Source organism: Chlorocebus sabaeus, chromosome 7 (genome assembly GCF_047675955.1).
Source record: "Chlorocebus sabaeus isolate Y175 chromosome 7, mChlSab1.0.hap1, whole genome shotgun sequence".
Classification (NCBI taxonomy): domain Eukaryota; kingdom Metazoa; phylum Chordata; class Mammalia; order Primates; family Cercopithecidae; genus Chlorocebus; species Chlorocebus sabaeus.
The window spans coordinates 17,793,624-17,865,396 of NC_132910.1; positions in this window are offsets into that span (position 1 = coordinate 17,793,624).

The following is a 71,773-nucleotide window of genomic DNA, read 5'->3' on the forward strand; positions in this document are numbered from 1 at the left end:
GGGCTGCCAAATATCACTTTACAAATTCCACAAGAACAGTATTAGCGGAAGGCTTCTTGAAGGGAAAGCTATAACTATTTGAGATGAATTAACAGAACACAAAGCAGTTTCTCAGAAACGTTCTTTTCAGTTTTTATCTTAGGATAGTTCCTTTTTCACTATAGCCCTCTACGGGCTTCCAAATATCACTTTGCAAATTCCACAAGAACAGCCTTAGCAAAAGGCTTCTTGAGGGGGAAGCTGTAACTCTGTGAGATGAGTTAAGAGAACACAAAGCAGTTTCTCAGAAACCTTCTTTCCAGTTTTTATCGTAGGACAGTTCCTTTTTCACTATAGCCCTCTATGGGCTTCCAAATATCACTTTGCAAATTCCACAAGAACAGTCTTAGCGAAAGGCTTCTGGAAGGGAAAGCTGTAACAGTGTGAGATGAATTAAGAGAACACAAAGCAGTTTCTTAGAAAGCCTCTTTTCCGTTTTTAACTGAAGATATAACCTTTTTCAGCAGAGCTTCCAATAGGCTTCCAAATATCACTTTGCAAATTCCAAAGGAACAGTCTTAGGGAAAGGCTTCTTGAGGTGCAAGCTGTAACTCTGTGAGATGAATTAAGAGAACACAAAGCAGTTTCTCAGAAAGCTACCTTTCCGATCTTAACTAAAGATATAATCTTTTCCACCTTAGCCCTCCATGGGCTTCCAAATATCACTTTGCAAATTCCACAAAAACAGTCTTAGCGAAAGGCTTCTTGAGGGGAAAGCTGTAACTCCGTGATATGAATTCAGAGAACACAAAGCAGTTTCTCAGAAACGTTCTTTTCAGTTTTTATCTTAGGATGTTTCCTTTTTCACTATAGTCCTCTATGGGCTTCCAAATATCACTTTGCAAATTCCACAAGAACAGTCTTAGCGAAAGGCTTCTTGAGGGGAAAACTGTAACTCTCTGAGATGAATTAACAGAACACGAAGCAGTTTCTCAGAAAGCTTCTTTCCAGTTTTTAATGGAAGATATTTCCTTTTTCACCATAGCCCTCTATGGGCTTCCAAATATCACTTTGCAAATTCCACAATAACCTTCTTAGCGAAAGGCTTCTTGAGGGGAAAGCTGTAACTCTGGGAGATAAATTAACAGAACACAAAGCAGTTTCTCAGAAAGCTTCTTTTCAGTTTTTATCTCAGGATAATTCCTTTTTCACCATGGCCCTCTATAGGCTTCCAAATACCACTTTGCAAATTCCACAAGAACAGTCTTGGCGAAGGGCTACTTGAGAGGAAAGCTGTATCTCTGTGAGATGAATTAACAGAACACAAAGCAGTTTTTCAGAAAGCTTCTTTTCAGTTTTTAACGGAAGATATTTCCTTTTTCACCATAGCCTTCTATGGGCTTCCAAATATCACTTTGCAAATTCTACAAGAACAGTCTTAGCGAAACGCTTCTTGAGAGTAAAACTGTAACTCTGTGAGATGAATTAGCAGAACACAAAGCAGTTTCTCAGAAAGCTTCTTTTCTGCTTTTAATTGAAGATATATCCTCTTTCACCATAGCCCTTTAGGGGTTCCAAATATCACTTTACAAATTCCAAAAGAACAGTCTTAGCGGAAGTCTTCTTAAGAGGAAAGCTGTAACTCTGTGAGATGAAATAACAGAACACAAAGCAGTTTCTCGGAAACCTTCCTTTCAGTTTTTATCTTAGGATATTTCCCTTTTCACTATAGCCGTCTATGGGCTTCCAAATATCACTTTGCAGATTCCACAAGAACAGTATTAGCGAAAGGCTTCTTGAGGGGAAAGCTGTAACTCTGTGAGATGAACTAACAGAACACAAAGGAGTTTCTCAGAAAACTTCTTTTCAGTTTTTATCTTTCGATATTTTCTTTTTCACTATACCCTCTATGGGCTTCCAAATATCACATTGCAAATTCCACAAGAACAGTCTTAGCCAATGGCTCTTGAGGGGAAAGCTGTAACTCTGTGAGGTGAATTAACAGAAAACAAAGTAGTTTCTCAGAAATCTCGTTTTCCGCTTTTAACTGAAGATATATCCTTTTTCACCATAGCCCTCTATGGTCTTCCAAATATCACTTTACAAATGTTACAAAACAGTCTTAGTGAAAGGCTTCTTGAGAGGAAAGCTGCAACTCAGTGAGATGAATTAACAGAACACAAAGAAGTTTCTCAGAAAACTTCTTTTCAGTTTTTATCTTAGGAAACTTCCCTTTTAACTATACCCACTATGGGCTTCCAAATATCACTTTGCAAATTGCACAAGAACAGTCTTAGCGAAACGCTTCTTGAGGGTAAAACTGTAACTCTGTGAGATGAATTAGCAGAACACAAAGCAGTTTCTCAGAAAGCTTCTTTTCTGCTTTTAATTGAAGATATATCCTCTTTCACCATAGCCCTTTAGGGGTTCCAAATATCACTTTACAAATTCCAAAAGAACAGTCTTAGCGGAAGTCTTCTTAAGAGGAAAGCTGTAACTCTGTGAGATGAAATAACAGAACACAAAGCAGTTTCTCGGAAACCTTCCTTTCAGTTTTTATCTTAGGATATTTCCCTTTTCACTATAGCCGTCTATGGGCTTCCAAATATCACTTTGCAGATTCCACAAGAACAGTCTTAGCGAAAGGCTTCTTGAGGGGAAAGCTGTAACTCTGTGAGATGAACTAACAGAACACAAAGGAGTTTCTCAGAAAACTTCCTTTCAGTTTTTAACTGAAGACATTTCCTTTTTCACCATAGACCACTATGGGCTTCCATATATCACTTTGAAATTTCCACAAGAACAGTCTTAGTGAACGGCTTGTTGAGGGGAAAGCTGTAAATCTGTGAGATGAATTAACAGAACACAAAGCACTTTCACAGAAAGCTTCTTTCCAGTTTTTATCTGAAGATATTTCCTTTATCACCATAGCCCTCTATGGGCTTCCAAATATCACTTTACAAATTCCACAAGAACAGTCTTATTGGAAGGCCTCTTGAGGGGACAGCTATAACTCTGTGAGATGAATTAACAGAACACAAAGCAGTTTCTCAGAAACCTTCTTTTCAGTTTTTATCTTAGGATGTTTCCTTTTTCACTATAGTCCTCTATGGGCTTCGAAATATCACTTTGCAAATTCCACAAGAACAGTCTTAGCGAAAGGCTTCTTGAGGGGAAAGCTGTAAATCAGTGAGATGAATTAACAGAACACAAAGCAGTTTCTCAGAAAGCTTCTTTTCCGCGTTTAACTGAAGATATATCCTCTTTCACCATGGCCCTCTATGGGCTTCCAAATATCACTTTGCAAATTCCACAAGAACAGTCTTAGCGAAAGGCTTCTTGAGGGGAAATCTGTATGTCCGTGAGATGAACTAACAGAACACAAAGCAGTTTCTCAGAAAGCTTCCTTTCCCCTTTTACCTGAAGATATATCCTTTTTCACCATAGCCCTCTATGGGCTTTTGAATATCACTTTGCAAATCCAACAAGAACTTTCGTAGCGAAAGGCTTCTTGAGGGGAAAGCTGTAAATCTGTGAGATGAATAAACAGAACACAAAGCAGTTTCTCAGAAAGCTTCTTTCCAGTTTTTATCTGAGGACATTTCCTTTATCACCATAGCCCACTATGGGCTTCCAAATCTCACTTTACGAATTCCAAAAGAACAGACTTGGCGGAAGGCCTCTTGAGGGGAAAGCTGTAACTCTGGGAGATGAATTAACAGAACACATAACAGTTTCTCAGAAACCTTCTTTTCAGTTTTTATCTTAGGATATTTTCTTTTTCACTATACCCTCTATGTTCTTCCAAATATCACATTGCAAATTCCACAAGAACAGTCTTAGCCAATGGCTCTTGAGGGGAAAGCTGTAACTCTGTGAGGTGAATTAACAGAAAACAAAGTAGTTTCTCAGAATTCTTCTTTTCCGCTTTTAACTGAAGATATATCCTTTTTCACCATAGCCCTCTATGGTCTTCCAAATATCACTTTACAAATGTTACAAAACAGTCTTAGTGAAAGGCTTCTTGACAGGAAAGCTGCAACTCAGTGAGATGAATTAACAGAACACAAAGCAGTTTCTCAGAAAACTTCTTTTCAGTTTTTATCTTAGGAAACTTCCCTTTTCACTATACCCACTATGGGCTTCCAAATATCACTTTGCAGATTGCACAAGAACAGTCTTAGCGAAACGCTTCTTGAGGGTAAAACTGTAACTCTGTGAGATGAATTAGCAGAACACAAAGCAGTTTCTCAGAAAGCTTCTTTTCTGCTTTTAATTGAAGATATATCCTCTTTCACCATAGCCCTTTAGGGGTTCCAAATATCACTTTACAAATTCCAAAAGAACAGTCTTAGCGGAAGTCTTCTTAAGAGGAAAGCTGTAACTCTGTGAGATGAAATAACAGAACACAAAGCAGTTTCTCGGAAACCTTCCTTTCAGTTTTTATCTTAGGATATTTCCCTTTTCACTATAGCCGTCTATGGGCTTCCAAATATCACTTTGCAGATTCCACAAGAACATTCTTAGCGAAAGGCTTCTTGAGGGGAAAGCTGTAACTCTGTGAGATGAACTAACAGAACACAAAGGAGTTTCTCAGAAAACTTCCTTTCAGTTTTTAACTGAAGACATTTCCTTTTTCACCATAGACCACTAAGGGCTTCCACATATCACTTTGAAATTTCCACAAGAACAGTCTTAGTGAACGGCTTGTTGAGGGGAAAGCTGTAAATCTGTGAGATGAATTAACAGAACACAAAGCACTTTCACAGAAAGCTTCTTTCCAGTTTTTATCTGAAGATATTTCCTTTATCGCCATAGCCCTCTATGGGCTTCCAAATATCACTTTACAAATTCCACAAGAACAGTCTTATTGGAAGGCCTCTTGAGGGGACAGCTATAACTCTGTGAGATGAATTAACAGAACACAAAGCAGTTTCTCAGAAAGCTTCTTTTCAGTTTTTATCTTAGGATGTTTCCTTTTTCACTGTAGTCCTCTATGGGCTTCCAAATATCACTTTGCAAATTCCACAAGAACAGTCTTAGCGAAAGGCTTCTTGAGGGAAAAGCTGTAACTCTCTGAGATGAATTAACAGAACACAAAGCAGTTTCTCAGAAAGCTTCTTTCCAGTTTTTAATGGAAGATATTTCCATTTTCACCATAGCCCTCTATGGGCTTCCAAATATCACTTTGCAAATTCCACAATAACCTTCTTAGCGAAAGGCTTCTTGAGGGGAAAGCTGTAACTCTGGGAGATGAATTAACAGAACACGAAGCAGTTTCTCAGAAAGCTTCTTTTCAGTTTTTATCTCAGGATAATTCCTTTTTCAACTGAGCCCTCTACGGGCTTCCAAATATCACTTTGCAAATTCCACAAGAACAGTCTTGGCGAAGGGCTACTTGAGAGGAAAGCTGTATCTCTGTGAGATGAATTAAAAGAACACAAAGCAGTTTTTCAGAAAGCTTCTTTTCAGTTTTTAACGGAAGATATTTCCTTTTTCACCATAGCCTTCTATGGGCTTCCAAATATCACTTTGCAAATTCCACAAGAACAGTCGCAGTGAAAGGCTTCTTGAGGGGAAGTTGTAACTCTGTGAGATGAATTAACAGAACACAAAGCAGTTGCTCAGAAAGCTTCTTTCCCGTTTTTAAAGGAAGATATTTCAGTTTTCACCATAGTCCTCTATGGGCTTCGAAATATCACTTTGCATATTCCACAAGAACAGTCTTAACGAAAAGCTTCTTGAGGGGAAAGCTGTAACTCTGTGAGATGAATTAACAGAACAGAAAGCAGTGTCTCAGAATGCTTTGTTCCAGTTTTTAACGGAAGATATTTCCTTTTTCACCATAGCCCTCTATGGGCTTCCACATATCACTTTGCAAATTCCACAAGAACATTCTTAGCGAAAGGCTTCTTGAGGGGAAAGCTGTAACTCTGTGAGATGAATTAACAGAACACAAAGCAATTTCTCAGAAAGCTTCTTTTCAGTTTTTAATGGAAGATATTTCCATTTTCACCTTTGCCATCTATGGGCTTCCAAATATAATTTTGAAAATCCAACAAGATCAGTCTTAGTGAAAGGATTGTTGAGCAGAAAGCTGTAACTCTGTGAGATGAATTAACAGAACACAAAGCAGTTTCTCAGAAAGCTTCTTTCCCGTTTTTAACTGAAGATATTTCCGTTTTCACCGTAGTCCTCTATGGGCTTCCAAATATCACTTTGCAATTTCCACAAGAACATTCTTAACGAAAAGGTTCTTGAGGTGAAAGCTGTAAATGTGGGAGATGAATTAACAGAACACAAAACAGTTTCTCAGAAAGCTTCCTTCCCGTTTTTAACGGAAGATATTTCGTTTTTCACCATAGCCCTCTATGGGCTTCCAAATATCACTTTGCAAATTCCACAAAAACAGTCTTAGTGAAAGGCTTCTTGAGGGGAATGCTGTAACTCTGTGAGATGAATTAACAGAACACAAATCACTTTTTCACAAAGTTTCTTTCCAGTTTTTAACGCAAGATATTTCCGTTTTCACCATAGCCCCCTGAGGGGTTCCAAAATCACTTTGCAAATTCCACAAGAACAGTCTTAGCGAAAGGCTTCTTGAGGGGAAAGCTGTAACTCTCTGAGATGAATTAACAGAACACAAAGCGGTTTCTCAGAAAGCTTCTTTCCAGTTTTTAATGGAAGATATTTCCATTTTCACCATAGCCCTCTATGGGCTTCCAAATATCACTTTGCAAATTCCACAATAACCTTCTTAGCGAAAGGCTTCTTGAGGGGAAAGCTGTAACTCTGTGAGATGAATTAACAGAACACAAAGCAGTTTCTCAGAAAGCTTCTTTTCAGTTTTTATCTCAGGATAATTCCTTTTTCACCTTAGCCCTCTATGGGCTTCCAAATATCACTTTGCAAATTCCACAAGAACAGTCTTGGCGAAGGGCTACTTGAGAGGACAGCTGTATCTCTGTGAGATGAATTAACAGAACACAAAGCAGTTTTTCAGAAAGCTTCTTTTCAGTTTTTAACGGAAGATATTTCCTTTTTCACCATAGCCTTCTATGGGCTTCCAAATATCACTTTGCAAATTCTACAAGAACAGTCTTAGCGAAACGCTTCTTGAGGGTAAAACTGTAACTCTGTGAGATGAATTAGCAGAACACAAAGCAGTTTCTCAGAAAGCTTCTTTTCTGCTTTTAATTGAAGATATATCCTCTTTCACCATAGCCCTTTAGGGGTTCCAAATATCACTTTACAAATTCCAAAAGAACAGTCTTAGCGGAAGTCTTCTTAAGAGGAAAGCTGTAACTCTGTGAGATGAAATAACAGAACACAAAGCAGTTTCTCGGAAACCTTCCTTTCAGTTTTTATCTTAGGATATTTCCCTTTTCACTATAGCCGTCTATGGGCTTCCAAATATCACTTTGCAGATTCCACAAGAACAGTCTTAGCGAAAGGCTTCTTGAGGGGAAAGCTGTAACTCTGTGAGATGAACTAACAGAACACAAAGGAGTTTCTCAGAAAACTTCCTTTCAGTTTTTAACTGAAGACATTTCCTTTTTCACCATAGACCACTATGGGCTTCCATATATCACTTTGAAATTTCCACAAGAACAGTCTTAGTGAACGGCTTGTTGAGGGGAAAGCTGTAAATCTGTGAGATGAATTAACAGAACACAAAGCACTTTCACAGAAAGCTTCTTTCCAGTTTTTATCTGAAGATATTTCCTTTATCGCCATAGCCCTCTATGGGCTTCCAAATATCACTTTACAAATTCCACAAGAACAGTCTTATTGGAAGGCCTCTTGAGGGGACAGCTATAACTCTGTGAGATGAATTAACAGAACACAAAGCAGTTTCTCAGAAACCTTCTTTTCAGTTTTTATCTTAGGATGTTTCCTTTTTCACTATAGTCCTCTATGGGCTTCGAAATATCACTTTGCAAATTCCACAAGAACAGTCTTAGCGAAAGGCTTCTTGAGGGGAAAGCTGTAAATCAGTGAGATGAATTAACAGAACACAAAGCAGTTTCTCAGAAAGCTTCTTTTCCGCGTTTAACTGAAGATATATCCTCTTTCACCATGGCCCTCTATGGGCTTCCAAATATCACTTTGCAAATTCCACAAGAACAGTCTTAGCGAAAGGCTTCTTGAGGGGAAATCTGTATGTCCGTGAGATGAACTAACAGAACACAAAGCAGTTTCTCAGAAAGCTTCCTTTCCCCTTTTACCTGAAGATATATCCTTTTTCACCATAGCCCTCTATGGGCTTTTGAATATCACTTTGCAAATCCAACAAGAACTTTCGTAGCGAAAGGCTTCTTGAGGGGAAAGCTGTAAATCTGTGAGATGAATAAACAGAACACAAAGCAGTTTCTCAGAAAGCTTCTTTCCAGTTTTTATCTGAGGACATTTCCTTTATCACCATAGCCCACTATGGGCTTCCAAATCTCACTTTACGAATTCCAAAAGAACAGACTTGGCGGAAGGCCTCTTGAGGGGAAAGCTGTAACTCTGGGAGATGAATTAACAGAACACATAACAGTTTCTCAGAAACCTTCTTTTCAGTTTTTATCTTAGGATATTTTCTTTTTCACTATACCCTCTATGTTCTTCCAAATATCACATTGCAAATTCCACAAGAACAGTCTTAGCCAATGGCTCTTGAGGGGAAAGCTGTAACTCTGTGAGGTGAATTAACAGAAAACAAAGTAGTTTCTCAGAATTCTTCTTTTCCGCTTTTAACTGAAGATATATCCTTTTTCACCATAGCCCTCTATGGTCTTCCAAATATCACTTTACAAATGTTACAAAACAGTCTTAGTGAAAGGCTTCTTGACAGGAAAGCTGCAACTCAGTGAGATGAATTAACAGAACACAAAGCAGTTTCTCAGAAAACTTCTTTTCAGTTTTTATCTTAGGAAACTTCCCTTTTCACTATACCCACTATGGGCTTCCAAATATCACTTTGCAGATTGCACAAGAACAGTCTTAGCGAAACGCTTCTTGAGGGTAAAACTGTAACTCTGTGAGATGAATTAGCAGAACACAAAGCAGTTTCTCAGAAAGCTTCTTTTCTGCTTTTAATTGAAGATATATCCTCTTTCACCATAGCCCTTTAGGGGTTCCAAATATCACTTTACAAATTCCAAAAGAACAGTCTTAGCGGAAGTCTTCTTAAGAGGAAAGCTGTAACTCTGTGAGATGAAATAACAGAACACAAAGCAGTTTCTCGGAAACCTTCCTTTCAGTTTTTATCTTAGGATATTTCCCTTTTCACTATAGCCGTCTATGGGCTTCCAAATATCACTTTGCAGATTCCACAAGAACAGTCTTAGCGAAAGGCTTCTTGAGGGGAAAGCTGTAACTCTGTGAGATGAACTAACAGAACACAAAGGAGTTTCTCAGAAAACTTCCTTTCAGTTTTTAACTGAAGACATTTCCTTTTTCACCATAGACCACTAAGGGCTTCCACATATCACTTTGAAATTTCCACAAGAACAGTCTTAGTGAACGGCTTGTTGAGGGGAAAGCTGTAAATCTGTGAGATGAATTAACAGAACACAAAGCACTTTCACAGAAAGCTTCTTTCCAGTTTTTATCTGAAGATATTTCCTTTATCGCCATAGCCCTCTATGGGCTTCCAAATATCACTTTACAAATTCCACAAGAACAGTCTTATTGGAAGGCCTCTTGAGGGGACAGCTATAACTCTGTGAGATGAATTAACAGAACACAAAGCAGTTTCTCAGAAAGCTTCTTTTCAGTTTTTATCTTAGGATGTTTCCTTTTTCACTGTAGTCCTCTATGGGCTTCCAAATATCACTTTGCAAATTCCACAAGAACAGTCTTAGCGAAAGGCTTCTTGAGGGAAAAGCTGTAACTCTCTGAGATGAATTAACAGAACACAAAGCAGTTTCTCAGAAAGCTTCTTTCCAGTTTTTAATGGAAGATATTTCCATTTTCACCATAGCCCTCTATGGGCTTCCAAATATCACTTTGCAAATTCCACAATAACCTTCTTAGCGAAAGGCTTCTTGAGGGGAAAGCTGTAACTCTGGGAGATGAATTAACAGAACACGAAGCAGTTTCTCAGAAAGCTTCTTTTCAGTTTTTATCTCAGGATAATTCCTTTTTCAACTGAGCCCTCTACGGGCTTCCAAATATCACTTTGCAAATTCCACAAGAACAGTCTTGGCGAAGGGCTACTTGAGAGGAAAGCTGTATCTCTGTGAGATGAATTAAAAGAACACAAAGCAGTTTTTCAGAAAGCTTCTTTTCAGTTTTTAACGGAAGATATTTCCTTTTTCACCATAGCCTTCTATGGGCTTCCAAATATCACTTTGCAAATTCCACAAGAACAGTCGCAGTGAAAGGCTTCTTGAGGGGAAGTTGTAACTCTGTGAGATGAATTAACAGAACACAAAGCAGTTGCTCAGAAAGCTTCTTTCCCGTTTTTAAAGGAAGATATTTCAGTTTTCACCATAGTCCTCTATGGGCTTCGAAATATCACTTTGCATATTCCACAAGAACAGTCTTAACGAAAAGCTTCTTGAGGGGAAAGCTGTAACTCTGTGAGATGAATTAACAGAACAGAAAGCAGTGTCTCAGAATGCTTTGTTCCAGTTTTTAACGGAAGATATTTCCTTTTTCACCATAGCCCTCTATGGGCTTCCACATATCACTTTGCAAATTCCACAAGAACATTCTTAGCGAAAGGCTTCTTGAGGGGAAAGCTGTAACTCTGTGAGATGAATTAACAGAACACAAAGCAATTTCTCAGAAAGCTTCTTTTCAGTTTTTAATGGAAGATATTTCCATTTTCACCTTTGCCATCTATGGGCTTCCAAATATAATTTTGAAAATCCAACAAGATCAGTCTTAGTGAAAGGATTGTTGAGCAGAAAGCTGTAACTCTGTGAGATGAATTAACAGAACACAAAGCAGTTTCTCAGAAAGCTTCTTTCCCGTTTTTAACTGAAGATATTTCCGTTTTCACCGTAGTCCTCTATGGGCTTCCAAATATCACTTTGCAATTTCCACAAGAACATTCTTAACGAAAAGGTTCTTGAGGTGAAAGCTGTAAATGTGGGAGATGAATTAACAGAACACAAAACAGTTTCTCAGAAAGCTTCCTTCCCGTTTTTAACGGAAGATATTTCGTTTTTCACCATAGCCCTCTATGGGCTTCCAAATATCACTTTGCAAATTCCACAAAAACAGTCTTAGTGAAAGGCTTCTTGAGGGGAATGCTGTAACTCTGTGAGATGAATTAAGAGAACACAAATCACTTTTTCACAAAGTTTCTTTCCAGTTTTTAACGCAAGATATTTCCGTTTTCACCATAGCCCCCTGAGGGGTTCCAAAATCACTTTGCAAATTCCACAAGAACAGTCTTAGCGAAAGGCTTCTTGAGGGGAAAGCTGTAACTCTCTGAGATGAATTAACAGAACACAAAGCGGTTTCTCAGAAAGCTTCTTTCCAGTTTTTAATGGAAGATATTTCCATTTTCACCATAGCCCTCTATGGGCTTCCAAATATCACTTTGCAAATTCCACAATAACCTTCTTAGCGAAAGGCTTCTTGAGGGGAAAGCTGTAACTCTGTGAGATGAATTAACAGAACACAAAGCAGTTTCTCAGAAAGCTTCTTTTCAGTTTTTATCTCAGGATAATTCCTTTTTCACCTTAGCCCTCTATGGGCTTCCAAATATCACTTTGCAAATTCCACAAGAACAGTCTTGGCGAAGGGCTACTTGAGAGGACAGCTGTATCTCTGTGAGATGAATTAACAGAACACAAAGCAGTTTTTCAGAAAGCTTCTTTTCAGTTTTTAACGGAAGATATTTCCTTTTTCACCATAGCCTTCTATGGGCTTCCAAATATCACTTTGCAAATTCTACAAGAACAGTCTTAGCGAAACGCTTCTTGAGGGTAAAACTGTAACTCTGTGAGATGAATTAGCAGAACACAAAGCAGTTTCTCAGAAAGCTTCTTTTCTGCTTTTAATTGAAGATATATCCTCTTTCACCATAGCCCTTTAGGGGTTCCAAATATCACTTTACAAATTCCAAAAGAACAGTCTTAGCGGAAGTCTTCTTAAGAGGAAAGCTGTAACTCTGTGAGATGAAATAACAGAACACAAAGCAGTTTCTCGGAAACCTTCCTTTCAGTTTTTATCTTAGGATATTTCCCTTTTCACTATAGCCGTCTATGGGCTTCCAAATATCACTTTGCAGATTCCACAAGAACAGTCTTAGCGAAAGGCTTCTTGAGGGGAAAGCTGTAACTCTGCGAGATGAACTAACAGAACACAAAGGAGTTTCTCAGAAAACTTCCTTTCAGTTTTTAACTGAAGACATTTCCTTTTTCACCATAGACCACTATGGGCTTCCATATATCACTTTGAAATTTCCACAAGAACAGTCTTAGTGAACGGCTTGTTGAGGGGAAAGCTGTAAATCTGTGAGATGAATTAACAGAACACAAAGCACTTTCACAGAAAGCTTCTTTCCAGTTTTTATCTGAAGATATTTCCTTTATCGCCATAGCCCTCTATGGGCTTCCAAATATCACTTTACAAATTCCACAAGAACAGTCTTATTGGAAGGCCTCTTGAGGGGACAGCTATAACTCTGTGAGATGAATTAACAGAACACAAAGCAGTTTCTCAGAAACCTTCTTTTCAGTTTTTATCTTAGGATGTTTCCTTTTTCACTATAGTCCTCTATGGGCTTCGAAATATCACTTTGCAAATTCCACAAGAACAGTCTTAGCGAAAGGCTTCTTGAGGGGAAAGCTGTAAATCAGTGAGGTGAATTAACAGAACACAAAGCAGTTTCTCAGAAAGCTTCTTTTCCGCGTTTAACTGAAGATATATCCTCTTTCACCATGGCCCTCTATGGGCTTCCAAATATCACTTTGCAAATTCCACAAGAACAGTCTTAGCGAAAGGCTTCTTGAGGGGAAATCTGTATGTCCGTGAGATGAACTAACAGAACACAAAGCAGTTTCTCAGAAAGCTTCCTTTCCCCTTTTACCTGAAGATATATCCTTTTTCACCATAGCCCTCTATGGGCTTTTGAATATCACTTTGCAAATCCAACAAGAACTTTCGTAGCGAAAGGCTTCTTGAGGGGAAAGCTGTAAATCTGTGAGATGAATAAACAGAACACAAAGCAGTTTCTCAGAAAGCTTCTTTCCAGTTTTTATCTGAGGACATTTCCTTTATCACCATAGCCCACTATGGGCTTCCAAATCTCACTTTACGAATTCCAAAAGAACAGACTTGGCGGAAGGCCTCTTGAGGGGAAAGCTGTAACTCTGGGAGATGAATTAACAGAACACATAACAGTTTCTCAGAAACCTTCTTTTCAGTTTTTATCTTAGGATATTTTCTTTTTCACTATACCCTCTATGTTCTTCCAAATATCACATTGCAAATTCCACAAGAACAGTCTTAGCCAATGGCTCTTGAGGGGAAAGCTGTAACTCTGTGAGGTGAATTAACAGAAAACAAAGTAGTTTCTCAGAATTCTTCTTTTCCGCTTTTAACTGAAGATATATCCTTTTTCACCATAGCCCTCTATGGTCTTCCAAATATCACTTTACAAATGTTACAAAACAGTCTTAGTGAAAGGCTTCTTGACAGGAAAGCTGCAACTCAGTGAGATGAATTAACAGAACACAAAGCAGTTTCTCAGAAAACTTCTTTTCAGTTTTTATCTTAGGAAACTTCCCTTTTCACTATACCCACTATGGGCTTCCAAATATCACTTTGCAGATTGCACAAGAACAGTCTTAGCGAAACGCTTCTTGAGGGTAAAACTGTAACTCTGTGAGATGAATTAGCAGAACACAAAGCAGTTTCTCAGAAAGCTTCTTTTCTGCTTTTAATTGAAGATATATCCTCTTTCACCATAGCCCTTTAGGGGTTCCAAATATCACTTTACAAATTCCAAAAGAACAGTCTTAGCGGAAGTCTTCTTAAGAGGAAAGCTGTAACTCTGTGAGATGAAATAACAGAACACAAAGCAGTTTCTCGGAAACCTTCCTTTCAGTTTTTATCTTAGGATATTTCCCTTTTCACTATAGCTGTCTATGGGCTTCCAAATATCACTTTGCAGATTCCACAAGAACATTCTTAGCGAAAGGCTTCTTGAGGGGAAAGCTGTAACTCTGTGAGATGAACTAACAGAACACAAAGGAGTTTCTCAGAAAACTTCCTTTCAGTTTTTAACTGAAGACATTTCCTTTTTCACCATAGACCACTAAGGGCTTCCACATATCACCTTGAAATTTCCACAAGAACAGTCTTAGTGAACGGCTTGTTGAGGGGAAAGCTGTAAATCTGTGAGATGAATTAACAGAACACAAAGCACTTTCACAGAAAGCTTCTTTCCAGTTTTTATCTGAAGATATTTCCTTTATCGCCATAGCCCTCTATGGGCTTCCAAATATCACTTTACAAATTCCACAAGAACAGTCTTATTGGAAGGCCTCTTGAGGGGACAGCTATAACTCTGTGAGATGAATTAACAGAACACAAAGCAGTTTCTCAGAAACCTTCTTTTCAGTTTTTATCTTAGGATGTTTCCTTTTTCACTATAGTCCTCTATGGGCTTCGAAATATCACTTTGCAAATTCCACAAGAACAGTCTTAGCGAAAGGCTTCTTGAGGGGAAAGCTGTAAATCTGTGAGATGAATTAACAGAACACAAAGCAGTTTCTCAGAAAGCTTCTTTTCCGCGTTTAACTGAAGATATATCCTCTTTCACCATGGCCCTCTATGGGCTTCCAAATATCACTTTGCAAATTCCACAAGAACAGTCTTAGCGAAAGGCTTCTTGAGGGGAAATCTGTATGTCCGTGAGATGAACTAACAGAACACAAAGCAGTTTCTCAGAAAGCTTCCTTTCCCCTTTTACCTGAAGATATATCCTTTTTCACCATAGCCCTCTATGGGCTTTTGAATATCACTTTGCAAATCCAACAAGAACTTTCGTAGCGAAAGGCTTCTTGAGGGGAAAGCTGTAAATCTGTGAGATGAATAAACAGAACACAAAGCAGTTTCTCAGAAAGCTTCTTTCCAGTTTTTATCTGAGGACATTTCCTTTATCACCATAGCCCACTATGGGCTTCCAAATCTCACTTTACGAATTCCAAAAGAACAGACTTGGCGGAAGGCCTCTTGAGGGGAAAGCTGTAACTCTGGGAGATGAATTAACAGAACACATAACAGTTTCTCAGAAACCTTCTTTTCAGTTTTTATCTTAGGATATTTTCTTTTTCACTATACCCTCTATGTTCTTCCAAATATCACATTGCAAATTCCACAAGAACAGTCTTAGCCAATGGCTCTTGAGGGGAAAGCTGTAACTCTGTGAGGTGAATTAACAGAAAACAAAGTAGTTTCTCAGAATTCTTCTTTTCCGCTTTTAACTGAAGATATATCCTTTTTCACCATAGCCCTCTATGGTCTTCCAAATATCACTTTACAAATGTTACAAAACAGTCTTAGTGAAAGGCTTCTTGACAGGAAAGCTGCAACTCAGTGAGATGAATTAACAGAACACAAAGCAGTTTCTCAGAAAACTTCTTTTCAGTTTTTATCTTAGGAAACTTCCCTTTTCACTATACCCACTATGGGCTTCCAAATATCACTTTGCAGATTGCACAAGAACAGTCTTAGCGAAACGCTTCTTGAGGGTAAAACTGTAACTCTGTGAGATGAATTAGCAGAACACAAAGCAGTTTCTCAGAAAGCTTCTTTTCTGCTTTTAATTGAAGATATATCCTCTTTCACCATAGCCCTTTAGGGGTTCCAAATATCACTTTACAAATTCCAAAAGAACAGTCTTAGCGGAAGTCTTCTTAAGAGGAAAGCTGTAACTCTGTGAGATGAAATAACAGAACACAAAGCAGTTTCTCGGAAACCTTCCTTTCAGTTTTTATCTTAGGATATTTCCCTTTTCACTATAGCCGTCTATGGGCTTCCAAATATCACTTTGCAGATTCCACAAGAACATTCTTAGCGAAAGGCTTCTTGAGGGGAAAGCTGTAACTCTGTGAGATGAACTAACAGAACACAAAGGAGTTTCTCAGAAAACTTCCTTTCAGTTTTTAACTGAAGACATTTCCTTTTTCACCATAGACCACTAAGGGCTTCCACATATCACTTTGAAATTTCCACAAGAACAGTCTTAGTGAACGGCTTGTTGAGGGGAAAGCTGTAAATCTGTGAGATGAATTAACAGAACACAAAGCACTTTCACAGAAAGCTTCTTTCCAGTTTTTATCTGAAGATATTTCCTTTATCGCCATAGCCCTCTATGGGCTTCCAAATATCACTTTACAAATTCCACAAGAACAGTCTTATTGGAAGGCCTCTTGAGGGGACAGCTATAACTCTGTGAGATGAATTAACAGAACACAAAGCAGTTTCTCAGAAAGCTTCTTTTCAGTTTTTATCTTAGGATGTTTCCTTTTTCACTGTAGTCCTCTATGGGCTTCCAAATATCACTTTGCAAATTCCACAAGAACAGTCTTAGCGAAAGGCTTCTTGAGGGAAAAGCTGTAACTCTCTGAGATGAATTAACAGAACACAAAGCAGTTTCTCAGAAAGCTTCTTTCCAGTTTTTAATGGAAGATATTTCCATTTTCACCATAGCCCTCTATGGGCTTCCAAATATCACTTTGCAAATTCCACAATAACCTTCTTAGCGAAAGGCTTCTTGAGGGGAAAGCTGTAACTCTGGGAGATGAATTAACAGAACACGAAGCAGTTTCTCAGAAAGCTTCTTTTCAGTTTTTATCTCAGGATAATTCCTTTTTCAACTGAGCCCTCTACGGGCTTCCAAATATCACTTTGCAAATTCCACAAGAACAGTCTTGGCGAAGGGCTACTTGAGAGGAAAGCTGTATCTCTGTGAGATGAATTAAAAGAACACAAAGCAGTTTTTCAGAAAGCTTCTTTTCAGTTTTTAACGGAAGATATTTCCTTTTTCACCATAGCCTTCTATGGGCTTCCAAATATCACTTTGCAAATTCCACAAGAACAGTCGCAGTGAAAGGCTTCTTGAGGGGAAGTTGTAACTCTGTGAGATGAATTAACAGAACACAAAGCAGTTGCTCAGAAAGCTTCTTTCCCGTTTTTAAAGGAAGATATTTCAGTTTTCACCATAGTCCTCTATGGGCTTCGAAATATCACTTTGCATATTCCACAAGAACAGTCTTAACGAAAAGCTTCTTGAGGGGAAAGCTGTAACTCTGTGAGATGAATTAACAGAACAGAAAGCAGTGTCTCAGAATGCTTTGTTCCAGTTTTTAACGGAAGATATTTCCTTTTTCACCATAGCCCTCTATGGGCTTCCACATATCACTTTGCAAATTCCACAAGAACATTCTTAGCGAAAGGCTTCTTGAGGGGAAAGCTGTAACTCTGTGAGATGAATTAACAGAACACAAAGCAATTTCTCAGAAAGCTTCTTTTCAGTTTTTAATGGAAGATATTTCCATTTTCACCTTTGCCATCTATGGGCTTCCAAATATAATTTTGAAAATCCAACAAGATCAGTCTTAGTGAAAGGATTGTTGAGCAGAAAGCTGTAACTCTGTGAGATGAATTAACAGAACACAAAGCAGTTTCTCAGAAAGCTTCTTTCCCGTTTTTAACTGAAGATATTTCCGTTTTCACCGTAGTCCTCTATGGGCTTCCAAATATCACTTTGCAATTTCCACAAGAACATTCTTAACGAAAAGGTTCTTGAGGTGAAAGCTGTAAATGTGGGAGATGAATTAACAGAACACAAAACAGTTTCTCAGAAAGCTTCCTTCCCGTTTTTAACGGAAGATATTTCGTTTTTCACCATAGCCCTCTATGGGCTTCCAAATATCACTTTGCAAATTCCACAAAAACAGTCTTAGTGAAAGGCTTCTTGAGGGGAATGCTGTAACTCTGTGAGATGAATTAACAGAACACAAATCACTTTTTCACAAAGTTTCTTTCCAGTTTTTAACGCAAGATATTTCCGTTTTCACCATAGCCCCCTGAGGGGTTCCAAAATCACTTTGCAAATTCCACAAGAACAGTCTTAGCGAAAGGCTTCTTGAGGGGAAAGCTGTAACTCTCTGAGATGAATTAACAGAACACAAAGCGGTTTCTCAGAAAGCTTCTTTCCAGTTTTTAATGGAAGATATTTCCATTTTCACCATAGCCCTCTATGGGCTTCCAAATATCACTTTGCAAATTCCACAATAACCTTCTTAGCGAAAGGCTTCTTGAGGGGAAAGCTGTAACTCTGTGAGATGAATTAACAGAACACAAAGCAGTTTCTCAGAAAGCTTCTTTTCAGTTTTTATCTCAGGATAATTCCTTTTTCACCTTAGCCCTCTATGGGCTTCCAAATATCACTTTGCAAATTCCACAAGAACAGTCTTGGCGAAGGGCTACTTGAGAGGACAGCTGTATCTCTGTGAGATGAATTAACAGAACACAAAGCAGTTTTTCAGAAAGCTTCTTTTCAGTTTTTAACGGAAGATATTTCCTTTTTCACCATAGCCTTCTATGGGCTTCCAAATATCACTTTGCAAATTCTACAAGAACAGTCTTAGCGAAACGCTTCTTGAGGGTAAAACTGTAACTCTGTGAGATGAATTAGCAGAACACAAAGCAGTTTCTCAGAAAGCTTCTTTTCTGCTTTTAATTGAAGATATATCCTCTTTCACCATAGCCCTTTAGGGGTTCCAAATATCACTTTACAAATTCCAAAAGAACAGTCTTAGCGGAAGTCTTCTTAAGAGGAAAGCTGTAACTCTGTGAGATGAAATAACAGAACACAAAGCAGTTTCTCGGAAACCTTCCTTTCAGTTTTTATCTTAGGATATTTCCCTTTTCACTATAGCCGTCTATGGGCTTCCAAATATCACTTTGCAGATTCCACAAGAACAGTCTTAGCGAAAGGCTTCTTGAGGGGAAAGCTGTAACTCTGCGAGATGAACTAACAGAACACAAAGGAGTTTCTCAGAAAACTTCCTTTCAGTTTTTAACTGAAGACATTTCCTTTTTCACCATAGACCACTATGGGCTTCCATATATCACTTTGAAATTTCCACAAGAACAGTCTTAGTGAACGGCTTGTTGAGGGGAAAGCTGTAAATCTGTGAGATGAATTAACAGAACACAAAGCACTTTCACAGAAAGCTTCTTTCCAGTTTTTATCTGAAGATATTTCCTTTATCGCCATAGCCCTCTATGGGCTTCCAAATATCACTTTACAAATTCCACAAGAACAGTCTTATTGGAAGGCCTCTTGAGGGGACAGCTATAACTCTGTGAGATGAATTAACAGAACACAAAGCAGTTTCTCAGAAACCTTCTTTTCAGTTTTTATCTTAGGATGTTTCCTTTTTCACTATAGTCCTCTATGGGCTTCGAAATATCACTTTGCAAATTCCACAAGAACAGTCTTAGCGAAAGGCTTCTTGAGGGGAAAGCTGTAAATCAGTGAGATGAATTAACAGAACACAAAGCAGTTTCTCAGAAAGCTTCTTTTCCGCGTTTAACTGAAGATATATCCTCTTTCACCATGGCCCTCTATGGGCTTCCAAATATCACTTTGCAAATTCCACAAGAACAGTCTTAGCGAAAGGCTTCTTGAGGGGAAATCTGTATGTCCGTGAGATGAACTAACAGAACACAAAGCAGTTTCTCAGAAAGCTTCCTTTCCCCTTTTACCTGAAGATATATCCTTTTTCACCATAGCCCTCTATGGGCTTTTGAATATCACTTTGCAAATCCAACAAGAACTTTCGTAGCGAAAGGCTTCTTGAGGGGAAAGCTGTAAATCTGTGAGATGAATAAACAGAACACAAAGCAGTTTCTCAGAAAGCTTCTTTCCAGTTTTTATCTGAGGACATTTCCTTTATCACCATAGCCCACTATGGGCTTCCAAATCTCACTTTACGAATTCCAAAAGAACAGACTTGGCGGAAGGCCTCTTGAGGGGAAAGCTGTAACTCTGGGAGATGAATTAACAGAACACATAACAGTTTCTCAGAAACCTTCTTTTCAGTTTTTATCTTAGGATATTTTCTTTTTCACTATACCCTCTATGTTCTTCCAAATATCACATTGCAAATTCCACAAGAACAGTCTTAGCCAATGGCTCTTGAGGGGAAAGCTGTAACTCTGTGAGGTGAATTAACAGAAAACAAAGTAGTTTCTCAGAATTCTTCTTTTCCGCTTTTAACTGAAGATATATCCTTTTTCACCATAGCCCTCTATGGTCTTCCAAATATCACTTTACAAATGTTACAAAACAGTCTTAGTGAAAGGCTTCTTGACAGGAAAGCTGCAACTCAGTGAGATGAATTAACAGAACACAAAGCAGTTTCTCAGAAAACTTCTTTTCAGTTTTTATCTTAGGAAACTTCCCTTTTCACTATACCCACTATGGGCTTCCAAATATCACTTTGCAGATTGCACAAGAACAGTCTTAGCGAAACGCTTCTTGAGGGTAAAACTGTAACTCTGTGAGATGAATTAGCAGAACACAAAGCAGTTTCTCAGAAAGCTTCTTTTCTGCTTTTAATTGAAGATATATCCTCTTTCACCATAGCCCTTTAGGGGTTCCAAATATCACTTTACAAATTCCAAAAGAACAGTCTTAGCGGAAGTCTTCTTAAGAGGAAAGCTGTAACTCTGTGAGATGAAATAACAGAACACAAAGCAGTTTCTCGGAAACCTTCCTTTCAGTTTTTATCTTAGGATATTTCCCTTTTCACTATAGCCGTCTATGGGCTTCCAAATATCACTTTGCAGATTCCACAAGAACATTCTTAGCGAAAGGCTTCTTGAGGGGAAAGCTGTAACTCTGTGAGATGAACTAACAGAACACAAAGGAGTTTCTCAGAAAACTTCCTTTCAGTTTTTAACTGAAGACATTTCCTTTTTCACCATAGACCACTAAGGGCTTCCACATATCACTTTGAAATTTCCACAAGAACAGTCTTAGTGAACGGCTTGTTGAGGGGAAAGCTGTAAATCTGTGAGATGAATTAACAGAACACAAAGCACTTTCACAGAAAGCTTCTTTCCAGTTTTTATCTGAAGATATTTCCTTTATCGCCATAGCCCTCTATGGGCTTCCAAATATCACTTTACAAATTCCACAAGAACAGTCTTATTGGAAGGCCTCTTGAGGGGACAGCTATAACTCTGTGAGATGAATTAACAGAACACAAAGCAGTTTCTCAGAAAGCTTCTTTTCAGTTTTTATCTTAGGATGTTTCCTTTTTCACTGTAGTCCTCTATGGGCTTCCAAATATCACTTTGCAAATTCCACAAGAACAGTCTTAGCGAAAGGCTTCTTGAGGGAAAAGCTGTAACTCTCTGAGATGAATTAACAGAACACAAAGCAGTTTCTCAGAAAGCTTCTTTCCAGTTTTTAATGGAAGATATTTCCATTTTCACCATAGCCCTCTATGGGCTTCCAAATATCACTTTGCAAATTCCACAATAACCTTCTTAGCGAAAGGCTTCTTGAGGGGAAAGCTGTAACTCTGGGAGATGAATTAACAGAACACGAAGCAGTTTCTCAGAAAGCTTCTTTTCAGTTTTTATCTCAGGATAATTCCTTTTTCAACTGAGCCCTCTACGGGCTTCCAAATATCACTTTGCAAATTCCACAAGAACAGTCTTGGCGAAGGGCTACTTGAGAGGAAAGCTGTATCTCTGTGAGATGAATTAAAAGAACACAAAGCAGTTTTTCAGAAAGCTTCTTTTCAGTTTTTAACGGAAGATATTTCCTTTTTCACCATAGCCTTCTATGGGCTTCCAAATATCACTTTGCAAATTCTACAAGAACAGTCTTAGCGAAACGCTTCTTGAGGGTAAAACTGTAACTCTGTGAGATGAATTAGCAGAACACAAAGCAGTTTCTCAGAAAGCTTCTTTTCTGCTTTTAATTGAAGATATATCCTCTTTCACCATAGCCCTTTAGGGGTTCCAAATATCACTTTACAAATTCCAAAAGAACAGTCTTAGCGGAAGTCTTCTTAAGAGGAAAGCTGTAACTCTGTGAGATGAAATAACAGAACACAAAGCAGTTTCTCGGAAACCTTCCTTTCAGTTTTTATCTTAGGATATTTCCCTTTTCACTATAGCCGTCTATGGGCTTCCAAATATCACTTTGCAGATTCCACAAGAACAGTCTTAGTGAAAGGCTTCTTGAGGGGAAAGCTGTAACTCTGTGAGATGAACTAACAGAACACAAAGGAGTTTCTCAGAAAACTTCCTTTCAGTTTTTAACTGAAGACATTTCCTTTTTCACCATAGACCACTATGGGCTTCCATATATCACTTTGAAATTTCCACAAGAACAGTCTTAGTGAACGGCTTGTTGAGGGGAAAGCTGTAAATCTGTGAGATGAATTAACAGAACACAAAGCACTTTCACAGAAAGCTTCTTTCCAGTTTTTATCTGAAGATATTTCCTTTATCGCCATAGCCCTCTATGGGCTTCCAAATATCACTTTACAAATTCCACAAGAACAGTCTTATTGGAAGGCCTCTTGAGGGGACAGCTATAACTCTGTGAGATGAATTAACAGAACACAAAGCAGTTTCTCAGAAACCTTCTTTTCAGTTTTTATCTTAGGATGTTTCCTTTTTCACTATAGTCCTCTATGGGCTTCGAAATATCACTTTGCAAATTCCACAAGAACAGTCTTAGCGAAAGGCTTCTTGAGGGGAAAGCTGTAAATCAGTGAGATGAATTAACAGAACACAAAGCAGTTTCTCAGAAAGCTTCTTTTCCGCGTTTAACTGAAGATATATCCTCTTTCACCATGGCCCTCTATGGGCTTCCAAATATCACTTTGCAAATTCCACAAGAACAGTCTTAGCGAAAGGCTTCTTGAGGGGAAATCTGTATGTCCGTGAGATGAACTAACAGAACACAAAGCAGTTTCTCAGAAAGCTTCCTTTCCCCTTTTACCTGAAGATATATCCTTTTTCACCATAGCCCTCTATGGGCTTTTGAATATCACTTTGCAAATCCAACAAGAACTTTCGTAGCGAAAGGCTTCTTGAGGGGAAAGCTGTAAATCTGTGAGATGAATAAACAGAACACAAAGCAGTTTCTCAGAAAGCTTCTTTCCAGTTTTTATCTGAGGACATTTCCTTTATCACCATAGCCCACTATGGGCTTCCAAATCTCACTTTACGAATTCCAAAAGAACAGACTTGGCGGAAGGCCTCTTGAGGGGAAAGCTGTAACTCTGGGAGATGAATTAACAGAACACATAACAGTTTCTCAGAAACCTTCTTTTCAGTTTTTATCTTAGGATATTTTCTTTTTCACTATACCCTCTATGTTCTTCCAAATATCACATTGCAAATTCCACAAGAACAGTCTTAGCCAATGGCTCTTGAGGGGAAAGCTGTATGTCCGTGAGATGAACTAACAGAACACAAAGCAGTTTCTCAGAAAGCTTCCTTTCCCCTTTTACCTGAAGATATATCCTTTTTCACCATAGCCCTCTATGGGCTTTTGAATATCACTTTGCAAATCCAACAAGAACTTTCGTAGCGAAAGGCTTCTTGAGGGGAAAGCTGTAAATCTGTGAGATGAATAAACAGAACACAAAGCAGTTTCTCAGAAAGCTTCTTTCCAGTTTTTATCTGAGGACATTTCCTTTATCACCATAGCCCACTATGGGCTTCCAAATCTCACTTTACGAATTCCAAAAGAACAGACTTGGCGGAAGGCCTCTTGAGGGGAAAGCTGTAACTCTGGGAGATGAATTAACAGAACACATAACAGTTTCTCAGAAACCTTCTTTTCAGTTTTTATCTTAGGATATTTTCTTTTTCACTATACCCTCTATGTTCTTCCAAATATCACATTGCAAATTCCACAAGAACAGTCTTAGCCAATGGCTCTTGAGGGGAAAGCTGTAACTCTGTGAGGTGAATTAACAGAAAACAAAGTAGTTTCTCAGAATTCTTCTTTTCCGCTTTTAACTGAAGATATATCCTTTTTCACCATAGCCCTCTATGGTCTTCCAAATATCACTTTACAAATGTTACAAAACAGTCTTAGTGAAAGGCTTCTTGACAGGAAAGCTGCAACTCAGTGAGATGAATTAACAGAACACAAAGCAGTTTCTCAGAAAACTTCTTTTCAGTTTTTATCTTAGGAAACTTCCCTTTTCACTATACCCACTATGGGCTTCCAAATATCACTTTGCAGATTGCACAAGAACAGTCTTAGGGAAACGCTTCTTGAGGGTAAAACTGTAACTCTGTGAGATGAATTAGCAGAACACAAAGCAGTTTCTCAGAAAGCTTCTTTTCTGCTTTTAATTGAAGATATATCCTCTTTCACCATAGCCCTTTAGGGGTTCCAAATATCACTTTACAAATTCCAAAAGAACAGTCTTAGCGGAAGTCTTCTTAAGAGGAAAGCTGTAACTCTGTGAGATGAAATAACAGAACACAAAGCAGTTTCTCGGAAACCTTCCTTTCAGTTTTTATCTTAGGATATTTCCCTTTTCACTATAGCCGTCTATGGGCTTCCAAATATCACTTTGCAGATTCCACAAGAACATTCTTAGCGAAAGGCTTCTTGAGGGGAAAGCTGTAACTCTGTGAGATGAACTAACAGAACACAAAGGAGTTTCTCAGAAAACTTCCTTTCAGTTTTTAACTGAAGACATTTCCTTTTTCACCATAGACCACTAAGGGCTTCCACATATCACTTTGAAATTTCCACAAGAACAGTCTTAGTGAACGGCTTGTTGAGGGGAAAGCTGTAAATCTGTGAGATGAATTAACAGAACACAAAGCACTTTCACAGAAAGCTTCTTTCCAGTTTTTATCTGAAGATATTTCCTTTATCGCCATAGCCCTCTATGGGCTTCCAAATATCACTTTACAAATTCCACAAGAACAGTCTTATTGGAAGGCCTCTTGAGGGGACAGCTATAACTCTGTGAGATGAATTAACAGAACACAAAGCAGTTTCTCAGAAACCTTCTTTTCAGTTTTTATCTTAGGATGTTTCCTTTTTCACTGTAGTCCTCTATGGGCTTCCAAATATCACTTTGCAAATTCCACAAGAACAGTCTTAGCGAAAGGCTTCTTGAGGGAAAAGCTGTAACTCTCTGAGATGAATTAACAGAACACAAAGCAGTTTCTCAGAAAGCTTCTTTCCAGTTTTTAATGGAAGATATTTCCATTTTCACCATAGCCCTCTATGGGCTTCCAAATATCACTTTGCAAATTCCACAATAACCTTCTTAGCGAAAGGCTTCTTGAGGGGAAAGCTGTAACTCTGGGAGATGAATTAACAGAACACGAAGCAGTTTCTCAGAAAGCTTCTTTTCAGTTTTTATCTCAGGATAATTCCTTTTTCAACTTAGCCCTCTACGGGCTTCCAAATATCACTTTGCAAATTCCACAAGAACAGTCTTGGCGAAGGGCTACTTGAGAGGAAAGCTGTATCTCTGTGAGATGAATTAAAAGAACACAAAGCAGTTTTTCAGAAAGCTTCTTTTCAGTTTTTAACGGAAGATATTTCCTTTTTCACCATAGCCTTCTATGGGCTTCCAAATATCACTTTGCAAATTCCACAAGAACAGTCGCAGTGAAAGGCTTCTTGAGGGGAAGTTGTAACTCTGTGAGATGAATTAACAGAACACAAAGCAGTTGCTCAGAAAGCTTCTTTCCCGTTTTTAAAGGAAGATATTTCAGTTTTCACCATAGTCCTCTATGGGCTTCGAAATATCACTTTGCATATTCCACAAGAACAGTCTTAACGAAAAGCTTCTTGAGGGGAAAGCTGTAACTCTGTGAGATGAATTAACAGAACAGAAAGCAGTGTCTCAGAATGCTTTGTTCCAGTTTTTAACGGAAGATATTTCCTTTTTCACCATAGCCCTCTATGGGCTTCCACATATCACTTTGCAAATTCCACAAGAACATTCTTAGCGAAAGGCTTCTTGAGGGGAAAGCTGTAACTCTGTGAGATGAATTAACAGAACACAAAGCAATTTCTCAGAAAGCTTCTTTTCAGTTTTTAATGGAAGATATTTCCATTTTCACCTTTGCCATCTATGGGCTTCCAAATATAATTTTGAAAATCCAACAAGATCAGTCTTAGTGAAAGGATTGTTGAGCAGAAAGCTGTAACTCTGTGAGATGAATTAACAGAACACAAAGCAGTTTCTCAGAAAGCTTCTTACCCGTTTTTAACTGAAGATATTTCCGTTTTCACCGTAGTCCTCTATGGGCTTCCAAATATCACTTTGCAATTTCCACAAGAACATTCTTAACGAAAAGGTTCTTGAGGTGAAAGCTGTAAATGTGGGAGATGAATTAACAGAACACAAAACAGTTTCTCAGAAAGCTTCCTTCCCGTTTTTAACGGAAGATATTTCGTTTTTCACCATAGCCCTCTATGGGCTTCCAAATATCACTTTGCAAATTCCACAAAAACAGTCTTAGTGAAAGGCTTCTTGAGGGGAATGCTGTAACTCTGTGAGATGAATTAAGAGAACACAAATCACTTTTTCACAAAGTTTCTTTCCAGTTTTTAACGCAAGATATTTCCGTTTTCACCATAGCCCCCTGAGGGGTTCCAAAATCACTTTGCAAATTCCACAAGAACAGTCTTAGCGAAAGGCTTCTTGAGGGGAAAGCTGTAACTCTCTGAGATGAATTAACAGAACACAAAGCGGTTTCTCAGAAAGCTTCTTTCCAGTTTTTAATGGAAGATATTTCCATTTTCACCATAGCCCTCTATGGGCTTCCAAATATCACTTTGCAAATTCCACAATAACCTTCTTAGCGAAAGGCTTCTTGAGGGGAAAGCTGTAACTCTGTGAGATGAATTAACAGAACACAAAGCAGTTTCTCAGAAAGCTTCTTTTCAGTTTTTATCTCAGGATAATTCCTTTTTCACCTTAGCCCTCTATGGGCTTCCAAATATCACTTTGCAAATTCCACAAGAACAGTCTTGGCGAAGGGCTACTTGAGAGGACAGCTGTATCTCTGTGAGATGAATTAACAGAACACAAAGCAGTTTTTCAGAAAGCTTCTTTTCAGTTTTTAACGGAAGATATTTCCTTTTTCACCATAGCCTTCTATGGGCTTCCAAATATCACTTTGCAAATTCTACAAGAACAGTCTTAGCGAAACGCTTCTTGAGGGTAAAACTGTAACTCTGTGAGATGAATTAGCAGAACACAAAGCAGTTTCTCAGAAAGCTTCTTTTCTGCTTTTAATTGAAGATATATCCTCTTTCACCATAGCCCTTTAGGGGTTCCAAATATCACTTTACAAATTCCAAAAGAACAGTCTTAGCGGAAGTCTTCTTAAGAGGAAAGCTGTAACTCTGTGAGATGAAATAACAGAACACAAAGCAGTTTCTCGGAAACCTTCCTTTCAGTTTTTATCTTAGGATATTTCCCTTTTCACTATAGCCGTCTATGGGCTTCCAAATATCACTTTGCAGATTCCACAAGAACAGTCTTAGCGAAAGGCTTCTTGAGGGGAAAGCTGTAACTCTGCGAGATGAACTAACAGAACACAAAGGAGTTTCTCAGAAAACTTCCTTTCAGTTTTTAACTGAAGACATTTCCTTTTTCACCATAGACCACTATGGGCTTCCATATATCACTTTGAAATTTCCACAAGAACAGTCTTAGTGAACGGCTTGTTGAGGGGAAAGCTGTAAATCTGTGAGATGAATTAACAGAACACAAAGCACTTTCACAGAAAGCTTCTTTCCAGTTTTTATCTGAAGATATTTCCTTTATCGCCATAGCCCTCTATGGGCTTCCAAATATCACTTTACAAATTCCACAAGAACAGTCTTATTGGAAGGCCTCTTGAGGGGACAGCTATAACTCTGTGAGATGAATTAACAGAACACAAAGCAGTTTCTCAGAAACCTTCTTTTCAGTTTTTATCTTAGGATGTTTCCTTTTTCACTATAGTCCTCTATGGGCTTCGAAATATCACTTTGCAAATTCCACAAGAACAGTCTTAGCGAAAGGCTTCTTGAGGGGAAAGCTGTAAATCAGTGAGATGAATTAACAGAACACAAAGCAGTTTCTCAGAAAGCTTCTTTTCCGCGTTTAACTGAAGATATATCCTCTTTCACCATGGCCCTCTATGGGCTTCCAAATATCACATTGCAAATTCCACAAGAACAGTCTTAGCGAAAGGCTTCTTGAGGGGAAAGCTGTATGTCCGTGAGATGAACTAACAGAACACAAAGCAGTTTCTCAGAAAGCTTCCTTTCCCCTTTTACCTGAAGATATATCCTTTTTCACCATAGCCCTCTATGGGCTTTTGAATATCACTTTGCAAATCCAACAAGAACTTTCGTAGCGAAAGGCTTCTTGAGGGGAAAGCTGTAAATCTGTGAGATGAATAAACAGAACACAAAGCAGTTTCTCAGAAAGCTTCTTTCCAGTTTTTATCTGAGGACATTTCCTTTATCACCATAGCCCACTATGGGCTTCCAAATCTCACTTTACGAATTCCAAAAGAACAGACTTGGCGGAAGGCCTCTTGAGGGGAAAGCTGTAACTCTGGGAGATGAATTAACAGAACACATAACAGTTTCTCAGAAACCTTCTTTTCAGTTTTTATCTTAGGATATTTTCTTTTTCACTATACCCTCTATGTTCTTCCAAATATCACATTGCAAATTCCACAAGAACAGTCTTAGCCAATGGCTCTTGAGGGGAAAGCTGTAACTCTGTGAGGTGAATTAACAGAAAACAAAGTAGTTTCTCAGAATTCTTCTTTTCCGCTTTTAACTGAAGATATATCCTTTTTCACCATAGCCCTCTATGGTCTTCCAAATATCACTTTACAAATGTTACAAAACAGTCTTAGTGAAAGGCTTCTTGACAGGAAAGCTGCAACTCAGTGAGATGAATTAACAGAACACAAAGCAGTTTCTCAGAAAACTTCTTTTCAGTTTTTATCTTAGGAAACTTCCCTTTTCACTATACCCACTATGGGCTTCCAAATATCACTTTGCAGATTGCACAAGAACAGTCTTAGCGAAACGCTTCTTGAGGGTAAAACTGTAACTCTGTGAGATGAATTAGCAGAACACAAAGCAGTTTCTCAGAAAGCTTCTTTTCTGCTTTTAATTGAAGATATATCCTCTTTCACCATAGCCCTTTAGGGGTTCCAAATATCACTTTACAAATTCCAAAAGAACAGTCTTAGCGGAAGTCTTCTTAAGAGGAAAGCTGTAACTCTGTGAGATGAAATAACAGAACACAAAGCAGTTTCTCGGAAACCTTCCTTTCAGTTTTTATCTTAGGATATTTCCCTTTTCACTATAGCCGTCTATGGGCTTCCAAATATCACTTTGCAGATTCCACAAGAACATTCTTAGCGAAAGGCTTCTTGAGGGGAAAGCTGTAACTCTGTGAGATGAACTAACAGAACACAAAGGAGTTTCTCAGAAAACTTCCTTTCAGTTTTTAACTGAAGACATTTCCTTTTTCACCATAGACCACTAAGGGCTTCCACATATCACTTTGAAATTTCCACAAGAACAGTCTTAGTGAACGGCTTGTTGAGGGGAAAGCTGTAAATCTGTGAGATGAATTAACAGAACACAAAGCACTTTCACAGAAAGCTTCTTTCCAGTTTTTATCTGAAGATATTTCCTTTATCGCCATAGCCCTCTATGGGCTTCCAAATATCACTTTACAAATTCCACAAGAACAGTCTTATTGGAAGGCCTCTTGAGGGGACAGCTATAACTCTGTGAGATGAATTAACAGAACACAAAGCAGTTTCTCAGAAAGCTTCTTTTCAGTTTTTATCTTAGGATGTTTCCTTTTTCACTGTAGTCCTCTATGGGCTTCCAAATATCACTTTGCAAATTCCACAAGAACAGTCTTAGCGAAAGGCTTCTTGAGGGAAAAGCTGTAACTCTCTGAGATGAATTAACAGAACACAAAGCAGTTTCTCAGAAAGCTTCTTTCCAGTTTTTAATGGAAGATATTTCCATTTTCACCATAGCCCTCTATGGGCTTCCAAATATCACTTTGCAAATTCCACAATAACCTTCTTAGCGAAAGGCTTCTTGAGGGGAAAGCTGTAACTCTGGGAGATGAATTAACAGAACACGAAGCAGTTTCTCAGAAAGCTTCTTTTCAGTTTTTATCTCAGGATAATTCCTTTTTCAACTGAGCCCTCTACGGGCTTCCAAATATCACTTTGCAAATTCCACAAGAACAGTCTTGGCGAAGGGCTACTTGAGAGGAAAGCTGTATCTCTGTGAGATGAATTAAAAGAACACAAAGCAGTTTTTCAGAAAGCTTCTTTTCAGTTTTTAACGGAAGATATTTCCTTTTTCACCATAGCCTTCTATGGGCTTCCAAATATCACTTTGCAAATTCTACAAGAACAGTCTTAGCGAAACGCTTCTTGAGGGTAAAACTGTAACTCTGTGAGATGAATTAGCAGAACACAAAGCAGTTTCTCAGAAAGCTTCTTTTCTGCTTTTAATTGAAGATATATCCTCTTTCACCATAGCCCTTTAGGGGTTCCAAATATCACTTTACAAATTCCAAAAGAACAGTCTTAGCGGAAGTCTTCTTAAGAGGAAAGCTGTAACTCTGTGAGATGAAATAACAGAACACAAAGCAGTTTCTCGGAAACCTTCCTTTCAGTTTTTATCTTAGGATATTTCCCTTTTCACTATAGCCGTCTATGGGCTTCCAAATATCACTTTGCAGATTCCACAAGAACAGTCTTAGCGAAAGGCTTCTTGAGGGGAAAGCTGTAAATCAGTGAGATGAATTAACAGAACACAAAGCAGTTTCTCAGAAAGCTTCTTTTCCGCGTTTAACTGAAGATATATCCTCTTTCACCATGGCCCTCTATGGGCTTCCAAATATCACTTTGCAAATTCCACAAGAACAGTCTTAGCGAAAGGCTTCTTGAGGGGAAATCTGTATGTCCGTGAGATGAACTAACAGAACACAAAGCAGTTTCTCAGAAAGCTTCCTTTCCCCTTTTACCTGAAGATATATCCTTTTTCACCATAGCCCTCTATGGGCTTTTGAATATCACTTTGCAAATCCAACAAGAACTTTCGTAGCGAAAGGCTTCTTGAGGGGAAAGCTGTAAATCTGTGAGATGAATAAACAGAACACAAAGCAGTTTCTCAGAAAGCTTCTTTCCAGTTTTTATCTGAGGACATTTCCTTTATCACCATAGCCCACTATGGGCTTCCAAATCTCACTTTACGAATTCCAAAAGAACAGACTTGGCGGAAGGCCTCTTGAGGGGAAAGCTGTAACTCTGGGAGATGAATTAACAGAACACATAACAGTTTCTCAGAAACCTTCTTTTCAGTTTTTATCTTAGGATATTTTCTTTTTCACTATACCCTCTATGTTCTTCCAAATATCACATTGCAAATTCCACAAGAACAGTCTTAGCCAATGGCTCTTGAGGGGAAAGCTGTATGTCCGTGAGATGAACTAACAGAACACAAAGCAGTTTCTCAGAAAGCTTCCTTTCCCCTTTTACCTGAAGATATATCCTTTTTCACCATAGCCCTCTATGGGCTTTTGAATATCACTTTGCAAATCCAACAAGAACTTTCGTAGCGAAAGGCTTCTTGAGGGGAAAGCTGTAAATCTGTGAGATGAATAAACAGAACACAAAGCAGTTTCTCAGAAAGCTTCTTTCCAGTTTTTATCTGAGGACATTTCCTTTATCACCATAGCCCACTATGGGCTTCCAAATCTCACTTTACGAATTCCAAAAGAACAGACTTGGCGGAAGGCCTCTTGAGGGGAAAGCTGTAACTCTGGGAGATGAATTAACAGAACACATAACAGTTTCTCAGAAACCTTCTTTTCAGTTTTTATCTTAGGATATTTTCTTTTTCACTATACCCTCTATGTTCTTCCAAATATCACATTGCAAATTCCACAAGAACAGTCTTAGCCAATGGCTCTTGAGGGGAAAGCTGTAACTCTGTGAGGTGAATTAACAGAAAACAAAGTAGTTTCTCAGAATTCTTCTTTTCCGCTTTTAACTGAAGATATATCCTTTTTCACCATAGCCCTCTATGGTCTTCCAAATATCACTTTACAAATGTTACAAAACAGTCTTAGTGAAAGGCTTCTTGACAGGAAAGCTGCAACTCAGTGAGATGAATTAACAGAACACAAAGCAGTTTCTCAGAAAACTTCTTTTCAGTTTTTATCTTAGGAAACTTCCCTTTTCACTATACCCACTATGGGCTTCCAAATATCACTTTGCAGATTGCACAAGAACAGTCTTAGGGAAACGCTTCTTGAGGGTAAAACTGTAACTCTGTGAGATGAATTAGCAGAACACAAAGCAGTTTCTCAGAAAGCTTCTTTTCTGCTTTTAATTGAAGATATATCCTCTTTCACCATAGCCCTTTAGGGGTTCCAAATATCACTTTACAAATTCCAAAAGAACAGTCTTAGCGGAAGTCTTCTTAAGAGGAAAGCTGTAACTCTGTGAGATGAAATAACAGAACACAAAGCAGTTTCTCGGAAACCTTCCTTTCAGTTTTTATCTTAGGATATTTCCCTTTTCACTATAGCCGTCTATGGGCTTCCAAATATCACTTTGCAGATTCCACAAGAACATTCTTAGCGAAAGGCTTCTTGAGGGGAAAGCTGTAACTCTGTGAGATGAACTAACAGAACACAAAGGAGTTTCTCAGAAAACTTCCTTTCAGTTTTTAACTGAAGACATTTCCTTTTTCACCATAGACCACTAAGGGCTTCCACATATCACTTTGAAATTTCCACAAGAACAGTCTTAGTGAACGGCTTGTTGAGGGGAAAGCTGTAAATCTGTGAGATGAATTAACAGAACACAAAGCACTTTCACAGAAAGCTTCTTTCCAGTTTTTATCTGAAGATATTTCCTTTATCGCCATAGCCCTCTATGGGCTTCCAAATATCACTTTACAAATTCCACAAGAACAGTCTTATTGGAAGGCCTCTTGAGGGGACAGCTATAACTCTGTGAGATGAATTAACAGAACACAAAGCAGTTTCTCAGAAACCTTCTTTTCAGTTTTTATCTTAGGATGTTTCCTTTTTCACTGTAGTCCTCTATGGGCTTCCAAATATCACTTTGCAAATTCCACAAGAACAGTCTTAGCGAAAGGCTTCTTGAGGGAAAAGCTGTAACTCTCTGAGATGAATTAACAGAACACAAAGCAGTTTCTCAGAAAGCTTCTTTCCAGTTTTTAATGGAAGATATTTCCATTTTCACCATAGCCCTCTATGGGCTTCCAAATATCACTTTGCAAATTCCACAATAACCTTCTTAGCGAAAGGCTTCTTGAGGGGAAAGCTGTAACTCTGGGAGATGAATTAACAGAACACGAAGCAGTTTCTCAGAAAGCTTCTTTTCAGTTTTTATCTCAGGATAATTCCTTTTTCAACTTAGCCCTCTACGGGCTTCCAAATATCACTTTGCAAATTCCACAAGAACAGTCTTGGCGAAGGGCTACTTGAGAGGAAAGCTGTATCTCTGTGAGATGAATTAAAAGAACACAAAGCAGTTTTTCAGAAAGCTTCTTTTCAGTTTTTAACGGAAGATATTTCCTTTTTCACCATAGCCTTCTATGGGCTTCCAAATATCACTTTGCAAATTCCACAAGAACAGTCGCAGTGAAAGGCTTCTTGAGGGGAAGTTGTAACTCTGTGAGATGAATTAACAGAACACAAAGCAGTTGCTCAGAAAGCTTCTTTCCCGTTTTTAAAGGAAGATATTTCAGTTTTCACCATAGTCCTCTATGGGCTTCGAAATATCACTTTGCATATTCCACAAGAACAGTCTTAACGAAAAGCTTCTTGAGGGGAAAGCTGTAACTCTGTGAGATGAATTAACAGAACAGAAAGCAGTGTCTCAGAATGCTTTGTTCCAGTTTTTAACGGAAGATATTTCCTTTTTCACCATAGCCCTCTATGGGCTTCCACATATCACTTTGCAAATTCCACAAGAACATTCTTAGCGAAAGGCTTCTTGAGGGGAAAGCTGTAACTCTGTGAGATGAATTAACAGAACACAAAGCAATTTCTCAGAAAGCTTCTTTTCAGTTTTTAATGGAAGATATTTCCATTTTCACCTTTGCCATCTATGGGCTTCCAAATATAATTTTGAAAATCCAACAAGATCAGTCTTAGTGAAAGGATTGTTGAGCAGAAAGCTGTAACTCTGTGAGATGAATTAACAGAACACAAAGCAGTTTCTCAGAAAGCTTCTTACCCGTTTTTAACTGAAGATATTTCCGTTTTCACCGTAGTCCTCTATGGGCTTCCAAATATCACTTTGCAATTTCCACAAGAACATTCTTAACGAAAAGGTTCTTGAGGTGAAAGCTGTAAATGTGGGAGATGAATTAACAGAACACAAAACAGTTTCTCAGAAAGCTTCCTTCCCGTTTTTAACGGAAGATATTTCGTTTTTCACCATAGCCCTCTATGGGCTTCCAAATATCACTTTGCAAATTCCACAAAAACAGTCTTAGTGAAAGGCTTCTTGAGGGGAATGCTGTAACTCTGTGAGATGAATTAAGAGAACACAAATCACTTTTTCACAAAGTTTCTTTCCAGTTTTTAACGCAAGATATTTCCGTTTTCACCATAGCCCCCTGAGGGGTTCCAAAATCACTTTGCAAATTCCACAAGAACAGTCTTAGCGAAAGGCTTCTTGAGGGGAAAGCTGTAACTCTCTGAGATGAATTAACAGAACACAAAGCGGTTTCTCAGAAAGCTTCTTTCCAGTTTTTAATGGAAGATATTTCCATTTTCACCATAGCCCTCTATGGGCTTCCAAATATCACTTTGCAAATTCCACAATAACCTTCTTAGCGAAAGGCTTCTTGAGAGGAAAGCTGTAACTCTGTGAGATGAATTAACAGAACACAAAGCAGTTTCTCAGAAAGCTTCTTTTCAGTTTTTATCTCAGGATAATTCCTTTTTCACCTTAGCCCTCTATGGGCTTCCAAATATCACTTTGCAAATTCCACAAGAACAGTCTTGGCGAAGGGCTACTTGAGAGGACAGCTGTATCTCTGTGAGATGAATTAACAGAACACAAAGCAGTTTTTCAGAAAGCTTCTTTTCAGTTTTTAACGGAAGATATTTCCTTTTTCACCATAGCCTTCTATGGGCTTCCAAATATCACTTTGCAAATTCTACAAGAACAGTCTTAGCGAAACGCTTCTTGAGGGTAAAACTGTAACTCTGTGAGATGAATTAGCAGAACACAAAGCAGTTTCTCAGAAAGCTTCTTTTCTGCTTTTAATTGAAGATATATCCTCTTTCACCATAGCCCTTTAGGGGTTCCAAATATCACTTTACAAATTCCAAAAGAACAGTCTTAGCGGAAGTCTTCTTAAGAGGAAAGCTGTAACTCTGTGAGATGAAATAACAGAACACAAAGCAGTTTCTCGGAAACCTTCCTTTCAGTTTTTATCTTAGGATATTTCCCTTTTCACTATAGCCGTCTATGGGCTTCCAAATATCACTTTGCAGATTCCACAAGAACAGTCTTAGCGAAAGGCTTCTTGAGGGGAAAGCTGTAACTCTGTGAGATGAACTAACAGAACACAAAGGAGTTTCTCAGAAAACTTCCTTTCAGTTTTTAACTGAAGACATTTCCTTTTTCACCATAGACCACTATGGGCTTCCATATATCACTTTGAAATTTCCACAAGAACAGTCTTAGTGAACGGCTTGTTGAGGGGAAAGCTGTAAATCTGTGAGATGAATTAACAGAACACAAAGCACTTTCACAGAAAGCTTCTTTCCAGTTTTTATCTGAAGATATTTCCTTTATCGCCATAGCCCTCTATGGGCTTCCAAATATCACTTTACAAATTCCACAAGAACAGTCTTATTGGAAGGCCTCTTGAGGGGACAGCTATAACTCTGTGAGATGAATTAACAGAACACAAAGCAGTTTCTCAGAAACCTTCTTTTCAGTTTTTATCTTAGGATGTTTCCTTTTTCACTATAGTCCTCTATGGGCTTCGAAATATCACTTTGCAAATTCCACAAGAACAGTCTTAGCGAAAGGCTTCTTGAGGGGAAAGCTGTAAATCAGTGAGATGAATTAACAGAACACAAAGCAGTTTCTCAGAAAGCTTCTTTTCCGCGTTTAACTGAAGATATATCCTCTTTCACCATGGCCCTCTATGGGCTTCCAAATATCACATTGCAAATTCCACAAGAACAGTCTTAGCGAAAGGCTTCTTGAGGGGAAAGCTGTATGTCCGTGAGATGAACTAACAGAACACAAAGCAGTTTCTCAGAAAGCTTCCTTTCCCCTTTTACCTGAAGATATATCCTTTTTCACCATAGCCCTCTATGGGCTTTTGAATATCACTTTGCAAATCCAACAAGAACTTTCGTAGAGAAAGGCTTCTTGAGGGGAAAGCTGTAAATCTGTGAGATGAATAAACAGAACACAAAGCAGTTTCTCAGAAAGCTTCTTTCCAGTTTTTATCTGAGGACATTTCCTTTATCACCATAGCCCACTATGGGCTTCCAAATCTCACTTTACGAATTCCAAAAGAACAGACTTGGCGGAAGGCCTCTTGAGGGGAAAGCTGTAACTCTGGGAGATGAATTAACAGAACACATAACAGTTTCTCAGAAACCTTCTTTTCAGTTTTTATCTTAGGATATTTTCTTTTTCACTATACCCTCTATGTTCTTCCAAATATCACATTGCAAATTCCACAAGAACAGTCTTAGCCAATGGCTCTTGAGGGGAAAGCTGTAACTCTGTGAGGTGAATTAACAGAAAACAAAGTAGTTTCTCAGAATTCTTCTTTTCCGCTTTTAACTGAAGATATATCCTTTTTCACCATAGCCCTCTATGGTCTTCCAAATATCACTTTACAAATGTTACAAAACAGTCTTAGTGAAAGGCTTCTTGACAGGAAAGCTGCAACTCAGTGAGATGAATTAACAGAACACAAAGCAGTTTCTCAGAAAACTTCTTTTCAGTTTTTATCTTAGGAAACTTCCCTTTTCACTATACCCACTATGGGCTTCCAAATATCACTTTGCAGATTGCACAAGAACAGTCTTAGGGAAACGCTTCTTGAGGGTAAAACTGTAACTCTGTGAGATGAATTAGCAGAACACAAAGCAGTTTCTCAGAAAGCTTCTTTTCTGCTTTTAATTGAAGATATATCCTCTTTCACCATAGCCCTTTAGGGGTTCCAAATATCACTTTACAAATTCCAAAAGAACAGTCTTAGCGGAAGTCTTCTTAAGAGGAAAGCTGTAACTCTGTGAGATGAAATAACAGAACACAAAGCAGTTTCTCGGAAACCTTCCTTTCAGTTTTTATCTTAGGATATTTCCCTTTTCACTATAGCCGTCTATGGGCTTCCAAATATCACTTTGCAGATTCCACAAGAACATTCTTAGCGAAAGGCTTCTTGAGGGGAAAGCTGTAACTCTGTGAGATGAACTAACAGAACACAAAGGAGTTTCTCAGAAAACTTCCTTTCAGTTTTTAACTGAAGACATTTCCTTTTTCACCATAGACCACTAAGGGCTTCCACATATCACTTTGAAATTTCCACAAGAACAGTCTTAGTGAACGGCTTGTTGAGGGGAAAGCTGTAAATCTGTGAGATGAATTAACAGAACACAAAGCACTTTCACAGAAAGCTTCTTTCCAGTTTTTATCTGAAGATATTTCCTTTATCGCCATAGCCCTCTATGGGCTTCCAAATATCACTTTACAAATTCCACAAGAACAGTCTTATTGGAAGGCCTCTTGAGGGGACAGCTATAACTCTGTGAGATGAATTAACAGAACACAAAGCAGTTTCTCAGAAACCTTCTTTTCAGTTTTTATCTTAGGATGTTTCCTTTTTCACTGTAGTCCTCTATGGGCTTCCAAATATCACTTTGCAAATTCCACAAGAACAGTCTTAGCGAAAGGCTTCTTGAGGGAAAAGCTGTAACTCTCTGAGATGAATTAACAGAACACAAAGCAGTTTCTCAGAAAGCTTCTTTCCAGTTTTTAATGGAAGATATTTCCATTTTCACCATAGCCCTCTATGGGCTTCCAAATATCACTTTGCAAATTCCACAATAACCTTCTTAGCGAAAGGCTTCTTGAGGGGAAAGCTGTAACTCTGGGAGATGAATTAACAGAACATGAAGCAGTTTCTCAGAAAGCTTCTTTTCAGTTTTTATCTCAGGATAATTCCTTTTTCAACTTAGCCCTCTACGGGCTTCCAAATATCACTTTGCAAATTCCACAAGAACAGTCTTGGCGAAGGGCTACTTGAGAGGAAAGCTGTATCTCTGTGAGATGAATTAAAAGAACACAAAGCAGTTTTTCAGAAAGCTTCTTTTCAGTTTTTAACGGAAGATATTTCCTTTTTCACCATAGCCTTCTATGGGCTTCCAAATATCACTTTGCAAATTCCACAAGAACAGTCGCAGTGAAAGGCTTCTTGAGGGGAAGTTGTAACTCTGTGAGATGAATTAACAGAACACAAAGCAGTTGCTCAGAAAGCTTCTTTCCCGTTTTTAAAGGAAGATATTTCAGTTTTCACCATAGTCCTCTATGGGCTTCGAAATATCACTTTGCATATTCCACAAGAACAGTCTTAACGAAAAGCTTCTTGAGGGGAAAGCTGTAACTCTGTGAGATGAATTAACAGAACAGAAAGCAGTGTCTCAGAATGCTTTGTTCCAGTTTTTAACGGAAGATATTTCCTTTTTCACCATAGCCCTCTATGGGCTTCCACATATCACTTTGCAAATTCCACAAGAACATTCTTAGCGAAAGGCTTCTTGAGGGGAAAGCTGTAACTCTGTGAGATGAATTAACAGAACACAAAGCAATTTCTCAGAAAGCTTCTTTTCAGTTTTTAATGGAAGATATTTCCATTTTCACCTTTGCCATCTATGGGCTTCCAAATATAATTTTGAAAATCCAACAAGATCAGTCTTAGTGAAAGGATTGTTGAGCAGAAAGCTGTAACTCTGTGAGATGAATTAACAGAACACAAAGCAGTTTCTCAGAAAGCTTCTTACCCGTTTTTAACTGAAGATATTTCCGTTTTCACCGTAGTCCTCTATGGGCTTCCAAATATCACTTTGCAATTTCCACAAGAACATTCTTAACGAAAAGGTTCTTGAGGTGAAAGCTGTAAATGTGGGAGATGAATTAACAGAACACAAAACAGTTTCTCAGAAAGCTTCCTTCCCGTTTTTAACGGAAGATATTTCGTTTTTCACCATAGCCCTCTATGGGCTTCCAAATATCACTTTGCAAATTCCACAAAAACAGTCTTAGTGAAAGGCTTCTTGAGGGGAATGCTGTAACTCTGTGAGATGAATTAAGAGAACACAAATCACTTTTTCACAAAGTTTCTTTCCAGTTTTTAACGCAAGATATTTCCGTTTTCACCATAGCCCCCTGAGGGGTTCCAAAATCACTTTGCAAATTCCACAAGAACAGTCTTAGCGAAAGGCTTCTTGAGGGGAAAGCTGTAACTCTCTGAGATGAATTAACAGAACACAAAGCGGTTTCTCAGAAAGCTTCTTTCCAGTTTTTAATGGAAGATATTTCCATTTTCACCATAGCCCTCTATGGGCTTCCAAATATCACTTTGCAAATTCCACAATAACCTTCTTAGCGAAAGGCTTCTTGAGGGGAAAGCTGTAACTCTGTGAGATGAATTAACAGAACACAAAGCAGTTTCTCAGAAAGCTTCTTTTCAGTTTTTATCTCAGGATAATTCCTTTTTCACCTTAGCCCTCTATGGGCTTCCAAATATCACTTTGCAAATTCCACAAGAACAGTCTTGGCGAAGGGCTACTTGAGAGGACAGCTGTATCTCTGTGAGATGAATTAACAGAACACAAAGCAGTTTTTCAGAAAGCTTCTTTTCAGTTTTTAACGGAAGATATTTCCTTTTTCACCATAGCCTTCTATGGGCTTCCAAATATCACTTTGCAAATTCTACAAGAACAGTCTTAGCGAAACGCTTCTTGAGGGTAAAACTGTAACTCTGTGAGATGAATTAGCAGAACACAAAGCAGTTTCTCAGAAAGCTTCTTTTCTGCTTTTAATTGAAGATATATCCTCTTTCACCATAGCCCTTTAGGGGTTCCAAATATCACTTTACAAATTCCAAAAGAACAGTCTTAGCGGAAGTCTTCTTAAGAGGAAAGCTGTAACTCTGTGAGATGAAATAACAGAACACAAAGCAGTTTCTCGGAAACCTTCCTTTCAGTTTTTATCTTAGGATATTTCCCTTTTCACTATAGCCGTCTATGGGCTTCCAAATATCACTTTGCAGATTCCACAAGAACATTCTTAGCGAAAGGCTTCTTGAGGGGAAAGCTGTAACTCTGTGAGATGAACTAACAGAACACAAAGGAGTTTCTCAGAAAACTTCCTTTCAGTTTTTAACTGAAGACATTTCCTTTTTCACCATAGACCACTATGGGCTTCCATATATCACTTTGAAATTTCCACAAGAACAGTCTTAGTGAACGGCTTGTTGAGGGGAAAGCTGTAAATCTGTGAGATGAATTAACAGAACACAAAGCACTTTCACAGAAAGCTTCTTTCCAGTTTTTATCTGAAGATATTTCCTTTATCGCCATAGCCCTCTATGGGCTTCCAAATATCACTTTACAAATTCCACAAGAACAGTCTTATTGGAAGGCCTCTTGAGGGGACAGCTATAACTCTGTGAGATGAATTAACAGAACACAAAGCAGTTTCTCAGAAACCTTCTTTTCAGTTTTTATCTTAGGATGTTTCCTTTTTCACTATAGTCCTCTATGGGCTTCGAAATATCACTTTGCAAATTCCACAAGAACAGTCTTAGCGAAAGGCTTCTTGAGGGGAAAGCTGTAAATCAGTGAGATGAATTAACAGAACACAAAGCAGTTTCTCAGAAAGCTTCTTTTCCGCGTTTAACTGAAGATATATCCTCTTTCACCATGGCCCTCTATGGGCTTCCAAATATCACTTTGCAAATTCCACAAGAACAGTCTTAGCGAAAGGCTTCTTGAGGGGAAATCTGTATGTCCGTGAGATGAACTAACAGAACACAAAGCAGTTTCTCAGAAAGCTTCCTTTCCCCTTTTACCTGAAGATATATCCTTTTTCACCATAGCCCTCTATGGGCTTTTGAATATCACTTTGCAAATCCAACAAGAACTTTCGTAGCGAAAGGCTTCTTGAGGGGAAAGCTGTAAATCTGTGAGATGAATAAACAGAACACAAAGCAGTTTCTCAGAAAGCTTCTTTCCAGTTTTTATCTGAGGACATTTCCTTTATCACCATAGCCCACTATGGGCTTCCAAATCTCACTTTACGAATTCCAAAAGAACAGACTTGGCGGAAGGCCTCTTGAGGGGAAAGCTGTAACTCTGGGAGATGAATTAACAGAACACATAACAGTTTCTCAGAAACCTTCTTTTCAGTTTTTATCTTAGGATATTTTCTTTTTCACTATACCCTCTATGTTCTTCCAAATATCACATTGCAAATTCCACAAGAACAGTCTTAGCCAATGGCTCTTGAGGGGAAAGCTGTATGTCCGTGAGATGAACTAACAGAACACAAAGCAGTTTCTCAGAAAGCTTCCTTTCCCCTTTTACCTGAAGATATATCCTTTTTCACCATAGCCCTCTATGGGCTTTTGAATATCACTTTGCAAATCCAACAAGAACTTTCGTAGCGAAAGGCTTCTTGAGGGGAAAGCTGTAAATCTGTGAGATGAATAAACAGAACACAAAGCAGTTTCTCAGAAAGCTTCTTTCCAGTTTTTATCTGAGGACATTTCCTTTATCACCATAGCCCACTATGGGCTTCCAAATCTCACTTTACGAATTCCAAAAGAACAGACTTGGCGGAAGGCCTCTTGAGGGGAAAGCTGTAACTCTGGGAGATGAATTAACAGAACACATAACAGTTTCTCAGAAACCTTCTTTTCAGTTTTTATCTTAGGATATTTTCTTTTTCACTATACCCTCTATGTTCTTCCAAATATCACATTGCAAATTCCACAAGAACAGTCTTAGCCAATGGCTCTTGAGGGGAAAGCTGTAACTCTGTGAGGTGAATTAACAGAAAACAAAGTAGTTTCTCAGAATTCTTCTTTTCCGCTTTTAACTGAAGATATATCCTTTTTCACCATAGCCCTCTATGGTCTTCCAAATATCACTTTACAAATGTTACAAAACAGTCTTAGTGAAAGGCTTCTTGACAGGAAAGCTGCAACTCAGTGAGATGAATTAACAGAACACAAAGCAGTTTCTCAGAAAACTTCTTTTCAGTTTTTATCTTAGGAAACTTCCCTTTTCACTATACCCACTATGGGCTTCCAAATATCACTTTGCAGATTGCACAAGAACAGTCTTAGGGAAACGCTTCTTGAGGGTAAAACTGTAACTCTGTGAGATGAATTAGCAGAACACAAAGCAGTTTCTCAGAAAGCTTCTTTTCTGCTTTTAATTGAAGATATATCCTCTTTCACCATAGCCCTTTAGGGGTTCCAAATATCACTTTACAAATTCCAAAAGAACAGTCTTAGCGGAAGTCTTCTTAAGAGGAAAGCTGTAACTCTGTGAGATGAAATAACAGAACACAAAGCAGTTTCTCGGAAACCTTCCTTTCAGTTTTTATCTTAGGATATTTCCCTTTTCACTATAGCCGTCTATGGGCTTCCAAATATCACTTTGCAGATTCCACAAGAACATTCTTAGCGAAAGGCTTCTTGAGGGGAAAGCTGTAACTCTGTGAGATGAACTAACAGAACACAAAGGAGTTTCTCAGAAAACTTCCTTTCAGTTTTTAACTGAAGACATTTCCTTTTTCACCATAGACCACTAAGGGCTTCCACATATCACTTTGAAATTTCCACAAGAACAGTCTTAGTGAACGGCTTGTTGAGGGGAAAGCTGTAAATCTGTGAGATGAATTAACAGAACACAAAGCACTTTCACAGAAAGCTTCTTTCCAGTTTTTATCTGAAGATATTTCCTTTATCGCCATAGCCCTCTATGGGCTTCCAAATATCACTTTACAAATTCCACAAGAACAGTCTTATTGGAAGGCCTCTTGAGGGGACAGCTATAACTCTGTGAGATGAATTAACAGAACACAAAGCAGTTTCTCAGAAACCTTCTTTTCAGTTTTTATCTTAGGATGTTTCCTTTTTCACTGTAGTCCTCTATGGGCTTCCAAATATCACTTTGCAAATTCCACAAGAACAGTCTTAGCGAAAGGCTTCTTGAGGGAAAAGCTGTAACTCTCTGAGATGAATTAACAGAACACAAAGCAGTTTCTCAGAAAGCTTCTTTCCAGTTTTTAATGGAAGATATTTCCATTTTCACCATAGCCCTCTATGGGCTTCCAAATATCACTTTGCAAATTCCACAATAACCTTCTTAGCGAAAGGCTTCTTGAGGGGAAAGCTGTAACTCTGGGAGATGAATTAACAGAACACGAAGCAGTTTCTCAGAAAGCTTCTTTTCAGTTTTTATCTCAGGATAATTCCTTTTTCAACTTAGCCCTCTACGGGCTTCCAAATATCACTTTGCAAATTCCACAAGAACAGTCTTGGCGAAGGGCTACTTGAGAGGAAAGCTGTATCTCTGTGAGATGAATTAAAAGAACACAAAGCAGTTTTTCAGAAAGCTTCTTTTCAGTTTTTAACGGAAGATATTTCCTTTTTCACCATAGCCTTCTATGGGCTTCCAAATATCACTTTGCAAATTCCACAAGAACAGTCGCAGTGAAAGGCTTCTTGAGGGGAAGTTGTAACTCTGTGAGATGAATTAACAGAACACAAAGCAGTTGCTCAGAAAGCTTCTTTCCCGTTTTTAAAGGAAGATATTTCAGTTTTCACCATAGTCCTCTATGGGCTTCGAAATATCACTTTGCATATTCCACAAGAACAGTCTTAACGAAAAGCTTCTTGAGGGGAAAGCTGTAACTCTGTGAGATGAATTAACAGAACAGAAAGCAGTGTCTCAGAATGCTTTGTTCCAGTTTTTAACGGAAGATATTTCCTTTTTCACCATAGCCCTCTATGGGCTTCCACATATCACTTTGCAAATTCCACAAGAACATTCTTAGCGAAAGGCTTCTTGAGGGGAAAGCTGTAACTCTGTGAGATGAATTAACAGAACACAAAGCAATTTCTCAGAAAGCTTCTTTTCAGTTTTTAATGGAAGATATTTCCATTTTCACCTTTGCCATCTATGGGCTTCCAAATATAATTTTGAAAATCCAACAAGATCAGTCTTAGTGAAAGGATTGTTGAGCAGAAAGCTGTAACTCTGTGAGATGAATTAACAGAACACAAAGCAGTTTCTCAGAAAGCTTCTTACCCGTTTTTAACTGAAGATATTTCCGTTTTCACCGTAGTCCTCTATGGGCTTCCAAATATCACTTTGCAATTTCCACAAGAACATTCTTAACGAAAAGGTTCTTGAGGTGAAAGCTGTAAATGTGGGAGATGAATTAACAGAACACAAAACAGTTTCTCAGAAAGCTTCCTTCCCGTTTTTAACGGAAGATATTTCGTTTTTCACCATAGCCCTCTATGGGCTTCCAAATATCACTTTGCAAATTCCACAAAAACAGTCTTAGTGAAAGGCTTCTTGAGGGGAATGCTGTAACTCTGTGAGATGAATTAAGAGAACACAAATCACTTTTTCACAAAGTTTCTTTCCAGTTTTTAACGCAAGATATTTCCGTTTTCACCATAGCCCCCTGAGGGGTTCCAAAATCACTTTGCAAATTCCACAAGAACAGTCTTAGCGAAAGGCTTCTTGAGGGGAAAGCTGTAACTCTCTGAGATGAATTAACAGAACACAAAGCGGTTTCTCAGAAAGCTTCTTTCCAGTTTTTAATGGAAGATATTTCCATTTTCACCATAGCCCTCTATGGGCTTCCAAATATCACTTTGCAAATTCCACAATAACCTTCTTAGCGAAAGGCTTCTTGAGAGGAAAGCTGTAACTCTGTGAGATGAATTAACAGAACACAAAGCAGTTTCTCAGAAAGCTTCTTTTCAGTTTTTATCTCAGGATAATTCCTTTTTCACCTTAGCCCTCTATGGGCTTCCAAATATCACTTTGCAAATTCCACAAGAACAGTCTTGGCGAAGGGCTACTTGAGAGGACAGCTGTATCTCTGTGAGATGAATTAACAGAACACAAAGCAGTTTTTCAGAAAGCTTCTTTTCAGTTTTTAACGGAAGATATTTCCTTTTTCACCATAGCCTTCTATGGGCTTCCAAATATCACTTTGCAAATTCTACAAGAACAGTCTTAGCGAAACGCTTCTTGAGGGTAAAACTGTAACTCTGTGAGATGAATTAGCAGAACACAAAGCAGTTTCTCAGAAAGCTTCTTTTCTGCTTTTAATTGAAGATATATCCTCTTTCACCATAGCCCTTTAGGGGTTCCAAATATCACTTTACAAATTCCAAAAGAACAGTCTTAGCGGAAGTCTTCTTAAGAGGAAAGCTGTAACTCTGTGAGATGAAATAACAGAACACAAAGCAGTTTCTCGGAAACCTTCCTTTCAGTTTTTATCTTAGGATATTTCCCTTTTCACTATAGCCGTCTATGGGCTTCCAAATATCACTTTGCAGATTCCACAAGAACAGTCTTAGCGAAAGGCTTCTTGAGGGGAAAGCTGTAACTCTGTGAGATGAACTAACAGAACACAAAGGAGTTTCTCAGAAAACTTCCTTTCAGTTTTTAACTGAAGACATTTCCTTTTTCACCATAGACCACTATGGGCTTCCATATATCACTTTGAAATTTCCACAAGAACAGTCTTAGTGAACGGCTTGTTGAGGGGAAAGCTGTAAATCTGTGAGATGAATTAACAGAACACAAAGCACTTTCACAGAAAGCTTCTTTCCAGTTTTTATCTGAAGATATTTCCTTTATCGCCATAGCCCTCTATGGGCTTCCAAATATCACTTTACAAATTCCACAAGAACAGTCTTATTGGAAGGCCTCTTGAGGGGACAGCTATAACTCTGTGAGATGAATTAACAGAACACAAAGCAGTTTCTCAGAAACCTTCTTTTCAGTTTTTATCTTAGGATGTTTCCTTTTTCACTATAGTCCTCTATGGGCTTCGAAATATCACTTTGCAAATTCCACAAGAACAGTCTTAGCGAAAGGCTTCTTGAGGGGAAAGCTGTAAATCAGTGAGATGAATTAACAGAACACAAAGCAGTTTCTCAGAAAGCTTCTTTTCCGCGTTTAACTGAAGATATATCCTCTTTCACCATGGCCCTCTATGGGCTTCCAAATATCACATTGCAAATTCCACAAGAACAGTCTTAGCGAAAGGCTTCTTGAGGGGAAAGCTGTATGTCCGTGAGATGAACTAACAGAACACAAAGCAGTTTCTCAGAAAGCTTCCTTTCCCCTTTTACCTGAAGATATATCCTTTTTCACCATAGCCCTCTATGGGCTTTTGAATATCACTTTGCAAATCCAACAAGAACTTTCGTAGAGAAAGGCTTCTTGAGGGGAAAGCTGTAAATCTGTGAGATGAATAAACAGAACACAAAGCAGTTTCTCAGAAAGCTTCTTTCCAGTTTTTATCTGAGGACATTTCCTTTATCACCATAGCCCACTATGGGCTTCCAAATCTCACTTTACGAATTCCAAAAGAACAGACTTGGCGGAAGGCCTCTTGAGGGGAAAGCTGTAACTCTGGGAGATGAATTAACAGAACACATAACAGTTTCTCAGAAACCTTCTTTTCAGTTTTTATCTTAGGATATTTTCTTTTTCACTATACCCTCTATGTTCTTCCAAATATCACATTGCAAATTCCACAAGAACAGTCTTAGCCAATGGCTCTTGAGGGGAAAGCTGTAACTCTGTGAGGTGAATTAACAGAAAACAAAGTAGTTTCTCAGAATTCTTCTTTTCCGCTTTTAACTGAAGATATATCCTTTTTCACCATAGCCCTCTATGGTCTTCCAAATATCACTTTACAAATGTTACAAAACAGTCTTAGTGAAAGGCTTCTTGACAGGAAAGCTGCAACTCAGTGAGATGAATTAACAGAACACAAAGCAGTTTCTCAGAAAACTTCTTTTCAGTTTTTATCTTAGGAAACTTCCCTTTTCACTATACCCACTATGGGCTTCCAAATATCACTTTGCAGATTGCACAAGAACAGTCTTAGGGAAACGCTTCTTGAGGGTAAAACTGTAACTCTGTGAGATGAATTAGCAGAACACAAAGCAGTTTCTCAGAAAGCTTCTTTTCTGCTTTTAATTGAAGATATATCCTCTTTCACCATAGCCCTTTAGGGGTTCCAAATATCACTTTACAAATTCCAAAAGAACAGTCTTAGCGGAAGTCTTCTTAAGAGGAAAGCTGTAACTCTGTGAGATGAAATAACAGAACACAAAGCAGTTTCTCGGAAACCTTCCTTTCAGTTTTTATCTTAGGATATTTCCCTTTTCACTATAGCCGTCTATGGGCTTCCAAATATCACTTTGCAGATTCCACAAGAACATTCTTAGCGAAAGGCTTCTTGAGGGGAAAGCTGTAACTCTGTGAGATGAACTAACAGAACACAAAGGAGTTTCTCAGAAAACTTCCTTTCAGTTTTTAACTGAAGACATTTCCTTTTTCACCATAGACCACTAAGGGCTTCCACATATCACTTTGAAATTTCCACAAGAACAGTCTTAGTGAACGGCTTGTTGAGGGGAAAGCTGTAAATCTGTGAGATGAATTAACAGAACACAAAGCACTTTCACAGAAAGCTTCTTTCCAGTTTTTATCTGAAGATATTTCCTTTATCGCCATAGCCCTCTATGGGCTTCCAAATATCACTTTACAAATTCCACAAGAACAGTCTTATTGGAAGGCCTCTTGAGGGGACAGCTATAACTCTGTGAGATGAATTAACAGAACACAAAGCAGTTTCTCAGAAACCTTCTTTTCAGTTTTTATCTTAGGATGTTTCCTTTTTCACTGTAGTCCTCTATGGGCTTCCAAATATCACTTTGCAAATTCCACAAGAACAGTCTTAGCGAAAGGCTTCTTGAGGGAAAAGCTGTAACTCTCTGAGATGAATTAACAGAACACAAAGCAGTTTCTCAGAAAGCTTCTTTCCAGTTTTTAATGGAAGATATTTCCATTTTCACCATAGCCCTCTATGGGCTTCCAAATATCACTTTGCAAATTCCACAATAACCTTCTTAGCGAAAGGCTTCTTGAGGGGAAAGCTGTAACTCTGGGAGATGAATTAACAGAACATGAAGCAGTTTCTCAGAAAGCTTCTTTTCAGTTTTTATCTCAGGATAATTCCTTTTTCAACTTAGCCCTCTACGGGCTTCCAAATATCACTTTGCAAATTCCACAAGAACAGTCTTGGCGAAGGGCTACTTGAGAGGAAAGCTGTATCTCTGTGAGATGAATTAAAAGAACACAAAGCAGTTTTTCAGAAAGCTTCTTTTCAGTTTTTAACGGAAGATATTTCCTTTTTCACCATAGCCTTCTATGGGCTTCCAAATATCACTTTGCAAATTCCACAAGAACAGTCGCAGTGAAAGGCTTCTTGAGGGGAAGTTGTAACTCTGTGAGATGAATTAACAGAACACAAAGCAGTTGCTCAGAAAGCTTCTTTCCCGTTTTTAAAGGAAGATATTTCAGTTTTCACCATAGTCCTCTATGGGCTTCGAAATATCACTTTGCATATTCCACAAGAACAGTCTTAACGAAAAGCTTCTTGAGGGGAAAGCTGTAACTCTGTGAGATGAATTAACAGAACAGAAAGCAGTGTCTCAGAATGCTTTGTTCCAGTTTTTAACGGAAGATATTTCCTTTTTCACCATAGCCCTCTATGGGCTTCCACATATCACTTTGCAAATTCCACAAGAACATTCTTAGCGAAAGGCTTCTTGAGGGGAAAGCTGTAACTCTGTGAGATGAATTAACAGAACACAAAGCAATTTCTCAGAAAGCTTCTTTTCAGTTTTTAATGGAAGATATTTCCATTTTCACCTTTGCCATCTATGGGCTTCCAAATATAATTTTGAAAATCCAACAAGATCAGTCTTAGTGAAAGGATTGTTGAGCAGAAAGCTGTAACTCTGTGAGATGAATTAACAGAACACAAAGCAGTTTCTCAGAAAGCTTCTTACCCGTTTTTAACTGAAGATATTTCCGTTTTCACCGTAGTCCTCTATGGGCTTCCAAATATCACTTTGCAATTTCCACAAGAACATTCTTAACGAAAAGGTTCTTGAGGTGAAAGCTGTAAATGTGGGAGATGAATTAACAGAACACAAAACAGTTTCTCAGAAAGCTTCCTTCCCGTTTTTAACGGAAGATATTTCGTTTTTCACCATAGCCCTCTATGGGCTTCCAAATATCACTTTGCAAATTCCACAAAAACAGTCTTAGTGAAAGGCTTCTTGAGGGGAATGCTGTAACTCTGTGAGATGAATTAAGAGAACACAAATCACTTTTTCACAAAGTTTCTTTCCAGTTTTTAACGCAAGATATTTCCGTTTTCACCATAGCCCCCTGAGGGGTTCCAAAATCACTTTGCAAATTCCACAAGAACAGTCTTAGCGAAAGGCTTCTTGAGGGGAAAGCTGTAACTCTCTGAGATGAATTAACAGAACACAAAGCGGTTTCTCAGAAAGCTTCTTTCCAGTTTTTAATGGAAGATATTTCCATTTTCACCATAGCCCTCTATGGGCTTCCAAATATCACTTTGCAAATTCCACAATAACCTTCTTAGCGAAAGGCTTCTTGAGGGGAAAGCTGTAACTCTGTGAGATGAATTAACAGAACACAAAGCAGTTTCTCAGAAAGCTTCTTTTCAGTTTTTATCTCAGGATAATTCCTTTTTCACCTTAGCCCTCTATGGGCTTCCAAATATCACTTTGCAAATTCCACAAGAACAGTCTTGGCGAAGGGCTACTTGAGAGGACAGCTGTATCTCTGTGAGATGAATTAACAGAACACAAAGCAGTTTTTCAGAAAGCTTCTTTTCAGTTTTTAACGGAAGATATTTCCTTTTTCACCATAGCCTTCTATGGGCTTCCAAATATCACTTTGCAAATTCTACAAGAACAGTCTTAGCGAAACGCTTCTTGAGGGTAAAACTGTAACTCTGTGAGATGAATTAGCAGAACACAAAGCAGTTTCTCAGAAAGCTTCTTTTCTGCTTTTAATTGAAGATATATCCTCTTTCACCATAGCCCTTTAGGGGTTCCAAATATCACTTTACAAATTCCAAAAGAACAGTCTTAGCGGAAGTCTTCTTAAGAGGAAAGCTGTAACTCTGTGAGATGAAATAACAGAACACAAAGCAGTTTCTCGGAAACCTTCCTTTCAGTTTTTATCTTAGGATATTTCCCTTTTCACTATAGCCGTCTATGGGCTTCCAAATATCACTTTGCAGATTCCACAAGAACAGTCTTAGCGAAAGGCTTCTTGAGGGGAAAGCTGTAACTCTGTGAGATGAACTAACAGAACACAAAGGAGTTTCTCAGAAAACTTCCTTTCAGTTTTTAACTGAAGACATTTCCTTTTTCACCATAGACCACTATGGGCTTCCATATATCACTTTGAAATTTCCACAAGAACAGTCTTAGTGAACGGCTTGTTGAGGGGAAAGCTGTAAATCTGTGAGATGAATTAACAGAACACAAAGCACTTTCACAGAAAGCTTCTTTCCAGTTTTTATCTGAAGATATTTCCTTTATCGCCATAGCCCTCTATGGGCTTCCAAATATCACTTTACAAATTCCACAAGAACAGTCTTATTGGAAGGCCTCTTGAGGGGACAGCTATAACTCTGTGAGATGAATTAACAGAACACAAAGCAGTTTCTCAGAAACCTTCTTTTCAGTTTTTATCTTAGGATGTTTCCTTTTTCACTATAGTCCTCTATGGGCTTCGAAATATCACTTTGCAAATTCCACAAGAACAGTCTTAGCGAAAGGCTTCTTGAGGGGAAAGCTGTAAATCAGTGAGATGAATTAACAGAACACAAAGCAGTTTCTCAGAAAGCTTCTTTTCCGCGTTTAACTGAAGATATATCCTCTTTCACCATGGCCCTCTATGGGCTTCCAAATATCACTTTGCAAATTCCACAAGAACAGTCTTAGCGAAAGGCTTCTTGAGGGGAAATCTGTATGTCCGTGAGATGAACTAACAGAACACAAAGCAGTTTCTCAGAAAGCTTCCTTTCCCCTTTTACCTGAAGATATATCCTTTTTCACCATAGCCCTCTATGGGCTTTTGAATATCACTTTGCAAATCCAACAAGAACTTTCGTAGCGAAAGGCTTCTTGAGGGGAAAGCTGTAAATCTGTGAGATGAATAAACAGAACACAAAGCAGTTTCTCAGAAAGCTTCTTTCCAGTTTTTATCTGAGGACATTTCCTTTATCACCATAGCCCACTATGGGCTTCCAAATCTCACTTTACGAATTCCAAAAGAACAGACTTGGCGGAAGGCCTCTTGAGGGGAAAGCTGTAACTCTGGGAGATGAATTAACAGAACACATAACAGTTTCTCAGAAACCTTCTTTTCAGTTTTTATCTTAGGATATTTTCTTTTTCACTATACCCTCTATGTTCTTCCAAATATCACATTGCAAATTCCACAAGAACAGTCTTAGCCAATGGCTCTTGAGGGGAAAGCTGTAACTCTGTGAGGTGAATTAACAGAAAACAAAGTAGTTTCTCAGAATTCTTCTTTTCCGCTTTTAACTGAAGATATATCCTTTTTCACCATAGCCCTCTATGGTCTTCCAAATATCACTTTACAAATGTTACAAAACAGTCTTAGTGAAAGGCTTCTTGACAGGAAAGCTGCAACTCAGTGAGATGAATTAACAGAACACAAAGCAGTTTCTCAGAAAACTTCTTTTCAGTTTTTATCTTAGGAAACTTCCCTTTTCACTATACCCACTATGGGCTTCCAAATATCACTTTGCAGATTGCACAAGAACAGTCTTAGCGAAACGCTTCTTGAGGGTAAAACTGTAACTCTGTGAGATGAATTAGCAGAACACAAAGCAGTTTCTCAGAAAGCTTCTTTTCTGCTTTTAATTGAAGATATATCCTCTTTCACCATAGCCCTTTAGGGGTTCCAAATATCACTTTACAAATTCCAAAAGAACAGTCTTAGCGGAAGTCTTCTTAAGAGGAAAGCTGTAACTCTGTGAGATGAAATAACAGAACACAAAGCAGTTTCTCGGAAACCTTCCTTTCAGTTTTTATCTTAGGATATTTCCCTTTTCACTATAGCCGTCTATGGGCTTCCAAATATCACTTTGCAGATTCCACAAGAACAGTCTTAGCGAAAGGCTTCTTGAGGGGAAAGCTGTAACTCTGTGAGATGAACTAACAGAACACAAAGGAGTTTCTCAGAAAACTTCCTTTCAGTTTTTAACTGAAGACATTTCCTTTTTCACCATAGACCACTAAGGGCTTCCACATATCACTTTGAAATTTCCACAAGAACAGTCTTAGTGAACGGCTTGTTGAGGGGAAAGCTGTAAATCTGTGAGATGAATTAACAGAACACAAAGCACTTTCACAGAAAGCTTCTTTCCAGTTTTTATCTGAAGATATTTCCTTTATCGCCATAGCCCTCTATGGGCTTCCAAATATCACTTTACAAATTCCACAAGAACAGTCTTATTGGAAGGCCTCTTGAGGGGACAGCTATAACTCTGTGAGATGAATTAACAGAACACAAAGCAGTTTCTCAGAAACCTTCTTTTCAGTTTTTATCTTAGGATGTTTCCTTTTTCACTGTAGTCCTCTATGGGCTTCCAAATATCACTTTGCAAATTCCACAAGAACAGTCTTAGCGAAAGGCTTCTTGAGGGAAAAGCTGTAACTCTCTGAGATGAATTAACAGAACACAAAGCAGTTTCTCAGAAAGCTTCTTTCCAGTTTTTAATGGAAGATATTTCCATTTTCACCATAGCCCTCTATGGGCTTCCAAATATCACTTTGCAAATTCCACAATAACCTTCTTAGCGAAAGGCTTCTTGAGGGGAAAGCTGTAACTCTGGGAGATGAATTAACAGAACACGAAGCAGTTTCTCAGAAAGCTTCTTTTCAGTTTTTATCTCAGGATAATTCCTTTTTCAACTTAGCCCTCTACGGGCTTCCAAATATCACTTTGCAAATTCCACAAGAACAGTCTTGGCGAAGGGCTACTTGAGAGGAAAGCTGTATCTCTGTGAGATGAATTAAAAGAACACAAAGCAGTTTTTCAGAAAGCTTCTTTTCAGTTTTTAACGGAAGATATTTCCTTTTTCACCATAGCCTTCTATGGGCTTCCAAATATCACTTTGCAAATTCCACAAGAACAGTCGCAGTGAAAGGCTTCTTGAGGGGAAGTTGTAACTCTGTGAGATGAATTAACAGAACACAAAGCAGTTGCTCAGAAAGCTTCTTTCCCGTTTTTAAAGGAAGATATTTCAGTTTTCACCATAGTCCTCTATGGGCTTCGAAATATCACTTTGCATATTCCACAAGAACAGTCTTAACGAAAAGCTTCTTGAGGGGAAAGCTGTAACTCTGTGAGATGAATTAACAGAACAGAAAGCAGTGTCTCAGAATGCTTTGTTCCAGTTTTTAACGGAAGATATTTCCTTTTTCACCATAGCTCTCTATGGGCTTCCACATATCACTTTGCAAATTCCACAAGAACATTCTTAGCGAAAGGCTTCTTGAGGGGAAAGCTGTAACTCTGTGAGATGAATTAACAGAACACAAAGCAATTTCTCAGAAAGCTTCTTTTCAGTTTTTAATGGAAGATATTTCCTTTTTCACCTTTGCCATCTATGGGCTTCCAAATATAATTTTGAAAATCCAACAAGATCAGTCTTAGTGAAAGGATTGTTGAGCAGAAAGCTGTAACTCTGTGAGATGAATTAACAGAACACAAAGCAGTTTCTCAGAAAGCTTCTTTCCCGTTTTTAACTGAAGATATTTCCGTTTTCACCGTAGTCCTCTATGGGCTTCCAAATATCACTTTGCAATTTCCACAAGAACATTCTTAACGAAAAGGTTCTTGAGATGAAAGCTGTAAATGTGGGAGATGAATTAACAGAACACAAAACAGTTTCTCAGAAAGCTTCCTTCCCGTTTTTAACGGAAGATATTTCGTTTTTCACCATAGCCCTCTATGGGCTTCCAAATATCACTTTGCAAATTCGACAAAAACAGTCTTAGTGAAAGGCTTCTTGAGGGGAATGCTGTAACTCTGTGAGATGAATTAACAGAACACAAATCACTTTTTCACAAAGTTTCTTTCCAGTTTTTAACACAAGATATTTCCGTTTTCACCATAGCCCCCTGAGGGGTTTCAAAATCACTTTGCAAATTCCACAAGAACAGTCTTAGCAATAGGCTTGTTGAGGGGAAAGCTGTAACTCTTTGAGATGAATTAACCGAACACAAACCAGTTTCTCAGAAAGCTTCTTTCCAGTTTTTAACGGAAGATATTTCCTTTTTCGCCGTAGCCCTCCATGGGTTTCTAAATATCACTTTGCAAATTCCACAGGAACAGTCTTAGCGAAAGGCTTCTGGAGGGGAAAGCTGTAACTCTTTGAGATGAATTAACAGAAAACAAAGCAGTTTCTCAGAAAGCTTCTTTCCAGTTGTTATCTATGGATATTTCGTTTTTCACCATAGCACTCTATGGGCTTCCAAATATCACTTTGCATATTCCAGAAGAACAATGCTAGCGAAAGGCTTCTGGAGAGGAAAGATGTAACTCTGTGAGATGAATTAACAGAACACAAAGCAGTTTCTCAGAAAGCTTTTTTCCAGTTTTTAATGGAATATATTTTCTTTTTCACCATTGCCCTGTATGGTCTTCGAAATATCACTTTGCAAATTCCACAAGAACTGCCTTAGTGAAAGGCTTCTTAAGGGGAAAGCTTTAACTCGGTGAGATGAATTAACAGAACACAAAGCAGTTCCTCAGAAAGTTTCTTTCCAGTTTTTAACGGAAGATATTTCCTTTTTCACCATAGCTCTCTATGGGCTTCCAAATATCAGTTTGCAAATATCACAAAAACAATCTTAGCAAAAGGCTTCTTGACGGGAAAGCTATTACTCTGTGATATGAATTAACAGAAAACAAAACAGTTTCTCAGAAAACTTCTTCCAGTTTTTAATGGAAGATATTTCCTTTTTCACCGTAGCACTCTATGGGCTTCCAAATATCACTTTGCAAATTCCACAAGAACCTTCTTAGCGAAAGGCTTCTTGAGAGGAAAGCTGTATCTCTGTGTGATGAATTAACAGAACACAAAGCAGTTTTTCAGAAAGGTTCTTTCCAGTTTTTAACGGAAGATATGTCCTTTTTCACCATTGCCTTCTATGGGCTTCCAAATATCACTTTGAATATTCCACAAGAGCAGTCATAGTGAAAGACTTCTTGAGGGGAAAGTTGTAACTCTGTGAGATGAATTAACAGAACACAAAGCAGTTTCTCAGAAATATTCTATCCCGTTTTTAAAAAAGATATTTCCTTTTTCACCATAGTCCTCTATGGACTTCGAAATATCACTTTGCAAATTCCACAAGAACAGTCTTATCGAAAAGCTTCTTGAGGGGAAAGCTTTAATACTGGGAGATGAATTAACAGAACACAAACAGTTTCTCCGAAAGCTTCTTTTCAGTTTTTATCTTAGGATATTTCCTTTTTCACCATAGCCCTCTATGGGCTTCCAAATATCACTTTGCAAATTCCACAAGAACAGTCTTAGCGAAAGGCTTCTTGAGGGGAAAGCTGTACCTCTGGGAGATGAATAAACAGAACACAAAGCAGTTTCTCAGAAAACTTCTTTCCAGTTTTTAACGGAAGATATTTCCTTTTTCACCATAGCCCTGCAAGGGTTTCTAAATATCACTTTGCAAATTCCACAAGAACAGTCTTAGCGAAAGGCTTCTTGAGGGAAAATGTGTAACTCTGTGAGATGAATTAACAGAACAGAAAGCAGTTTCTCAGAATGCTTCATTCTAGTTTTTAACGGAAGATATTTCCTTTTCCACCATAGCCATCTATGGGCTTCCACATATCACTTTGCAAATTCCACAAGAGCAGTCATAGTGAAAGACTTCTTGAGGGGAAAGCTGTAACTCTGTGAGATGAATTAACAGAACACAAAGCAGTTTCTCAAAAAGCTTCTTTCCAGTTTTCAATGGAAGATATTTCCTTTTTCACCATAGCAATCTATGGGCTTTCAAATATAATTTTGAAAATCCCACAAGATCAGTCTTAGCAAAAGGCTTTTTGAGGGGAAAGTTGTAACTGTCTGAGATGAATTTAAAGAAAACAAAGCAGTTTCTCACAAAGTTTCTTTCCAATTTTTAAGAAGATAATTCCTTTTTCACCATAGCCCTCCATGTGCTTCCAAATATCACTTTGCAAATTCCAAAACAACAGTCTTAGCAAAAGGTTTCTTGAGGGGAAAGCTGTAACTCTTTGAGACGAATTAACAGAACACAAAGTAGTTTCTCAGAAAGCTTCTTTCCAGTTTTTAACGGAAAATATTTCCGTTTTCACCATAGTCTTCTAAGGGATTCGAAAATAACTTTGCAAATTCCACAAGAACAGTCTTAGCGACAGGCTTCTTCAGGGGAAAGCTGTAACTCTGTGAGATGAATTAACCGAACACAAAGCAGTTTCTCAGAAAGTTTCTTTCCAGTTTTTAACGGAATATATTTCCTTTTTCACCATAGCCCTCTATGGGCTTCCAAATATCACTTTTCAAATTCCACATGAGCAGTGTTAGCGAAAGACTTCTTGAGAGGAAAACTGTAACTCTGTCAGATGAATTAACAGAACACAAAGAAGTTGCTCCGAATGTTTCTTTCCAGTTTTTAACGGAAGATATTTCCTTTTTCACCATAGCCCTCTATGGGCTTCCAAATATCACTTTGCAAATTTCACAAGAACAGTCTTAGCAAAAGGCTTCTTGAGGGGAATGCTGTAACTCTGTGAGATGAATTAACAGGACACAAAGCAGTTTCTCAGAAAGCTTCTTTCCAATTTTTAATGGAATATATTTCCTTTTTCACTGGCCGGTTTGAGCTGGTCTGGTCCAGTTTGAGCTTGTTGGATCCGGACTAGTCCGGTTTGATCTGGTCTAATCCGGTTTGAGCCGGTGTCTTCTGGTTTGAGTCCGTTTTGAGCCATTCAAAACAGGTTTGAATGGGTCTGGTCCTGTTTGATCCGATTTGAGCTGGTGTGGTCTGGTTTGAGAGGGTCAAAAACAGTTTGAGCCGGTCTGTTCGGGTTTGATTGGGTCGAAACACGTTTGAGTCCGTTTTGAGCCGGTCAAAACCGGTTGTAGCTGGTCTGGTCCAGTTTGAGCCCGGTTTGAGCCGGTCTGGCCTGGTTTGATCCGGTTTGAGCTGATCTGGTCTGGTTTGGTGCGGTTTGAGTCCGTGTTTTCCGTCTTGAACCGTTTTGAACCATTCTGGTCCGGGTTGATCCGTGTGACTCGTTCTGGTCCGGTTTGAGCTGATCAAAACCGGTTTGAGCCGGTCTGTCCTGGTTGGAGTCCTGTTTGAGCCCGTCTGGTCCGGTTTGATCCGGTTTGAGCCGGTCTGCTCTGGTTTGATGCGGTTTGAGTCCGTGTGGTCCCTTTTGAACGATTTTGAGCCAGTCTGTTCCGGTTTGATATGGTTTGACCCGGTGAAAACCGGTTTGAGCCGGTCTAGCCAGTGTGGTCCGGAGTGATCCATTTTGAGCCGGTCTGGTCCGGTTTGATCCGGTTTGTGCCAGTCTGGTCCGGTTTGATACGATTTGAGCCAGTCAAAACTGGTTTGAGCCGGTCAAGCTGGTCTGGTCTGGATTGATCCGTTTTGAGCTGGTCTGATCCGGTTTGATCTGGTTTGACCCAGTCAAAACCGGTTTGAGCCGGTCTAGCCCCTCTGGTCTGGATTGATCCATTTTGAGCCGGTCTGGTCCGGTTTGATCCGGTTGGAGACGGTCAAAACATGTTGGAGTCCGTTTTGAGCTGGTTTGGTCCATTCGGGTTTGAGCCGGTCTGGTCCGTTCGGGTTTGAGCCGGTCAAAACCGGTTTGAGCCGGCCTAATGTGGTCAAAACATGTTTGAGCCGGTCTGCTCGGATTTGAGTCCAGTTTGAGGTGGTAAAAACCGGATTCAGTCCGGTTTGAGCCGGTGTGTTCCGTTCTGGTTTGAATCCGGTTTGAGCCGGTCAAAACCGGTTTGAGCCGGTCCGGTCTGGTTGGAGCCAGTCTAATATGGTCAAAATAGGTTTGAGCCGGTCTGGTCCGGTTTGAGTGCGGTTTCAGCCTGTCAAAACCGGTTTGAGTCGGTCCACTTGGGTTTGAACCGTTCAAAACCGGTTTGAGCCGGTCTGGTCAGGTTTGAGTTGGTGTGAGCCGGTCTGGTGGGGTTAGAGACCGTCTGGTTGGGTTTGAGCCGGTCAAAACCGGTTTGAGCCCGTCGCGTCCGGTTTGAGCCTGTCAAAACCGGTTTGAGCCGGTCTGCTGCGGTTTGATCCGGTTTGAGCCGGTCTGGTCCGGTTTGATTAGATTTGAGGCGGTTAAAACCGGTTTTGAGCCGATCTGGTCCGGTTTGAGTCTGGTTTGAGGAGGTCAAAACCGTTTTGAGACGGTCTGGTCCGGTTTCATCCGGACAAAACCGGTTTGAGTCGGTTTGAGCCAGTCAAAACCGGTTTGAGCCGGTCTGGAGGGGTTTGATCCTGTTTGAGCCGGTCTGGTCTGGTTTGAGCCGGTCTGGTCCGGTTTTAGACTGGTTTGAGCCGGTCAAAATTGGTTTCAGCCGGTCTGTTCCGGTTTGAGCCTGTCAAAACCGGTTGGAACCGGTCTGGGCCGGTTTCAGTCAGCTTTGAGCCAGTCAAAACCGGTTTGAGCCGGTCTGGCCTGGTTTGATCCGGTCAAAACACGTATGAGTCCGGTTTGAGCCAGTGAAAAACGGTTTGAGTTGTTCTGGTCCGGTTTGAGTAGGTTTGAGCCAGTCTGGTCTGGCGTGAGCCAGTTTGAGCCAGTCTGTTCCTCTTTGAGTCCGGTTTGAGCCGTTCAAAACCGGTTTGAGCCGGTCTAGTCCGGTTTGAGTCCGGTTTCAGCCGGTCAAAACTGGTTTGAATAGGTCCGGTTCGGTTTGAACCGTTCAAAACCGGTTTGAGCCGGTCTGGTCAGCTTTTAGCTGGTTAGAGCCGCTCTGGTCGGGTTAGAGCCGGTCTGGTCGGGTTTGAGCCGGTCAAAACCGGTTTGAGCCTGTCTTGTCTGGTTTGAGCCGGTCAAAACCGGTTTGAGCCAGTCTGGTCAGGTTTGATCCGGTTTGAGCCGGTCTGGTCTGGTTTGAGCCGGTCAAAACCGGTTTGAGCCGGTCTGGTCCGGTTTTAGTCCGGTTTGAGACGGTCAAAACCGGTTTCAGCCGGTCTGGTTCGGTTTGAGCCGGTGTGGTCCGGTTTGAGCCTGTCAAAACCGGTTGGAACTGCTCTGGGCCTGTTTGAGTCCGGTTTGAGCTGGTCAAAACAGGTTTCAGCCGGTCTGGCCTGGTTTGATCCTTTCAAAACCCGTATGAGACCGGTTTGAGCTGGTGAAACCGGTTTGAGATGTTCTGGTCTGGTTTGGGCCGGTTTGAGCCGGTCTGGTCTGGTTTGAGCCGGTTGGAGCCGGTCTGTTCTTGTTTGAGCCGGTCTCTTCCGGTTTGAGTCTGGTTTGAGCAGTTCAAAACCGGTTTGAGCCGGTCTAGACCGGTTTGAGTCCGGTTTCAGCCGATCAAAACCAGTTTGAGCCGGTCTGGTCCGGTTTGAGTCCGGTTTGAGCCAGTCAAAACAGGTTTGAGCCGGTCTGGTCAGGTTTGAGTCCTGTTTGATCCGGTCAAAACCGGTTTGAGCCGGTCTGGCCTGGTTTGATCTGGTCAAATCCTGTTGACTCTGGTTTGAGCCGGTTTGGCCCGGTTTGAGCCAGTCGAAAGTGGTTTGAGCCGGTCTAATATGGTCAAAACAGGTTTGAGCTGGTCTGGTCCGGTTTGATCCGGTTTGAGCCGGTCAAAACCGGTTTGAGTCCGGTTTGAGCCGGTCTGGTCCGGTTTGATCCGGTTTGAGCTGGTCGGGTCTGGTTTGATCCGGTGCAAACCGGTTTGAGCCGGTCTGGTCCAGTTTTAGTCTGGTTTGAGCCGGTCAAAACCGGTTTAAGCCCGTCTGGTTCGGACTGAGTTGGTCTGGTCCAGTTTGAGACCGGTTACAGCCAGTCAAAACAGGTTTCAGCCAGTCTAGTCCGGTTTGATACGGTTTGAGCCTGTCTGGCCCGCTTTGAGTTGGTCAAAACCGATTTGAGCCAGTCTGGTCCGGTTTGAGCCGGTCTCTTAGGGTTTGAGCCGGTCAAAACGTGTTTGAGCCAGTCTGGTCCGGTTTGAGATGGTCAAAACCGGTTTTAGCCGGTCTAGCCGGTCTGGTCCTGTTTGATCCGGTCAAAACCCGTTTTAGTCGGGTGTGAGCCGGTCAAAACCGGTTTGAATCTGGTTTGAGCCGGTCAAAACCGGTTTTAGCTGGTCTGGTTCGGTTTGAGCTGGTCAAAACCGATTTGAGACGGTCTAATACGGTCAAAACAGGTTTGAGCCGCTCTGGTGCGGTTTGATCCAGTTTGATCCGGTCAAAACCAGGTGAGTCCGGTTTGAGTCGTTCTGGTCCGTTCCTGTTTGAGTCCGGTTTGAGCAGGATTGAGCCAGTCTGGTCCGGTTTGAGTCCGGTGTAAGCCGGTCTGGTCCGTAGCGTTTTGAATCCGGTTTGAGCCGGTTTGTGCCGGTCTGGTCCGGATTGATCCGGTCTGAGCCGGTCGGGTCTGGTTTGAGCCTGTCAAAACAGTTTTGAGACGGTCTGGTCCGGTTTGATTGGGTTGAAACCGATTTGAGTCTGGTTTAAGCCAGTCAAAACCGGTTTGAGACGGTCTGGTTCGGTTTGAGACGGACAAAACCGGTTTGAGCCGGTCTAATACGGTCAAAATAGGTTTGAGCCACTCTGGTCCGGTTTGAGTCCGGTTTCAGCTGGTCAAAACCGGTTTGAATCGGTCCGGTTCAGTTTGAACCATTCAGAACCGGTTTGAGCCGGTCTAGTCAGGTTTTAGCTGGTTTGAGACGTTCTGGTCCAGTTAGAGCCGGTCTGGTCGGGTTTGAGCCGGTCAAAACCGTTTTCAGCCAGTCTCGTCCGGTTTGAGCTGGTCAAAACCGGTTTAATCCCTTCTGCTGCAGTTTGATCCGATTTGAGCCTGTCTGGTCTGGTTTGATTAGATTTGAGCCGGTCAAAACCGGTTTGAGCCGATCTGGTCCGGTTTGAGTCTGGTTTGAGCAGGACAAAACAGTTTTGAGCCTGTCTGGTCCGGTTTCATCCGGTAAAAACCGGTTTGAGTCGGTTTGAGGCGGTGAAAACCGGTTTGAGCCGGTCTGGTCGGGTGTGATCCGGTTTGAGCCAGTCTGGTCTGGTTTGAGCCGGTCAAAACCGGTTGGAACCGGTCTGGGCCGGTTTGAGTCCGGTTTGAGCAGGTCAAATCTGGTTTCATCCAGTCTGGTTCGGTTTGAGCCGGTCTGGTCCGGTTTGAGCCTGTCAAAACCGGTTGGAACCGGTCTGGGCCGGTTTGAGTCTGGTTTGAGCCAGTCAAAATCGGTTTGAGCCGGTCTGCATTGGTTTGATCTGGTCAAAACCAGTTTGAGTCCGGTTTGAGCCAGTCAAAACGGGTTTGAGCCGGTCTGGTCTGGTTTGAGTCCGGTTTCAGTCCGGTTTGTGCTGGTCTGGTCCGGTTTGAGCCGGTCAAAACCGGTTTGAGCGTGTCTCGTCTGCTTTGAGCCGGTCAAAACCGGTTTGAGCCGGTCTAATACGGTCAAAACATGTTTGAACCGGTCTACTCGGATTTGAGTCTGGTTTGAGGTGGTAAAAACCGGTTTCAGTCCGGTTTGATCCCGTGGGTTCCGTTCCAGTTTGAATCCAGTTTAAGCGGGTCAAAACCGGTTTGAGCCAGTCTGGTTCAGTTTGAGACGGTCAAAACCGGTTTGAGCCGGTCTAATATGGTCAAAATAGGTTTGAGCCGGTCTGGTCCGGTTTGAGTCCGGTATCAGCCGGTCAAAACCGGTTTGAGTCGGTCCGGTTCGGTTTGAACCATTCAAAACCGGTTTGAGCTGGTCTGGTCAGGTTTTAGCTGTTTAGAGCCGATCTGGTCGGATTAGAGCCGCTCTGGTCGGGTTTGAGCCGGTCAAAACTGGTTTGAGCCTGTCTCGTCCGGTTTGAGCCGGTAAAAACCGGTTTGAGCCGGTCTGGTCGGGTTTGATCCGGTTTGAGCCAGTCTGGTCTGGTTTGAGCCGGTCAAAATCGGTTTGAGCCCGTCTGGTCCGGTTTTAGTCTTGTTTGAGCCGGTCAAAACCGGTTTCAGCCGGTCTGGTTCGGTTTGAGCCGGTCTGGTCCGGTTTGAGCCTGTCAAAACCGGTTGGAACCGGTCTGGGCCTGTTTGAGTCCGGTTTGAGCCGGTCAAAATTGGTTTGAGACGGTCTGGTCCAGTTTGATTCGGTTTCAGCCCGTCTGGTCGGCTTTGAGTCGGTTTGAGCCGGTCCGGACCGGTTTGATCCGGTTTGAGCACGTCTGGTCTGGTTTCAGCCTGTGTGAGCCTGTATGGTATGGTTTGAGCTGGTCAAAACCGGTTTGTGCCGGTCCGCTCCGGTTTGAACCGGTCAAAACCGGTTTGAGTCGGTCCGGCCCAGTTTGATCCGGTTGAAACTGGTTTGAGCCGGTCTAATACGGTCAAAACAGGTTTGAGCTGGTCTGGTCCGGTTTGATCCGGTTTGAGCCAGTCAAAACCGATTTGAGCCGGTCTGGTCCGGTTTGATCCGGTTTGAGCCGGACAAAACTGGTCTGAGCTGGTCTGGCCTAGTTTGATCCTTTCAAAACCCGTATGAGAGCGGTTTGAGCCGGTGAAAACTGGTTTGAGATGTTCTGGTCCGGTTTGAGCCGGTTTGGCCGGTCTGGTCTGGTTTGAGCCGGTTTGAGCAAGTCTGTTCCTGTTTAAGCCAGTCTGTTCCTGTTTGAGTCCGGTTTGAGCCGTTCAAAAACGGTTTGGGTCCGGTTTGAGCCGGTCAAAACCGGTTTGAGCCGGTCTGGTCCGGTTTGATCCGGTTTGTGCCGGTCTGGTCTGGTTTGAGCCGGTGAAAACCGGTTTAAGCCGGTCTGGTCCAATTTTAGTCTGGTTTGAGCCGGTCAAAACCGGTTTCAGCCAGTCTGGTTTGGATTGAGTCGGTCTGGTCCAGTTTTAGTCCGGTTTCAGCTGGTCAAAACAGGTTTCAGCCGGTCTGGTCCGGTTTGATCCGGTTTGAGCTGGTCTGGCCTGCTTTGAGTTGGTCAAAACCGATTTGAGTCAGTCTGGTCCGGTTTGAGCCGGTCTCCTAGGGTTTGAGCCGGTCAAAACGTGTTTGAGCCAGTCTGGTCCGGTTTGAGACGGTCAAAACAGGTTTTAGCCAGTCTAGCCGGTGTGGTCCGGATTCACCCGGTTTGAGCCGGTCTGGTTGGGTTTGATGCGGTTTCAGTCCGTGTAGTCTGGTTTGAGCCTGTTTGAGCCGGTCTCGTCCGGTTTGATCTGGCTTGAGACAGTCTGGTCCGGTTTGATACGGTTTGAGCCGGTCAAAACCTGTTTGAGTCCAGATTGAGCTGCTCAAAACTGGTTTGAGCCGGTCTAGCCGGTCTGGTCCGGTTTAATTCGATTTGAGCTGGTCAAAACCGGTTTGAGTCGGTGTGGTCTGGTTTGAGCCGGTCAAAACAGGTTTGAATCCGGTTTGACCCGGTCAAAATCGGTTTGATCCGGCAGTTTGATCCGGTCTAATCCGGTTTGAGCCGGTCTGGTCCGGTTTGATCCAGTTTGAGCCGGTCTGGACTGGTTTGAGCCGGTTTGAGCCGGTCTGTTCCAGTTTGAGTCTGGTTCGAGACGGTCAGAACCGGTTTGATTCGGTCTGGTCCGGTTTGATCGGGTCAAAACCGGTTTGAGTCCGGTTTAAGCCGGTCAAAACCGGTTTGAGCCGGTCTGGTCCGTTTTGATCCGGTCAAAACCGGTTTGAGTCCGGTTTGAGCCAGTCAAAACTGGTTTGAGGTGGTCTGGTTCGGTTTTAGCCGGTCTAAACAGGTATGAGCTGGTCAAATACGGTGAAAACAAGTATGAGCCTGTCTGGTCCATTCTGGTCTGGTTTATGCTGCTGAAAACCGGTTCGAGCCGGTTTGGTGCCGTTTGAGTGCGGTTTGAGCTGGTCTGGTCCGGTTTGAGCCGGTCAAAACTGGTTGGAAACGGTCTGGTCCAGTTTGAGTCCGGATTGAGGCGGTCAAAATGGTTTGAGCCGGTCTGGCCTGGTTTGATATGGTCAAAACCCATTTGACTCTGGTTTGAGCCAGTCAAACGTGGTTTGAGCCGTTCTGGTCCGTTTTCATCCGGTTTGAGCCGGTCCGGTCTGTTTTGAGCCGGTTCAAACCGGTTTTAGCCGATCTGGTGCGATTTGAGTCCGGTGTGAGCCGTTCAAAACGTGGTAGACCCGGTCTGGTTTGTAATGAGACGGTTACAACCGGTTTGAGCCAGTCTAAGAGCCGGTCTGGTGCGGTTTGATCCAGTTGGAGCCGTTCAAAACATGTTTGAGCCGGTCTGCTCGGATTTGAGTCCGGTTTGAGGTGGTAAAAACAGGATTCTGTCTGGTTTGAGCCGGTCTGTTCCGTTCTGATTTGAATCCGGTTTGAGCCGGTCAAAACCAGTTTTAACCGGTCCGGTCCGGTTTGAGCCGGTCTAATACGGTCAAAATAGGTTTGAGCCGGTCTGGTCCCATTTGAGTCTGGTTTCAGCCATTCAAAACCGTTTTGAGTTGGTCCAGTTCGGATTGAAACGTTGAAAACCGGTTTGAGCCGGTCTGGTCAGGTTTGAGCTGGTGTGAGCTGGTCTGGTCGGGTTAGATCCGGTCCGGTCGGGTTTGAGCCGGTCAAAACCGGTTTGAGCCCGTCTCGTCCGATTTGAGCCTGTCAAAACCGGTTTGAGCCAGTCTGCTGTGGTTTGATCCGGTTTGAGCCGGTCTGGTCTGGTTTGATTAGATTTGAGCCGGTCAAAACCGGTTTGAGCCAATCTGGTCCGGTTTGAGTCCGGTTTGAGAAGGTCAAAACCGTTTTGAGCCAGTCTAGTCCGGTTTCATCTGGTCAAAACCGGTCTGAGTCGGTTTGAGCCGGTCAAAACCGGTTTGAGCCGGTCTGGTGGGGTTTGATCCTGTTTGAGCCGGTCTGGTCTGGTTTGAGCCAGTCAAAACAGGTTTGAGCCGGTCTGGTCCGCTTTTAGTCCGGTTTGAGCCAGTCAAAACCGGTTTCATCCGGTCTGGTTCGGTTTCAGGCGGTCTGGTCCGGTTTGAGCCTGTCAAAACCGGTTGGAACTGGTCTGGGCCGGTTTGATTCCGGTTTGAGCCCGTCAAAATCGGTTTGAGCCGGTCTGGCCTGGTTTGATCCGGTCAAAACCCGTATGAGTCTGGTTTGAGCCGGTGAAAACCAGTTTGAGATGTTCTGGTCTGGTTTGAGCCCGTTTCAGCCAGTCTGGTCTGGCGTGAGCCGGTTTTAGCCGGTCTGTTCCTGTTTCAGTCCGGTTTGAGCCGTTCAAAACCGGCTTGAGCCGGTCTAGTCCGGGTTGAGTCCAGTTTCAGCCGGTCAAAACCGGTTTCAGCCGGTCTGGTCCAGTTTGAGTCCAGTTTGAGCCAGTCAAAACAGGTTTGAGCCGGTCTGGTCTGGTTTGATCTAGTCAAAACCCGTTTGACCCTGGTTTGAGCCAGTCAAAACTGGTTTGAGCCGTTCTGGTCTGGTTTGATCCGGTTTGAGCCGGTCTGGTCTGTTTTGAGCCTGTTCAAACTGGTTTTCGCTGATCTGGTCTGGTTTGAGTCCGGTTTGAGCCGTTCAAAACCTGGTAGACCCGGTCTGGTCCGTAATGAGACGGTTGAAACCGGTTTGAGCCAGTCTAAGAGCCGGTCTGGTGCGATTTGATCCGGTTGGAGCCGGTCAAAACATGTTTGAGCTGGTCTGCTCGGATTTGAGTCCGGTTTGAGGTGGTAAAAACAGGATTCAGTCCAGTTTGAGCCGGTCTGGTCGCGTTCGAGCTGGTCAAAACTGGTTTGAGCCGGTCTAGTCCAGTTTCAGTCCAGTTTGAGCCCGTCAAAACGGTTTGAGATGGTCTGGTCCGCTTAGATTGCGGTTTGAGCCGGTCAAAACAGGTTTGAGTCCGTTTTGAGCTGGTCAACACAGCTTTCAGCCGGTCCTGGTCCGGTTTGACCCGGTTTGAGCCTCTCTGGCCCGGTTTGAGCCGGTCAAAACTGGTTTGAGCCGGTCTGTTTTGGTTTGAGACGGTCAAAACCGGTTTGAGCTGGTCTAATATGGTCAAAATAGGTTTGAGCCAGTCTGGTCCGGTTTGAGTCCGGTTTCAGCCGGTCAAAACTGGTTTGAGTCGGTCCGGTTCGGTTTGAACCGTTCAAAATCGGTTTGACCCGGTCTGGTCAGGTTTGAGCTGGTTTGAGACGTTCTGGTCGGGTTAGAGCCGGTCTGGTCGGGTTTGAGCCGGTCAAAACCGGTTTCAGCCCGTCTCATCCGGTTTGAGCCGGTCAAAATTGGTTTGAGCCGGTCTGCTGCCGTGTGATTCGGTTTGAGCCTGTCTGGTCCGGTTTGATTAGATTTGAGTCGGTCAAAACCGGTTTGAGCCCATCTGGTCCGGTTTGAGTCCAGTTTGAGCAGGTCAAAACCGTTTTGAGCCGGTCTGGACCGGTTACATCTGGTCAAAACTGGTTTGACTCGGTTTCAGCCGGTCAAAACCGGTTGGAGCCGTTCTGGTACGGTTTGATCCGGTTTGAGTCGATCTGGTCTGGTATAGCTGATCAAAACCGGTTTGAGCCGGTCTGGTCCGGTTTCAGTCCGGTTTGAGTCGGACAAAACCGGTTTGAGCCGGTCTGGTCCTGTTTGATCCGGTCAAAACCCGTTTGAGTCGGATGTGAGCCGGTCAAAACCGGTTTGAATCTGGTTTGTGCCGGTCAAAACCGGTTTGAGCTGGTGTGGTTCGATTAGAGCTGGTCAAAAGCGATTTGCTCCGGTCTAATACGGTCAAAACAGGTTTGAGCCGGTCTGGTGTGGTTTGATCCAGTTTGATCCGGTCAAAACCGGGTGAGTCCGGTTTCAGCCGTTCTTTTCCGTTCCTGTTTGAGTCCGGTTTGAGCAGGTTTGTGCCAGTCTGGTCCAGTTTGAGTCCGGTGTAAGCCGGTCTGGTCCGTACTGGTTTGAGTCCGGTTTGAGCCGGATTGAGCCAGTCTGGTCCGGATTGATCCGGTCTGATCTGGACTGGTCCGGTTTGAGCCGGTCAAAACAGGTTTGAGCCGGTCTAGTCTGGTTTGATCCGGTTTAAAACCGGTTTGAGTCCGGTTTAAGCCGGTCAAAAACCGGTTTGAGTCGGTCCAGTTTGGTTTTAACTGTTCAAAACCGGTTTGAGCCGGTCTGGTCAGATTTAACGGGTTTCAGACGTACTGGTCGGGTTAGAGCCGGTGTGGTCGGGTTTGAGCTGGTCAAAACCGTTTTCAGCCAGTCTCGTCCGGTTTGAGTCAGTCAAAACCGGTTTAATCCGGTCTGCTGTGGTTTGATCCGCATTGAGCCTGTCTGGTCCGGTTAGATTAGATTTGAGCCGGTCAAAATCGGTTTGAGCCGATCTGGTCCAGTTTGAGTCCGGTTTGAGCAGGTCAAAACACTTTTTAGGCGGTCTGGTCCGGTTTCATCTGGTAAAAACCGGTTTGAGTCGGTTTGAGGTGGTGAAAACCGGTTTGAGCCAGTCTGGTCGGGTTTGATCCGGTTTGAGCCGGTCTGGTCTGGTTTGAGCCAGTCAAAACCGGTTTGAGCCGGTCTGGTCCGGTTTTAGTCCGGTTTGAGCTGGTCAAAACCGGTTTCAGCTGGTCTGGTTCAGTTTGAGGCGGTCTGGTCCGGTTTGAGGCTGTCAAAACCGGTTGGAACCGGTTTGGGCCGGTATGAGTCCGGTTTGAGCCGGTCAAAATCGGTTTGAGCTGGTCTGGCCTGGTTTGATCTGGTCAAAACCTGTTTGATTCCGGTTTGAGCCGGTCAAAACGGGTTTGAGCCGGTCTGGTCAGGTTTGAGTCCGGTTTCATTCCGGTTTGTGCTGGTCTGGTCCGGTTTGAGCCAGTCAAAACCGGTTTGAGCCCGTCTCATCCGGTTTGAGCCGGTCAAAACCGGTTTGAGCCAGTCTAACACGGTCAAAACATGTTTGAACTGGTCTGCTCGGATTTGAGTCCGGTTTGAGGCAGTAAAAAACCGGTTTCAGTCCGGTTTGATCCCGTCTGTTCCATTCTGGCTTGAATCCGGTTTAAGCCGGTTAAAACCGGTTTGAGCTGGTCTCGTTCGGTTTGAGATGGTCAAAACCGGTTTGAGCCGGTCAATACGGTCAAAATAGGTTTGAGCCGGTCTGGTCCGGTTTGAGTCCGGTTTCAGCCGGTCAAAACCGGTTTGAGTCAGTCCGGTTCAGTTTGAACCATTCAAAACCGGATTGAGCCGGTCTGGTCAGGTTTTAGCTGGTTAGAGCTGGTCTGGTCGGGTTAGAGCCGGTCTGGTCGGGTTTGAGCCGGTCAAAACCGGTTTGAGCCTGTCACGTCCGGTTTGATACGGTCAAAACAGGTTTGAGCCGGTCTGGTCGGGTTTGATCCGGTTTGAGCTGGTATGGTCTGGTTTGAGCCGGTCAAAACCGGTTTCATCCGGTCTGGTTCAGTTTGAGATGGTCTGGTCCAGTTTGAGCCTGTCAAAACCGGTTGGAAACGGTCTGGGCCTGTTTGAGTCCGGTTTGAGACGATCAAAACCGGTTTCAGCCAATCTGGCCTGGTTTGATCCTTTCAAAACCCGTATGGGACCGGTTGGAGCCAGTGAAAACCGGTTTCAGATGTTCTGGTCCGTTTTGAGCCGGTTTGAGCCGGTCTGGACTGGTTTGAGCTGGTTAGAGCCGGTCTGTTCCCGTTTGAGGCGGTCTGTTCCTGTTTGAGTCCGGTTTGAGCCGTTCAAAACCGCTTTGAGCCGGTCTAGTCCGGTTTGAGTCCGGTATCAGCCGGTCTAAACCGGTTTGAGCCGGTCTGGTCCGGTTTGATTCCGGTTTGCGCCAGTGAAAACAGGTGTGAGCCGGTCTGGTCCAGTTTGAGTCCGGTTTGAGCCGGTCGAAACCGGTTTGAGCCGGTCTGGTCTGGTTTGATCTGGTCAAAAACCGTTTGACTCTGGTTTGAGCCAGTCAAAACTGGTTTGAGCCGTTCTGGTCCGGTTTGATCTGGTTTGAGCCGGTCTGGTCTGTTTTGTGCCGGTTCAAACTGGTTTTAGCCGATCTGGTCCGGTTTGAGTCCGGTTTGAGCCATTCAAAACCTGGTAGACCCGGTCTGGTCCGTAATGAGACGGTTAAAACCGGTTTGAGCCAGTCTAAGAGCCGGTCTGGTGCGGTTTGATCCAGTTGGAGCCGGTCAAAACATGTTTGAGCCGGTCTGCTCGGATTTGAGTCTGGTTTGAGGTGGTAATAACAGGATTCAGTACGGTTTCAGCCGGTCTGTTCCGTTCCGATTTGAATCCGGTTTGAGCCGGTCAAAACCGGTTTGAACCAGTCCGGTCTGGTTTGAGCCGGTCTAATACGGTCAAAATAGTTTTGAGCCGGTCTGGTCCGGTTTGAGTCTGGTTTCAGCCGGTCAAAACTGTTTTGAGTTGGTCCAGTACATTTTGAAATGTGCAAAACCGGTTTGAGCCGGTCTGGTTAGGTTTGAGCTGGTGTGAGCCGGTCTGGTCGGGTTAGATCCGGTCCGGTCGGGTTTGAACCGGTCAAAACCAGTTTGAGCCCGTCTCGTCCGGTTTGAGCCTGTCAAAACCGGTTTGAGCCAGTCTGCTGTGGTTTGATCCGGTTTGAGCCGGTCTGGTCTGGTTTGATTAGATTTGAGCCGGTCAAAACCGGTTTGAGCCGATCTGTTCCGGTTTCAGTCCGGTTCGAGACGGTCAAAACCGGTTTGAATCGGTCTAGTCTGGTTTGATCCCGTCAAAACCGGTTTGAGTCCGGTTTAAGCCGGTCAAAACCGGTTTGAGCCGGTCTGGTCCGTTTTGATCCGGTCAAAACCGGTTTGAGTCCGGTTTGAGCCAGTCAAAACCGGTTTGAGGTGGTTTGGTTCGGTTTGAGCCTGTCATATCCGAGTTGAGCCTGTCAAAACCGGTTTGAGCCGGTCTGCTACGGTTTGATCCGGTTTGAGCCGGTCTGGTCCGGTTTGATTAGATTTGAGCAGGTCAAAACCGGTTTGAGCCGATCTGCTCCGGTTTCAGTCCGGTTTTAGCAGGTCAAAACCGTTTTGCGCCAGTCTGGTCTGGTTTCATCTGGTCAAAACCGGTTTGAGTCGGTTTGAGTCAGTCAAAACCGGTTTGAGCCGGTCTGGTCGGGTTTGATCTGGTTTGAGGCGGTCAAAACCGTTTTGAGCCGGTCTGGTCGGGTTTGATCCGGTTTGAGCCGGTCTGGTCTGCTTTGAGCCGGTCAAAACCGGTTTGAGCCGGTCTGGTCCGGTTTTAGTTCGGTTTGAGCTGGTCAAAACCGGGTTCAGCTGGTCTGGTTCGGTTTGAGCCGGTCTGGTCCGGTTTGAGGCTGTCAAATCCGGTTGGAGCCGGTCTGGGCCGGTTTGAGTCCGGTTTGAGCCGGTCCGGTCTGTTTTGAGCCGGTTCAAACTGGTTTGAGCTGGTCTGGTCCGGTTTGAATCCGGTTTGAGCCAGTCAAAACAGGTTTGAGCCGGTCTGGCCGGTTTGTTCCGGTTTGAGCCGGTCTGGTCTGTTTTGAGCCGGTTCAAACTGGTTTTAGCCGATCTGGTCCGGTTTGAGTCCGGTTTGAGCCGTTCAAAACCTGGTAGACCGGGTCTGGTCTGTAATGAGACGGTTAAAACTGGTTTGAGCCAGTCTAAGAGCCGGTCTGGTGCGGTTTGATCCGGTTGGAGCCGGTCTAAACATGTTTGAGCCGGTCTGCTCAGATTTGAGTCCGGTTTGAGGCGGTAAAAACAGGATTCAGTCCGGTTTGAGCCGGTCTGTTCCGCTCTGATTTGAATCTGGTTTGAGCCAGTCAAAACCGGTTTGAACTGGTCCGGTCTGGTTAGAGCCGGTCTAATACGGTCAAAATAGGTTTGAGCCGGTCTGGTCTGGTTTGAGTCTGGTTTCAGCCGGTCAAAACCGTTTTGAGTCGGTCCAGTTCGGTTTGAAACGTTCAAAACCGGTTTGAGCCGGTCTGGCCAGGTTTGAGCTGGTGTGAGCCGGTCTGCTCGGGTTAGATCCAGTCTGGTCGGGTTTGAGCCAGTCAAAACCGGTTTGAGCCCGTCTCATCTGGTTTGAGCCTGTCAAAACCTGTTTGAGCCGGTGTGCTGCGGTTTGATCCGGTTTGAGCCGGTCTGGTCAAGTTTGAGCCGGTCAAAACCGGTTTGAGCCGGTCTGGTTCGGTTTGAGCCTGTCATATCCGGTTCGAGCCTGTCAAAACCGGTTGGAACTGGTCTGGGCCGGTTTGAGTCCGTTTTAAGCCGGTCAAAACCGATTTGAGCCGGTCTGTCCTGGTTTGATCTGGTCAAAAACCATATGAGTCCAGATTGAGCCGAGAATAACCGGTTTGAGATGTTCTAGTCCGGTTTGAGC